The sequence below is a fragment of the Mustela lutreola genome, chromosome 4 (assembly GCF_030435805.1).
Source record: "Mustela lutreola isolate mMusLut2 chromosome 4, mMusLut2.pri, whole genome shotgun sequence".
Lineage (NCBI taxonomy): Eukaryota > Metazoa > Chordata > Mammalia > Carnivora > Mustelidae > Mustela > Mustela lutreola.
In genome coordinates this window covers 7022041-7094129 of record NC_081293.1, presented here as the reverse complement: position 1 = coordinate 7094129, position 72089 = coordinate 7022041, and the positions used below count along the sequence as shown (strand labels likewise).

At 40.9% G+C, this 72089-nt stretch overlaps 2 protein-coding genes across 5 annotated transcripts in view; one reads left to right on the top strand and one right to left on the bottom strand.

Moving 5' to 3' along the window:
• The window catches only part of EEF1AKMT2 (EEF1A lysine methyltransferase 2), a 70713-nt gene extending 33771 nt beyond the window's left edge, over positions 1–36942 (bottom strand). The window contains exons 1-6 of one of the 4 annotated variants that reach the window (XR_009353223.1): positions 36773–36941; positions 35650–35715; positions 34522–34636; positions 21163–21270; positions 17986–18202; positions 13325–13512 (exon numbers count right to left, since the gene is read on the bottom strand). Coding sequence is in view for 3 of the 4 variants with exons in the window: in XM_059172901.1 (XP_059028884.1) it covers positions 13418–13512; positions 17986–18202; positions 21163–21270; positions 34522–34636; positions 35650–35715; positions 36773–36885 (714 nt within the window). In the remaining variant the exon portion in view is untranslated. Of the gene's footprint in view, positions 1–13119; positions 13513–17985; positions 18203–21162; positions 21271–34517; positions 34637–35649; positions 35716–36772 lie in introns of those variants that run through there. The other 3 variants (XM_059172902.1, XM_059172901.1, XM_059172903.1) reach the window with 3 other exon arrangements.
• A 6353-nt stretch (positions 36943–43295) lies between these two features.
• ABRAXAS2 (abraxas 2, BRISC complex subunit) lies at positions 43296–71853 on the top strand. Its single transcript, XM_059172896.1, has 9 exons — positions 43296–43419; positions 47131–47221; positions 51259–51295; positions 53898–53964; positions 63111–63301; positions 64088–64207; positions 64715–64799; positions 66341–66455; positions 69659–71853. Exons 1-9 carry the CDS (start codon positions 43321–43323, stop codon positions 70126–70128), a joined length of 1275 nt encoding a protein of 424 aa, XP_059028879.1. The 5' UTR covers positions 43296–43320; the 3' UTR covers positions 70129–71853.
• The last annotated feature ends 236 nt before the right edge of the window (positions 71854–72089 follow it).

Below are 72089 nucleotides of genomic sequence, written 5' to 3'. Positions count from 1 at the left end.
AAATGAGCTAATAGGCGGAATGCTAAGATACTGATATCCTTATCCATAAACATTGCTTTAAAAGAATTTATCACAGGCCAATTCTGAAGGAATGAGAACCAAGTCTTCCTAAGTTAAACAGATAAAACACAAGGGATAATTTGAGAATGCTGCTACACTTCCTTAATGCCATCTTATCACAGTGTCACCATGGCCTTTGAGAGCTTTTAAGGATATAGTTTAATTTACTTTTTATTAGGAAGCCTAGAGTGACTCCTGCTGGCAAACATTCTGCTTATTCCTACAATTACCAGTTCATAGGGTCAATGAAACAAAACGCAGGGGGTGGTTGGGTATGGGCGGGGGGGTTGTCCAGAGCCTGGAGACAATTATTGCAACCATGATTCCTGTTGCTTTCAGGATGATTTTAGATTCACAAAATTCCAAGGATTGTGGTTATGGCAAGCTCTTTGCTGCACGCCTCCTTTCCAACCTAAAGCAGCCTGTTTTTCTGGTTCCGAGGCTTCCTTGCAAGTGCACAGAACTAAAATATCTCCTTAAGAAGCTGTGCTACTAACCAATGAATGGCTATTTCTCATGTACTTTAATTTAAATCTCCAAAGGCTAAAAAATACATACAATAAGGATTGTGTCACTTAGCCTTCCATAGTATACGGTTCTTCCCAAATTATGGAATTAGGTCCTATAGCCCACTTTTTAGGGTATACTACATAGTTACTTATTATTTTAAAAAATGTAAACTCAGCAGTTGAACTCTGGATGTAAAACGATGTAAGCTGCAATCGGGGGATGGGGGACTAAACTGTCTACCTTTGTTCAATCCTTAAAGGTCAAAGCCAAATCAAAACCAGATTTAGAGCACAACTAGGCACCTAAACACAAATTCATAAGCCAATTTAGGAATAAATCCATAAATAATCCCAAAACGATCACTTGTAGCTTTTCTATTACCACTGACCAACAACACTAACTTGGGTAAACCGCGAACACCTGGGAAATATAAAATGTAGGGATTACTTACAGTCGCACTCCAAGACCATACATGAAACCCAGGGATAAAGCACAGCAATACTGGCTCTCCTGGCTCTGCTCAAAGCAGAAGCACCACGTGGAGGACTGCTTGTGTATGGCGTGCATCATGTCTACTCAAAACTCCCGAGGAGAATTTAAACTGAGCATCACTCTGTACTAAAGAGCTCCCCTATTCCAAGTGTAATGTTCTTAAGCAATAGGAGATGAGAAGGGTGTATTTTATTAAGAAAGGGTGTAACCAACTATAACTTGTATCAACAAGCTAATCAAGTATTCACCTAAGCATATTTATGCCAGGGAGGGTAAAGGTTGGGTTTTAATACGCACCAAGGAGTGTCCTAGGTAGTTAGTGGGTATCTTATTTTTGTGCCTTTAGAACCAGATTAATGTGATATTCAAGGAATAAGGAGCTAAGCTTTGAAGCCAACGTTGTTTAGTTTTACCCAACAAATCTATGTGTGCCTATTCTTGTAAAAAGAGTTCACCACTGGAAAGTGATAAAGCAGTTTGTCTCTGAAAATACGTAGTATTCTTTTCAGAATAAAGTCAGTGAAACAAACTTCAAACTTGCTATATGTTGGACCCAACAACACAGTATTAACCCCTTTATTCAGCTTCCAAAAGCCTCTGCCTCTTTGTCATGACTGCTGTATTAAAAGCCGGTCACTCACATTTCACACTGTCCTTTCTCAGTCTGAAAAGATCTTTTATAAAGCAGAACCTTTTAAAATTGCTTATAACAGATGATGGAAAGATAGACATCACGAAGTCCACCTGAAGCATTTTCAAAGAAACTGGCTACTGAAACAAGTTAGCAAAATACATCACTTTGGATAACACATAAAGTTTCTGGTTAGAGATGAAAGCCATAATTCTGACTCTACGATAGGGACAATTTTCTAATACAGATCTTATTCAGAAAAGTAAGTTCCCACATCTATGAGCCAGCTACCTAAGCATGTGATGACACACTAATCCTTCTGTTCTTTCCTTTCTGTCCTTTTTATATTGTGTTCTGAAACCTTTCCACTGATGAAAATGAATTGTAACTCTGGCTGGAATATCTCTCATATAGGCAGATCTATCTACACGGACAGAGGCAGTGGCATCTCCCGTATGGAGGTACATACCTTTTTTAAGAGGTACTTTGGTTCCTGAAGACAGTTACTTTTTGATTCAAGAACTAAATAAAACAAATTTATCTTCATTGAAAAATAACCATGGCAGTGAATTTAATGATACCAATCTAACTCCTTTGATACAAAATGAGAGTTGAAAGCAGCTTGAAGCGGAATGCCTATTGAAATCAGTGCATGCGAATCTGCACAGCTTTGTAACCAAACGTCTAGCACCATTGAGGTACGAAGCCTGCCAGCTGGGACGGCATTGTGCACCACAAAGTGTGGGTTGTAAGCCTAAGTCCTGAGCACAAACCCTGGTTTCCAAGTTGGCAGGTGCTGAAAACACAGCAAATGTCACGCTTGCAACTCACTGGATGGAAGAACTCTGGGTAATATAAGCTAAAAGGAACAGAGCAACAGTTAAAACTTATTTCAATTTGATATATACTTTTTTCCCTTTTTTTCTTGGCAAGCCAATAGTAGCTCTTGATGTTATGTGCTACCAGAAAACACAAACATGAGAAAAACAGACAGTGAAAAGTTTAAGCATGGTAAATAAGCAAAAGTAAATATAATGAAGGCTTTTCATGATCTACATGCAAAGTTACTGGTGTTTGTAAAACTTACCAAACCTATTTTACTACTTTAATAGTCAAAAGTAGTAAAAGTGAAAAGCATAATTCATTCTTGACCTTTCCCTGATCTATTTATGATCTGAGCTGAAGTACTCTAATATCACTATTAACACATTTAGTCACCCATAACCTAGCTTGGCGTTATTACTCCACCAAATACATAGCTAAAAACAAGTCACAATATTTTCATACTGTTACACATTAAATTTTAAGTAGAAAATATTTCAACAGCACACCCACACTAAATGTTTATGCTATCGTCTTCAAATGAAAACCATCTCAATTTTTTTCTTACATATCCTTTAGTGGAATTCAGATTGAGTATTTATGATACAAGCCCAAAATTTAACTTAATTTTTCTCTCCTGTCAACTATCTACCATATAAGTCATTGCCTCAAGAGCAATCTATTTTTAACTCATCCCTAGTGATATGCTGGAAGCTACTGCCATCCTGCCTAGCCCCATAAAAATGAAACAGTGAATTTCATTTTCAGTAGGTAGAAAGGAAACTGTGAAACTACATACAATTTGTGATTTCATAGAGTTTGAATACCCAATCTAAAGACTGAATCCTTTGGATTTAAAATATCAAGGAAAAAAATCAGTCTCTGGCTCCAAAGGGTAGAACACCCCGGGAGCAGTATGAAAGGAACATGTGTCCTACATAGCATATTAGCCTGTGAATTTCTTAACTCTCCTCAGCAGTTTGTCAAGCTTCTATTTTAACCAAAAGCAAAGACGTTTTGTTTTACTGTATCCATTACTGTTTCTGAGGGACTAGGTTTGCCCATTTTGTATGCACATACCCTGGACCTGACCTGAAACAGAGAAATGACATGAGAAGTTACCTTGCTATTTTAAATACTACTTTACAGCTTAACTTTCACAAAGAAACAAAACAAACAACAAAAAATCTTGATCAAAGTTGATCTTGATCAATCTTGATCAGGTTATTGGGTGGCTCAAGTCATGATCCCAGGGTCCTGGGATCAAGCCCCATGTTGGGCTCCCTGCTCAGCAGGAAGACTGCTTCTCCCTCTCCTACTCCCTCTGCTTGTGTTCTCTGTCAAATAAATAAAAACTTAAAAAAAAAAAAAAAAAAAAAACCAGGTTACTTAACCATCACACTATTAAACTACTTAACTTTAGTAAACTATCCTACGGACATACATCATCATCATATCGACTGCATCCCTACAGAACTTATTAAAAATAGTTCAAAGGACTCACACTCTTTGAGGCTGACTAGAGAAAGTGACATTGCTCTGGCCAGCATTTCTCTAGTCACTAAGCAGCCCAGGCACTAAGGGAGCGACTTCACCACCAACAAAAATGTTAAATAAACAAACAAATCTGAAAACCAAATATTTTCTAGATTAGTATAAACAACTGGTTCACTGTATATTATATATGATATGGTCAGTTCCAGTATAAATTAAGGTCAAATTTGGGGTGCCTGGGTGGCTCAGTGGGTTAAAGCCTCTGCCTTTGACTCAGGTCATGATCCTGGGGTCCTGGGATCCAGCCGCATCGGGCTCTCTGCTCAGCAGAGAGCCTGCTTCCTCCTCTCTCTCTGCCTGCCTCTCGGCCTACTGGTGATCTCTATTAAATAAATACATAAAAATCTTTAAATTAAGATCAAATCAGATAAACTATAAAGTATTACCCAACATCGAACCTTGAAAGGTCACTGTGACTAGCACTGTTAACTCAACTTAAAACAAGGAAAATAAATATGACTCACTGATCAAAGAAATCAAATCTAGATGATGCAAGGTAGAAATCAATAATAAAAATCTTGGGGCGCCTGGGTGGCTCAGTGGGTTAAGCCGCTGCCTTCGGCTCAGGTCATGATCTCAGGGTCCTGGGATCGAGTCCCGCGTCAGGCTCTCTGCTCAGCAGGGAGCCTGCTTCCTTCTCTCTCTCTCTCTGCCTGCCTCTCAGTGTACTTGTAATTTCTCTCTGTCAAATAAATAAATAAAATCTTAAAAAAAAAAAGAAAAAGAAAAATATTTTAAAAAATAATAATAATAAAAATCTTGGAGCGCCTGGGTGGCTCAGTGGGTTAAAGCCTCTGCCTTCGGCTCAGGTCGTGATCCCAGGGCCCTGGGATCAAGCCCCGCATCAGGCTCTCTGCTCAGCAGGGAGCCTGCTTCCCTTCCTCTCTCTCTCTCTCTCTCTGCCTGACTCTCTGCCTACTTGTGATCTCTCTCTCTGTGTCAAATAAGTAAATAAAATCTTAAATAATAATAATAATAATAATAATAATAATAAAAATCTTAGCCCACTGCTTCCTAAATGCCCAGGAAGACCCAAATCCAACTCGGTTTCATCAAACCCACACAGACAGTCGAGGGACCTGCTCGCGGTTCCCTTGTTTCATGCCGCTGGAAATAATGCCTTAGCAAGCAAACATAATGAAGCAAGTCGTATCGTGTTCTTGACCAATTCCAATGCATCTACATGAACATTTTCCCCATCATCTTTATTTATTACTAAATAATTACCACTTAAACAGACAATATCTTAAATCTGAATATCCTTAAGGAGTCTGCTGAAACACATTGTAAAGAACATTTAGTGAAAATCTGGCATTCTATCTGGTCATTTCTTAGCTAAATAAAAAGGTGCTTTAGCACCAGCCCTATCTACAGACTCAAGAAGGAGCTACACAGGATTTTTCAAGAGGTTCTGAAAGGCCCACCTGCTGCAAATGTTCACTCTTACACACTCATCCACCACTCCTGCTCTCTTCCCTCATCCAAACACTCTTAGAATACAGCTGAACTGAAGACATGAACTCAGTGCCCCTGAAAGGTAAAATCTTGAACAAGTCAATGCATCAGCTGCAAGGGGAAGAAGGGGTCTTGGAGAAGAAACTGGTCGCTGGGGTGAGCTAGGAATCCTGCTAAGCTGCTTCACACTGATTCTTCTCATTGAATAGTCCTAACCCTGTTACAGAAGGTGTCCACAACTGCTTCTCCCTCCGCTACACTGGAACTGCTTTGAAGAAATGTTCTGAAGGGAAACCACGTTTAAGTACTACTATCTGGGGGCCCCTGGGTGGCTCAGTGGGCTAAGTCTCTGCCTTCGGCCCAGGACATGATCTCAGGGTCTTGGGATCGAGCCCCGCATCGGGCTCTCTGCTCAGCAGGGAGCCTGCTTTTTTTTTCTCTCTCTCTCTCTCTGCCTACTTGTGATCTCTCTGTCAAATAAATAAAATCTTAAAAGAAAGTATTACTATCCGTTAAGCACTTTCCCGACATCTTTAACATACTTTTCAGCTTCCCTGAGGGGATAAGCAGGTATATGACAGGAAGACAGTAACCCAGAGAGGTTACAAGGCCTGAGAAGGGCAGACCCATGTACTGCCTATTCAAGCATGGGTTTCTGTGTAGCATGAGAAGGGAAAGTCTCAGAGCCCTGGGACTTTATGGTTCTAAATTAGATCATCTGTGAGAATGATTCCTTTGTGTTTGCTTAGGCCCAATCTTGATTTCTATGTTTCTGTATGTAAAACTGAAGGAGCCTAAACAATCAGATGTAAATTTCCTCTTGGATAAAACATAGCTATGGTCAAACAAATGTAAACTGAATTACCAAAAATATATATAACAGAAAATCAATACAAAAATCTGAAGTTTACCAATGAACGCACAAAAGATGTTTTAGATGAAAAAATACATGATTTTTTGCTCCAAACGTTTTATTATATGTACACCTATTTCTCATATACATAGACACCGTGGCTTAACAGAACAGTAAAGTGACCTACCAACTGGTACTTAGCTAGTGGGAGCATTTAAACTTCTCATTTGTAGTGGAATCTACTTCATGAGCCCTTCTCTAAATCTTAGATCAATTTCAGCAGGTATTATGGACTGAACGTTTGTGTCCTGCCCTCAAATCCACATGTTGAAGCCCTAAGCCCCAATGTGAAGGTACTTGGAAGTGAGGCCTCTAGAAGGTAATCAGAGTCAGGTGAAGTCATGTGGGTAGGGCTCTCGTTATGGAATGAGTACCCTTCTAAGAAGAGACACAGGAGAGCTGATTCCCACCCTCACTCTCTCCCTTGTAAGCATGTACGAGGAGGAGGAGGCCGTGTGAACATATAGGGGCTGGCAGCCATCTGCAAGCCAAGAGCAGAGGCCTCAGAATGAAGCCTGCCTTGTATGCACCTTGACCTTGGACTTCCCAGTCTCCAGACTGTGAAAAGTAAATTTCTGTTGTTTAAGCCCCCCAGTCAATGGCAGCCCTGACTAGGACAGGGGTAGAGAAGAACTTTAAATATCACCTACTGACCACCCTCATTTTACGGGGAGGAAAACTGAAGCCCAGGAAAGAAAAGCGACCTGCCTATATTCCAATCATTTAGTATTTAAAATAAATATTCCCAAATTTAGTATTTAAAAAAAAAATCATTTCTCTGCAATATTTACTCTATTAACAGATTTTAAACACTAGGTTACTATAAAATGAAAGGAATGAAAATAAATGTCAAGTTCAGAAAATAATACTGCATGTGTCACAGATTAAATCATTAATCAAATGGACTTAATAACAAAATGATGCCTCCTACCTCTGGCTATCTGAACATCTTTACCATACAGAGATTCCAAGAGGAAACCTCAGCACGCTGAAGCACCAAACCTCTGGAAAAGATGGGTTTATTTCATGGTACTGTCCGACAAGTGGATTTCCCCTCCTAGCTTAATCTGGTTAATTACTTTTTAATTAAATAATAACCACAACGATCAGTACTTCCAACTACAAAGCCATATGGAATTCGGTCCTATCTGCTGAACAAACTATCCTATCAATTTTTTGACCCAACTGGTTCTCTTCACGAAATCAGGTCTTTCCCTCTCCACCTACGAAGGTTTCCACAAGGAATAAATAGCTCTGACCTGTGCGCCTTGGTTAGGACTGCTTCTCAAAAATCAACAAATATTATTCTCATTCAAAATAAAAGTATAAAAGCAGATTCGCTGAATCACAAATGGGCCTCAAAGGTTACATTTATAAAGAAGACAACATGCAGTTTTTCATTCACAATTTCAGGCCTGTCTTCCAAACCTTGCACACAGCTCTTTAATTCAGCCCACTTTGTTTTATTAAATGCCATATTATGATTTTCCCCATTCAGACTCCAACCAGGCTTCTTGTTGAGGACATGGAAGGAAAACTTAATTATTGCTGCTTCGGTGCATCTAAATTTATTTCATTACCAGAATCAACAGAGTAGGGCCTAGATGCTGTTGTAGAAAGGCAGACGGATATGGAATGTAAACTGCTCCTTCCTCTCCCCTTTCCCCCGCCTACCCCACCCCTCAAAGTTCCAGGGTTGGAAAGCATCCTAACTTCTTTTTTTTTTTTTTAGCCAGGATGTACTAAAATTAGATGGGAACAAAGGACTGACATTTTCATACTAGAGGGGTGAGGAGAAAACGTGCGCTGGCAGCACCCGCTCCCTTCTCCATTTAGCTCCCTCCCCCGACTCTGCCCAGCTCTGACAAGCAGCATGGAGGGCCAGAGCAGGAGAGCTGCGACCCTCCCAACAGCACTTCGGTTCTGCTAGAGTCACAGACAATAATAAACCGCTTCATCGGTAAGTATGTTAATGAAGAATGAGAAATACAGTTCAAGGTCCCCTTATGCAACAGAGTGTTTTCCTATTTAAGTTCCTCATACAACATCCAGGATACGCTAATCCTAGTTCATGTGTAAATTTTTAGGTATTTGGGAAAACAAATGTGTTAGACTGGCTTTTCTTAAAAAGCTTCTGGACAGCACGCACAACAAAGATCACTCACAAAATACTTATTTTCCGATGCAGTAATAATAATACATATTTTAAAATATAACATAAAAGAATTTATCATTTCTTCAGAATAGGCCACTTAGAAATGAAAAAGGTACATTTTGGTTTTTCCCTATCTTCTTCTAAGAAACTGGGCAAGTTATTTGCAATTACTCTAAGGCACAATTGATCTCGCGGTTGTAAGTCTTCCTTACAATAGTATCAGCATGACAAAAGTACATTCTTCCAGCCTCTACATCCAGTTTTTGAAGTCCTACTCCATAAAAGTATGATATTGATACACTGAGGTCCTGCGAATTATTCCTATCTTTTTAATTTGGTTTCCCTGGGCCTACACTACAGGTCTACACAGTGACAGCTCAAAATTCAGTTAGAGAAGCCCTTTTAATGATTAGTCTAATGCACTGAGTTGTAAAGATTTTTTAAAACTCAGTAAGTACTGACTCAAGCTCTCTTTTTTCCTGGTTACTGGAGCCCATCTTGACATCTAAGCTGGAAATGAATGATCTTTCAACAACACTCCAGGGATTTTGCTAAGGTCATATTCAATCATTCATTAGGCTTCTTACCCCTCGCTTTTCAGAGTTCTATTGTAGAGCTGGTTTTATTCAGCATTTATGTAGCCTGTGGGCTTGGGTATTTGTCTGCTTAATGTTGAGTTTCATTTCTATGCCCCTAACATAGGAACCCATCAATTGACCAAAGAATTTCAAACTATTCTTTTACTTTTCTAACAAATTGCATGGTGTGTATGAAGAATAAATTAGCATTAATTTTCTTCCATTAACTGTTAATAAAACATGCTCATGTGCTCCCCCTTCATCTAAGGACATCTCTGTTTCCTGCCTGACAGAGAAATGACAAGGGTTTCCTAATTTTTTCCCACTAAACAATTGTCCTTCAACCTACCATGCTCCTGGTCTCCCACAATCAAGCTCTAGGTCATGGGCAGCCTCCTTCCAGTGAAGTGTACTAGACAAGACTCCTTTCAGAGCCCATCAACAACCCCCACACATACAATTAGCTAAAGAGGTTACTACTGTGGAACACAAGACACTTGGTCTCTTGCTTTCAAAGCAGAAAGCTCTCTCTGGAGCACGTACACTCTAGCTCACAGTGCCAACAACAGGAAATCAAACCCAGGCCTCCCCACAGCAGCAGAATGCTGGCCTGGAGAGCAACTGAGTTTTCACATTTGTATATATTTTCATTATGGACTACCAGACACATGCATGCATAAATACGTAAAATAAAATTATTTAAGAAAACATATATCAGAGTCTATTGACATAAGCAGGGATACTCTATTTCTTTGCATACCAAGTTAAGGAAAATTATTTCAAAGGTTAGAGACTAACAAAGGTTCCTTAAAAATTAAGCTTTCTACTATACTCCGGATGAACGTGAATTAAGGTCAACATATACTATATAATATTACAGTATCACAGAAAATTAAAAATAAAAAGTAAACTGAAACACATTATTCACTCAAAGACTTAAAGTCTTTTGTATGGGGTACCAGGGTGGCTCAGTCGGTTACGAGGCTGCCTTTGGCTCAGGTCGTGATCCCAGGGTCCTGGGATTGAGCCCCACGTTGGGCCCTCTGCTCAGCGGAAAGCCTGCTTCTCCCTCTCTCTCTGCCCACCGCTCTGCCTACTTGTGCTCGCTCTCTCTCTGTCAAATAAATAAATAAAATCTTTTTTAAGAAAACTAAAAATAAAAAATAAATAGAAGTCTTTTGTATACGTTTACCTCCCTTCCTCCCCCCAAATAACAGAAAACTGCATGCATGTCACAGACGAAGAAAGGCCAACTTGCTGCTACTACAATGGGGGGAAAATCAATTCAAGGACAGTTTGTACTTATTTTAAAATGGCTTCAGTCAAGCTGCCAAGAGGAGTGTCAGGTTTGATTCTCATATGCATAAATGCCAGTCCCAAAAAGCAACTCTAACTTGTGCACCTGGCTTAAAACAAAATGTTCTGAAACTTTCTATTTGTTAATTGGTGTAACCCACCCATTCAGCCTCAAATCCCTTGGGGCCGGCCGCGCGCTTCCTACACACAGACGCCCTGCTCTGCAGCAGTAACAGCGTAATGAGAAGCAACAAGGGCACGCAGGCTCTGGAAAGAAACTTCGTTTGCATTTCAAACAAGTTTCCTCAAAATAGGAGTGTCTTTTGATGAAATAAAATTACAATTCCAACTTTTTATGCAGAGAAACCAGCGCTCACTACATAACTCACGCTCCCTTTTATAACCGTATAATTTCTTCCAGTTACCCACACAGTCACGTGCTTTAACGAAACTCAGTTTAACAGTCACATATTTACGACTTGCTTCAGTAACTTGGGGCCATTTACTGGCCTCGTTTTTTAAAGTGTGGTATTATTTGAAAATACTAATTTAGTGTTCGCATTTTGGGACCTTCCATTTGTTCTAATTTCAACCTCTGAGAGGCTGGCTTCCAGCAGGATTAACTGATAAGGAGAGATCACAAATCCCTTCTCCTGATCTTAGCAACAGCTCCATGATTCCCCCAAATCCTTCTTCTCTGCAAATGGAACATACATCCCCCGCCACAAGGGTGACTCGAGGAGCTTTTCAACAAAGGCCCACTCCAAGCTATCGGTGAATCAAACCCAGTGCCTCAGTCTGGAGCACAGAAAGCCCTTTCTGTTAGAGTGATGCTTGAAAATACCAGACGTAACAACTCAAAATTCTAAAAAAAAAGTACTTCCATACTACTATCCTATTTGATATCAAGGAACAATAATATGAAAAAACAACAAAGAGCAGATCTCCTCAATAAATTATGAACTGTTTTCCTGTGGTTTAAGATCCTTTGCCTAATTTGTAACATTAACGCAATTTTTTGGTAAGTTTAAATCACATATATTTTGAAGGAACTCCTCACTCTTTACATGTTAAAAATTAAAGGTTTTCAAACAATGTTATTTGTGTTGAAAGCTTTTGTAAATGTCTTCAGTTATCTTGTGCAAGGCAGGTAGTAATCTTAACGGCTGATTAATGTTGATTTAAATCAAGCCCCTCTGCTCCCCGTACTCCTGCCCCCATTCAGACACAAAAAGAAAAGAAAAAAGGATTATAATGCTAGACTTACTCGTTACTAGGTTAACATTTGCCAAACAAAAATCCAACCAATCCAAAAAGTTGAAAATCATCAAAAACTGTATCACTTTAAAATCTGTATTGTGGCTCCAATATGAAAATATTATCCCAAATACAAAACTGGCATTATATATTAACATCTCTCTTCAAAAACATTAACAAATAAACTTTCTCTTTCTAATTAGCCCTAACTAAAATATCTTTGTCCCCACGTCCTCAAAGGCTTATATATACTTATAGCCTACACCACCCTTTCCCGAAAGAATGCCACTATTCAGTTCTTGGTTAGGCAAGTCCGTTAAGACAAAAGGGAGATGGAGAAAAGTAGGGAAGGATGACGCACTAACTCACGGGCCACAGACCAACACTGTCACAACAAGGAGCTGCAGAACTCTTGAAAATTCGACTATTCGATTTCTCTGACAGTGTCTTCTCTGGACCAGTCCTGGTTCCCCTACTGAACTGCAAGTACCAATAAAGCAAAGACTTAGAGGAGGCAGAGGGGCTAATATGCTAGAGGAAGAGAATGGGTTTTAGTCAGACCCAAAGAATCCTTCCTGGCTCCATCCTACACTAGCTTTTTTGTTGTTGTTGTTGTTGTTGTTTTAAGATTTTATTTTGGGACGCCTGGGTGGCTCAGTTGGTAAAGTGGCTGCCTTCGGCTCAGGTTATGATCCTAAGGTCCTGGAATTGAGTCCCGAATCGGGCTCCGTGCTCAGCAAGAATCCTGCTTCTCCCTTTCCCTGCTGCTCCCCCTGTCTGTGCTCTCTCTCTCTGACAAACAAAATCTTTAAAATCAATAAATAAAGATTTATTTTTAAGTAATCTCTCTATCCAATGTGGGGCTTGAACTCACAACCCCGAGATCATGTTGCATGCTCTACCAACTGAGCCAGTCAGGTGCCCCAGTACTAGCCCTTCGGTATGAAGAAACCGGAATAAGTTAATACATACCTTGAGAAGATATCTAGAGGATTCAGTGACTTAATACTATAATGTAACTTAACACGGTGCTAGCAGATAATAGGATTTGTTAGCTGTCTTTCCTACTTCCTGTTTATCCTTCGCGGTGTGTAAAAGGCCATCAGCAGCAAAATACAAGCTCAATAAATATTTCTTGATCAACTCATACATTTATCTGATTTTGTTTAATTATACACTTGAAAACTAAGGGACTTTTCTCAGGTATTAAAAATTTTTTTTTAAATAACCACCATTCAACCCAAAATATTATACTTATTATGTTTCATAGACAGTTTAATAAAACGCTAAGAAAGTTGGTGTTTATTATTCTCGCCCTGGAGTAGTTTCATCAAATCTTAATGAGCAGCTATATTCGATTCAACTTTTCCAAGGCACAAAAACTAAGAATACATGCTTTCTGTAAATTCATTTACTGCTTTAAGGTTTTTGACTGTTCAGCAGTTACAGAAAATTTTTTTTAATCAAAGAGAAAAATACATCTCAAATACAAAAGAAAACTTTAAATGGTTCTTGGTTGGTCTCTAAAACTCAACCGCTCACATGTTCATATTCTTACCAACCCATTTCATCTCTTCAACATGTGCATCCTGGGTACTTACTAAGCATTTATTTGCACTGGCATTTTCTGTGTCAGGTTAACTTTGATGTGGAGCTTCTTAATGAAGCTAACTGAATTTGTCCAGTGGAAAGTCTCACGTTTTCTGGAAAACCAATGCCGTTACACTGTTTCCAGATCTGCCTCCAAAGCTGAACGTGGGTGTTGGCAGCTCTTCGAAAAGTTCAAACCCTGTCAGACAAGATTAAAATACTTTTAATAGGGACTGAATCCCACAGTTAAGGGAAATTTGTATGAACAATGTACTTGCAAACCTTTTTTATAAAACTATTAACTGTGACGGAATTTCACTTGATAATTTTTCAGTTCTACTGTGTGCACAGAGTGCATACACACTAACGCTTGAAACTGAACAAGGAACAGACGAGCCCCAAATCAAATTGCAGAAAAGAGGCTTTCCATCCATTCCTCTTTCCCCCACTTCCTGTCTACGATCCCTACACTCCGCCTCTCCCCAGACTGCTGCACCATCGCACTTGGAGGAAGCAGCCATCACGTGCTGAGGTCTTCCCAGGATTCGGGCACTGTTCTGAGGGGTTTATATGTAGTAACTCGATCCACATCACACATATAAATGTACTTAATACAGAGGGGTCAAACAATGTGGAAATCAAGATGCATTTGTAGAAGATGAAAAAGTTCTGGAGATGGACAGTGCTCGTGGCTGAACAAAAATGGGAAAGAACTTAATGTCACAGAACCGTACGCTTTAAAATGGCTAAACGGTAAATCTTACCTTGTATATATTTTACCACGACAAAAAAAAAGAGTTTGTAAACAAAAACCAAGATCTAGACTGAACTAATGAAGGATCTGGGAAGAAAAGGAAGTAGTAACTTTCAAAGCAGCACAGTGTGACTTAAAAATTAATGTGGATTCAAGAGTCCTGGGTTCAAGTTCCAGCTCTACCACTTACTAGGTGAAAGATATGCTGCCGGGACCCTCAGTTTCTATGCAAGGAGGTTACACATAACAACGCCCCTACCTACCTCACAGTGATTTTGCAAAGATCAAAATAAGATAACACAGTATTTTCCTGAACTATAAAATGAAATGGAAAGTTAACATTTCATTATTTAGTTTTGAAAAACTAAGATAAGCAAGGCTGAAGTTAACCATGGTTTTCCCTAAGCAATGGGACTATTAGTTTGGAGGGTAGATTTTTTTCCTGCAAGGTGGGGGTGTCTGCATTCTGGAAGCTTCCTTGCCTTGAGCTTCAGCTGAACTAACTCTTATAAACAGAAAAAATATAAAAGGATATATATTGGGGCACCTGGGTGGCTCAGTGGGTTAAAGCCTCTGCCTTCGGCTCAGGTCATGATCCCAGGGTTCTGGGATCGAGCCCCGCATCGGGCTCTCTGCTCGGCAGGGAGCCTGCTTCCTCCTTTCTCTCTGCCTGCTTCTCTGCCTACTTGTGATCTCTGTCTGGCAAATAAATAAAATCTCAAAAAAAAAAAAAAAGATTAAATTAAATAAAATCTTAAATAAAAAAAAGAGATATACATTAGTATCAACTGTGATTCTAATTCATATTCTTCATCAAACTTCATCAAATCTTAACAAGTATCTATAAATCAAAATGCTCATTAAAACTGATAAGAAAACTTCTCCAAAGAGGGACAGGTCTTTTATTTATTTATTTATTTATTTATTTATTTATTTTTAAGATTTTATTTATTTATTTGACAGACATGCAGGCAGAGAGAGAGAGGAGGAAGCAGACTCCCTGCTGAGCAGAGAGCCTGATGCGGGGCTCTGATCCCAGGATCCTGGGATCATGACCTGAGCCGAAGGCAGAGGCTTTAACCCACTGAGCCACCCAGGCGCCCCGGGACAGGTCTTTTAAATAACATGATGTCTCTTAACGCTGGAAAACATAGTCACCGTGGTGGATATATGGGTACAGACTCTATCTTTTTTCTGTAATTTCTATGCATGTTTAAAATACTTCGTAATGGAAACATTCAAGAGAAAATGGAGGGGCACCTGGGTGGCTCACTGATTAAGCGTCTGCCTTCAGCTCAGGTCATGATCCCAGGGTGCTGGGATCGAGCCCCACATCAGGCTCCCTGATGTGGGAAGCCTGCTTCTCCCTCTCCCACTCCCCCTGCTATGTTCCCTTTCTCACTTTGTCTCTTTGTGTCAAATAAATAAGATCTTTAAAAAGAGAGAGAGAGAAAATGGAGCTGTCTGTGTGAATTCTCCAAGACTAATCTTTTAACTCTTTGGACTAACCTACAGAATTGAAGTGCTTATATTTTAATAAATAACAGACCGAAATTTTAAAGTGGTTGTAAGCCAATGATAAGTAATAAATCATTTTAGTTATTTTAACCTATATCCTTCATGTTGGGGTTATTGACATTCTTCAATCTTTTTCTTAACAAATCTGGATTATTTATGCAGTAAAACAGGTTTTCTGGAGTTGTTTTTAACTCAGTAGTTTTAAGAAAGTAAAGTTCCTTGGACATCAAATTAGAACATCCCACTATCTGGCAAATGATTCAAGTAATCCCCACCAAAACAAATGACATCACAAAATGTTTATATAAATAGCGCTATAAAGGAAAAATACAAGATTTATTTCAACAGTTTTGTTTCAAATAAGGAAAGAAGCAAAGAACCTTAAAAGACTGTCACAGGGACCACAGAAGCCAGTCGCAAGAAGCCACTGGCAAGCCCCTGGGCAGTGATGCATGTATTCATTTAGCGTTCTATCTCTAACTCCAAACACCATATTCTCAAACAGATGCCTAAAAAATGTCCTCAATTCTATGTATTTATTTAACATTTCCTGTTGTAACATTTTGCTGAAATTCTGTATTAAGCTCTGAAAGTGAACATAACTTTAAAGTAGTTCTCAGACACAGACACAATTTTAAGCACACTTTACCAGGCTAACGTCTGTTCCTCATTATCAAAGACAGACAAATATGTTTTTGTCTGGTGGTTCCAAGGGTAAAAGAGAACACCTGTATTTAAAAACCAGGAAAGAAACTTGCCCTACACAGTGTTAACTTCAAGCATTTATTAAAACTGTCAAGCTTCAGGAAAAAGGAAAGACTATGGATACAGGGCCTCAGCAGTTCTAAACGAAACAAATTTAACATGGAAGATAGTAAAATTAATGGCATGAAATACAAGACAATAAATCACATATAATTCTTGTTTTCCAGAGGCAAGAGTAATGAAACCACAAGCTCACATTTCAAGCTTCAAACACTTCAAGTTTTACATTATATAACCTGCCGAAGTCACTGAATGCACACAGAAGGACATGTGTTAAGTGTTCTCCCACCTACTGCCTATTCCCTTATTACCAAAACGAAAACAAACTCTAAGATAAAAGTACATGCAAATAGTTATAAATTCATTTCCCATCAGCTTGTGGCAACTGAGATTCAAAATTTAACACAAATTTAGTACCATATCATCTTAATAGTCCATATTCCACATAATATAATCTTCCATATCATATTAATATTCCATCCTAAAAAATCCCTCCCCTTTCTTTAACAAAACTTCATGCTAATCTTAAAAAGAGTCTGTGAAAAAAAACAAGCAAATACTAGTCCTGGATTGTCAAGGTACTTTCCCAGAAATGCCTGTGCACTACATGAACAAACTGGCAGGTAAAATACTCCTTTAAACATGTAAGAACAGTCTGCCAATGAACTCAAAATATTTGTGCATAGATTACAGATTCTCAGTTCTCACAAGATTCCCACGTAGTAGACACAGCACTAATTATAATTTCTTAACAGGGCAAGAAAGGATCCTGTCTTGGCACCAAAACCTTGAAAAAGGTAGAGCTGTCCTCAAGAATTAACAGGAAGCGGGGGGAGGGGGTTTGGGAGAAGGGGGTGGGATTATGGACATTGGAAAGGGTATGTGCTTTGGTGAGTGCTGTGAAGTGTGTAAACCTGGTGATTCACAGACCTGTACCCCTGGGTATAAAAATATATGTTTATAAAAAATAAAAAATTTAAAAAAATAATAAATAAAAAATAATAATAATAAAAGAAATGCAAATTAAAAACACATGCCTATTAGAATGGCTATAATAAAGATAATAATAAACACAGAAAAAAAAAAGAATTAACAGGAAGCATTTCTACTACAAAGTCCCTACATTTTTTCTGTGCAACATTAAAAATAATTGTTCTATGTACAATGAAAAGATAAATCCTAAATACCCAAATGACCATTAGCAAGACACAGAAAGTATTTAGAAACTACAAAGTCTCATGTCAGATTTTTCAAAATACTGCTCCCATTTGCATATGACTGATTACTATTACTGCTGATGACCAGTCTATCAGTACACTAGTCCGAAGCACAATGTATATGCTTTCTGTTTGAGTCTCTAAATAAGAGATTATATAGCTTAAATGAAGAACTTAACTTTTATAGACTCATAAATGTTAGTACCTCACTGCCAGGATTTCTTGGAAAATTTTGGAAAGGACTCTGGATCTCAGGATATTATTTCTTTGTCCCTTGCCTATACAGTTAAAAGAGAAGAAAAGCGGGCAGTTCCCACAAACGGAACAGTAAAACACTGTAACACCAAGGGGGAAAAAAAAACCATTGAAATACATGAAACCCGAAGTAAGCACACATTAACAACACGTGGCCATTTACCTTCACTGAATTCATCTAGCAATTCTTCCTTGGTCCAATTGCAAGAGGTTATTAGAAAAAAGCCTTTCACGTTCAACGCCCCAGACAGGGATTTCACATACTGCTTCCTCTTCTCAATCGCATTGTCAGGATTAAGGCTTATGGCATCAAAAGTTCCTTTGTCAATACAAATATGAAATCCAGACAGCTTTGTGGAAAGATTCAAAAAGTCTTCTACCTATATTAAAAATCAATGTCTTTATGAAAACAATTAACACACAATCTCTCCTGAATTCAAGTGACAATCTGTAAAAGATTACGGATAAAAATACCAATGAATTATGATGGCATTTTACATATAATAAATATATTTTCAACTTTATAGCTAACTTTTATGTGCTTCATTCTAAGATCATTAAAGCTAACATTAGTGGGAGACTAACACTGTTTCCTGGACATTCCAAATCTCTACAAATTTGGAAACAAATCAAAGCCAGGTGTACGGCCTAATAATACCAGCACATAACAGAGCCTCCAAGCCCAGCTTATGAAAGTTATTTCCATCAAAAGTAGAATATTTGACATGTTCTTAAAGATGACAAAAACTATGCTGAACTCAAAACGGGTCATTAGAAATACGATGATTTTGGGCGCCTGGGTGGCTCAGTGGGTTAAGCCACTGCCTTCAGCTCAGGTCATGATCTCAGGGTCCTGGGATCGAGTCCCGCATCGGGCTCTCTGCTCAGCAGGGAGCCTGCTTCCTCCTCTCTCTCTCTCTCTGCCTGCCTCTCTGCCTACTTGTGATCTCTCTCTGTCAAATAAATAAATAAATAAAATCTTAAAAAAAAAAAAATTTAAAAAAAAAAAAAGAAAGAAAGAAATACGATGATTTTTAGCTGATATGATTACCAGTTACGTGACTCAAAGTAAACTCAGTAAAATCAGAAGTTGCTCAGCCCTGACCAGCAGCTCAGCAAGAACTATAGGATAAAATGAATGGCATAAAGCTTAAGAAATCAGAAGACTGGGGCGCCTGGGTGGCTCAGTGGGTTAAAGCCTCTGCCTTTGGCTTAGGTCATGATCCCAGGGACCTGGGATAGAGCCCCACATCGGGCTCTCTGCTCGGCAGGGAGCCTGCTTCCCTTCCTCTCTCTGCCTGCCTCTCTGTCTACTTGTAATCTCTATCTGTCAAATAAATAAATAAAATCTTTTAAGAAAAAAAAAAAAAGGAAAGAAATCAGAGGACTATTTAAACTGCAGTTACTTAACTTTATAAATACCATGCAGTTTAGGTTGTGGAAGTCACACATCAGCATATCATTCATTTTCAATAACCTATTAGTATATTTTAAGCACCTGAGCCAGTGATCTGCCACAATTTCATTTAATACAATACTTCGTCAGTGTACTTAATTCTGAAAAGCTACTTTGAAAAACTGAGCAACTAGCTATTATTCATACAACCTTAATACATTAATCATAAACACTGTATTACCTAAAACCCTTTGATTTTAAAATGTGGATCTTTATGTTTATCTACATTAGAACATGGTTTCTTTTCTCCGCCCTCACACCAAAGTATTCATTATACCTGAAGCAAAGGATGACCACTATTCTTAGGAGCTAAGTTTAGAGAGGGTCCTATCTGAAACACCTGTATCAAAGTTCCCGTTCATTCAACAAGTATGTCGTGAACACCTATTAAATGCAGGGATTTCTCAGTCACTGAGAATATAATAGTAAACAAAAAAAGAAAGTGTCCGTGTATGAGAATATATCTTATGTTCTCTAAGGGAGAAACAACAAATAAATAAGCTAAACAAATAACTTTAGATGAAGTGCTTTGAAGACAACAGAAACAGAATAATAAACACAGTGAGTGACAGGGAAGAGAGATGTTTTGGAAAAGGAGTCAGGAAAGGTCTCAGAAGGTGGTATCTGAGCACAGATGTGACTGATGAGAATGAGCCAAACAAGCTCAGATCTGGGGCAAGAATATTTCAGAGAGAGCAGGTAGAAAGACTGGAAAAGAACAGGCCCCACATGTTTCAGGAGCAGAAAGCAACCCAGTGTAACTGGAATACTGGTGAGAAGAGGAAACCAGGTGAGAAAGGAGGGGCTTTGTAAGGGGGGTGGGGACTCGGATTCCATTCTCAATGCAACGGGGACATTTTTAAAGATCACTCTGCTTGCCCTGTGGTAACAGAGGGTGGCAAGAGGAGCAATGGAGAGGCCACGCAAGAGGCCACCGCAGCCACGGAGGCAAGAAATGATGGCGGCTCGGACTTCGGAGGGCACAGAGGAAACAGCAAGGAATGGGCACGTGCCTGATACACTCTGAAGATAAAACCAACAGAAGGAGACACAGGACTTAAGGCAAAGAGAAGCATCAAGGATGACTCTTCCGGTTTTAAGTTAATACAACAGGTGAATGGTGGTATCAGTAACAGAAATGGAAAGACGGCAGTAAAGCAGGTTTAAAGAGAAAGTAGGAGTTTCCTTTTGGACTAAATGAGAGACTACTGCTATCTAGGCAGAACTGTAAAATATGCAGTTTTTAAGTCATTCTAGAGCTCAGGGCACCTGGGTGGCTCAGTTGGTTTAAGCAACTGCCTTCAGCTCACGTCATGATCCTGGAGTCCCAGGATCGAGTACCCACATCAGGCTCCCAGCTCCACGGGGAGTCTGCTTCTCCCTCTCATCTTCTCCCCTCTCATGCTCTCTCTCTCACACACTCTCTCTCAAATGAATAAACAAAATCTCTAAAAGGTAAAAATAAAAATAAATAAATAAATCATTCTAAAGCTCAGAGAAGCCTGGGCTAGATCTATAAATCCAAGAGTCATCATCTCCTTATGGATCACAGGACACAAAAATAAACGAACTAATCTTCGGTGGCACTACACCACTTTACGTATCTACAACTTTTTGACCTAGTTAATCCAAAGTTAGCGGCCAGTATTTGTGTGTGTTCACAAACATGAGAATTAACACACTCATACATAAGGAAGAGGAGAAAATAACTTCCCCAAGCTGACTAGACTGAAAATTTTCAGTTACTTAAAGATGTTTCAATTTGGGTTATTTATAATTAATCCTTAATTTACAAGTTCAAAGATATTGTTAGCAAATATACTCTAGAAATGCTTAAACTTTATAACTTATATTTTAAAAAATTTATAGTAATATAATAGTTACCTTCAACTTAATGTTAGATAAACCCTCTTTCTCTATAATACTTCCAGAAAGCTGTATTGCAGAAGGTGAATAATCAATTCCGGTAATATCAGAGAAACCAAATTTTGCCTAGAGACAGAGAAACAATTTTATACTTTAGTTTAAAATAAAGTTTTAACATACTGCTTTGCTTATGAATTGTAACATTCCTTTAGGACTGGGACTGCTTTATTTACATAATAGATCAAGTGACATATACTATCCAATAATCTACAGTTTAAATTTTATTGTAGAATCTAAATAGACACTAAGAGTTCAAATTTATATCAAGTGACAATTCATTTGTTTTTATAGTATTTGGTTTCTATTCCAAAAGAAAATTCATTCTCTCAAAGATAATGAGAATGTACATGTAATATTTTTGCCTTCAAGCAGAAAAATGTAACATGAAACTTCTGATGTTGACATGCTCTAATTCACACATAAATCTGTCAAAAATTTTACTTAGCACAATTAAGTTATATGAATAAATGAAATGAATACGTAGTAAGTTCTTGAAAAATTTTCCTTCAGTATAACTACAAATCACAATTTTCAACCAGCCATGTGATTATTAACCACATTACATTTGTACAGTATTTTTTTGAAATGTTGACAAAAACTATGTGAGGTAAGTTGTTGGGCAAGTATTAATATGCCGGGGGGGCCTGGGTGGCTCAATGGGTTAAAGCCTCTGCCTTCGGCTCAGGTCATGATCTCAGGGTCCTAGGATCGAGCCCCGCATCGGGGCTCTCTGCTCAGCAGGGAGCCTGCTTCCCCCTCCCTCTCTGCCTGCCTCTCTGCCTACTTGTGATCTCTGTCTGTCAAATAAATAAATAAAATATTTTTTTAAAAAAAAAGTATTAAAATCCCCAAAGAATCAAGGCTCAGAGGACATTAAGAGTTTTGAGCCAAGAACTTTAGCGCCAGCTGTTCACTAGCTGTATGAACTTACCTAGAGTGTGTGAGCCTGTGGCAAAAAAAAAAAATGATGGCTTCCGGTCCTCACCCCACCCCTTAACACTGTGCCGAACATTTTTAGAACAATCAGGCTAAAGGTAATTTCAAAGGAAATTTGAAGAAGAAAAGCAGTGTAGCCTGAAATTCTATTCCTGCTCTTCACTATTTACCTAATTTATTTCCTTCAAAACTTAACCTACACCTACACCTTCCATTAAGACTACCTTGACTTTTCACCTAGTGGCTAATTGTAAACTCTAGTTAACACACAAATTATATCCCACAGAATTTTTTTCCCTTTGATTATTTTTATTTTAATCTCAAGGTCTACCATCCCCACTTTGATGCCAACTCTTTTAGTTGTCCCACTCCGTACTCTTTGACATCTTCATTTTCTCCCAGTTTTCTCTCAAATCCTTCTCTATCAGGAAGCCAGGATAATTCTATTAACTGACTCTTACCAGTTCCCTCTTCTCCCATGCCTATTTATTCTTACAACAGAACTTATAAAAATATCATATACAGATGTTTTAGGTTTGTAGAACAATCATTCAAAACCTCAAACTATCTGCAACATTTTTCCCATTTGGTTTCTGGCACTGAGTGAAAAATAAGCAGATATTCAAGGAAACAACAACTGATAAGAAACCAAGGGAGAAGAACTGACATTAGAAAAGACCACAGGAGACCCAAATAAAATAATGATCAGAAATCAATTTTAAAACAACTGAAATAAATGACAGTTCATGGAGAATTCTGAGACCTGAAAACTGTAACAAAGAACCAAATGAATAACGGAAATGAAAAAAGCAGTAATTAAACAGATTCAAGGGTAGGCTTGACAGTAGATTAAACACAGAAAAAAAATTAGTGAATTTTAAGAAAGGTCAAAAGAAAATACTCCTATTAGGCAAAGAACAAAAGGCACAATCAATTAAAAACAGGAAACAACATAAAAAAAACCAAAATATAACACTGTATAAAATCTAAAATAAATGTAATAGGACTCTCAGGAGAAGAAATGAGAATGGGGCACGAGAGAAAATGGAATATGGGTCAGAATTGTCTAATACCAATGAAGGACCTCAAGCCACAGACTAAAAAAGCAATATAAATCTAAAGAAAATTGAAAAAGAAAAAAGAAAACCAGTACTGTGTATCTGATAAAAACCCCAAACAGGAAAACCTCAGAAGCATCCAGGGAGTGGAGGGTAGCGAGAAACACAGGAACAAGAGACTACCTTCGAAGACTAACAGTAAGACTGAAAGCTGACAATAAGTCATAAAGAATGGAAGCCCGAAAATAGCAAAGGAAAAACTGCAGTCTAAAATTTTATGCCCAGCAAAAAAGAAAAAAACCCATCAAAAATGTAGGTGAATCACTTAAAAAGCCCTTTTATAAGTAATGACGATTAACATCACAAAAACAGACAACAAAACATTATGTGCCACAGAAGCAAATATAAATGACCATCTATTAAGTTCATTAAAAAAAAAAAAAAGCAAACTGAATTTGTAAAAATCTCTGAATCAGAGATTATCAAAATTTTACTTTGAAGGAACAGGGCAGGGACACCTGGGTGGCTCAGTCAGTTAAGGCTTCTGCCTTCAGTTTGGGTCATGATTCCATGGACCTGAGATCGAGCCCTGCGTGGGGCTCCCTGCTCAGTGAGGAGCCTGCTTCTCCCTCTCCCTGCTGCTCCACCTGCTTGTGCATTCTCGTTCTCTCTCTCTCTCTCTCTCTCTCTCTCAGCCAAATAAATAAATAAAATCTTAAAAAAAAAAAATAAATAAAGGAATAGAGCAGAGCAACCCTGTCGGGACCCCTCTCGTTCCTGAAAGGTTTTTTTCCTGTATCCTTGCTTAATAAACTTCTATCATTTACTCACAAGAAGGAAGGAAAGAAGGGAGGTATGGAGGAAGCAAGGAAAGAAAGAGAGAAAGAAAAAGAAAAGAAAAGGAAGAAAGTAAAGAAAGAAAGTGAAGGCAGGCAGGCATAAATATTTTTGGGCTTTCCCAGCCATACAGTCTCTGTCCCAAATATTCAGCTCTACCACCACAGCACACATGCAGGTACAGACAATATGTATATAAATGCGTTTCAATCAGTATTTTTAAAAACAGAGGAAGGCCAGATTTGACCCTCAAACTGTAGTTTACCGTACCTTATTCTAGATCTAACTTCTGATCTACAAAAATACAGAGTGCAGAAAACATTTTAAATGACAGAAGTACAATTAGAAAAATCTACATCATGGAAAATCATTTGGGACTAATAAACTTTACCTTTTACAACAAAAACATCACATAGTTAAGTAAGGAAAAGGTGCAGGGGAAAAAAAGCCTTAGAGAGACTATCAACCAAATGCAGTATGTAGTCTCGACAGAATAGAAATTAGAGAAGAAAAAGTCCATGAACTTGAAGACATACCAAATCTGATCAACAGAGAAAAATAGGGGGAATAAAGATGAACAGAGCCTCACAGACCTGTAGAACACTATGAAAAGTTCTAACACTGCTATTTCCAGACTCCCAAATGGAAAGAAGAGTTATATAAATATTTTTTCCCATCAGTGAGTATAATAATAAAGTTTTTCTTCTTTAGACTGTTAATATGATAGGTTATATGATTTTCATATAATGAACTGGCATTGCAATCTCAGAATAAGCCCCATCTGGTCATAGAATCTAATTCTGTTTATAATATCACTGAACCAATTCCTCAAAAACTGCAAACTCACTCAAATGAAATAAATAACCTTGATAGGACAATCAGAAATTCAACAAAATTCAACATGTATTCTAGAAATAGAAAGGAATCTCCTCAACATGATAAAGGACATCTAAAAAAAAAAATCCTACAGCTGACACAACCAACCCCCCCTTTTTTTAAAGCCAATACATCTTTAATGGTGAAACGCACAAGTGGATTGGAAAACTAAAACTGGAACAAGGGAGGCATGTCCTGTTGTCACCACTTCTAATTAACATTGTATTGGAAGCCATATTTAATGTAATTAGGCAAGAAAAAGAAATAAAAGGCATACAAATTAAAAAGGAAGAACTAAAACTTCCCCTATTCATAAACAATGACTGTCTACATAGGAAAGCCTAGGAAATCCATCAAAAAAACTCCTAGAACTAATAAATGCAAGGTTACAGAGTACAAGGTCGATATAAAAAAATCAACCATATTTCTAGCAATAAACAATTACAAACTGAAATTCTTTTTTTTTTTTTAGGACTTTATTTTGGGACTCCTGGGCAGCTCAGTTGGTTAAGTATCTGCTTTTGGTTTAGGTCATATTCCCAGGATCCTGGGATCAAGTCCCACATCAGGTTCCCTGGTCAGCAGGGAGCCTGCTTCTCCCTCTGCCTGCTGCTCCCCCTGCTTATACACTCTCTCTCTCTGACAAATAAGTAAAATCTTAAAAAAAAAAAAAAGATTGTATTTATTTATTCGACAGAGAAAGAGACAGTGAGAGCAGGAACACAAGCAGGAGTGGGAGAGGGAGAAGCAGACTTCCTGTCAAACAGGGAGCCCAGTGCAGGGCTCGATTCCAGGACACGGGGATCATAATCTGAGCCGAAGGCAGACGCTTAATGACTAACCCACCCAGGCGCCCCAGAAACTGAATTTCAAAAATCAATACCTTTAAAATACTCCAAAAAATATATATTGATACAAGTATAAAAATCTAAAAGGCTCTATATGCTGAAAATGAAAAAATGCAGATGAAAGAAATCAAGGCAGATCTAAATAAATGAAGAGACATAACATGTTCATGGATTAGAAGACTATAGATAGTAAAGATGTCAATTCTCATCGAATTACAAATTTAGTTCAATTCCAACCAAATTTTCAGCATGGATTCTTTTGCAGATAAATACAAACTGATTTTAAAATTTATTTGGAAAGGTAACAGCATTAGAATAGCCAAAACAACATTTGAAAAAGAAGGACAAGGGGCACCTGGGTGGCTCAGTCGTTAAGCATCTGCCCTCAGCTCAGGTCATGATCCCAGGGTCCTGGGTGTGAGAACCACGTCAGGCTCATTGTTCAGCAGGGAGCCTGCTTTTCCCTCTCCCTATCCCTCTGCCTGCCATTCCTCCTGCTTGTGATTATGCTCTCTAATAATAAATACAATCTTTTTACAAAAAATTAGAAAAAGAATAAAATTTGCAGAATCCCACTACTCAACTTTTAAGGTTTACTAAAAAGCTACACTAATCAAGACAATGCGTTGTTACAAAGGGATAGACACATCAATGAAAAAGAGTCCAGAAACAGATACACAAAACTCTGGCCAACTGATTTTTGGCAAAAGTGAAAAGACAATTCAGTGAAGGAAGAGCAGTCTTTTTAACAAATGGTATTAAAAGAAAAGGACATCGGGGCGCCTCGATGGCTCAGTCAGTTAAGCGTCTGCCTTCAGTTCACCTCATGATCCCAGAATCCCAGGATCAAGCCCACATCAGACTCCCCTCTTAGCAGAGAGTCTGCTTCCCCTCTGACCCTCCCCCATCGCGCACATGCGCACTCTGTCTCTCTAATAAATAAAATCTTTAAAAGTTTTTAGGGCACGTGGGTGGCTCAGTGGTTTAAAGCCTCTGAATTTGGCTCAGGCCATGATCTCAGAGTTCTGGGATCGAGCCCCAAATCGGGCTCTCAGCTCAGCAGGGAGCCTGCTTCCCCTCTCTCTCTGCCTGCCTCTCTGCCTACTTGTTATCTGTCATATAAATAAGTAAAAAAAAATCTTGAAAAAAAAAATTTTTGTAAACATTTTACTTACTTATTTGAGAGAGAATGAGTGAGAGAGAGCATGAGGAGAAGATCAGAGGGAGAAGCGGACCCCGCAAGGAGCTGGGAGCCCAATGCAGGACAAGATCCTGGAAGTCCGGGATCATGACCTGAGCCGAACCAACTGGGCCACGCAGGTGCTCCTTTAAAAAAAAATTTTTTTTTAAATAAAAAAAGGGACATGTATATGCAAAAAAAAAAAAAAAAAGATTCTTGACTTGAACCTCATCTTATACAAAAATTAATTCAAAAAGGATCATCGTAAAAAAGTAAAACTGTAAAAACTTTCAGGGGAAAAGAAACGAGAAAAAGTAGATTAGGCAAAGAGTTATTAGACATGACACCAAAAACACAATACATTAGGGAACCTGGGTGGCTCAGTCCTTAAGCATCTGCCTTCAGCTCAGGTCATGATCCAGTGTCCTGGGATTGAGCCCCACATCGGGCTCCCTGCTCAGAGGGAAGCCTGCTTCTCCCTCTCCCACTCCCTCTGCTTGTATTCCCTCTCTCGATGGCTCTCTGTCAAAGAAATAAAATCGTAAAAAACAACAAAAACACACAATACATTAAAGAAAAAAAAAACTAGGGGTGCCTAGCTGACTCAGTCAGCGGAGCAAGTAACTCTTGACCTTAGAGTCAAGAATTCAAGCCCGGCGCAGAGATACTTAATAGAAAAAATATAAAGAAATAACTCAAACTGGGACTTTATCAAAATTTAAAATTTTACTTTTCATCTCTTAACAGAATAAAAAGAGAAGCTAGACTGAAGAGAAGTTAGAAAACATTTACAATTATGTTTCAGAGAAGACTTGTATTCAGAACATACAAAGAACACACAAAATTCGACAGTCAGAAAACAATTCAATCCAAAAATGAGCAAAAGACTGTAACAGAAATTTCACTGAACAATATATAAAGATAACAAGTAAGTACATGAAAACACGTTCAACATAATCAGCCATCAGAGAACTACACACTAAAACCATCATTAGACGCCACTATACACACATTAGAATGTCTAAAACAGCAAACATGGGCAACCACCATACATTGTTTATGTATGTGAAATGTGAAAGCAAAATGGTACAACCACACAGAAAAGTGGCTTGGCAGTTTCTAATAAAGGTAAACACATATTTACATTAGCGAAATTAAACACGTTCATACCAAAATGTTTACACAAATGTTCACAGCAGCTTATTCATAATTGCCAAAAACTACCAACAATTCACATGTCCTTCAGCAAGTACATGGATAAACAAACTGCGATATATCCATACATTGGCCACATTTCAGCAATAAAATGAATACTGCTACGTACAAAAACGTGGATGAATCTCCAAAGTACTATGTTGAGCAAAAGAAGGGGAAAACTCAAAAGATGATAATACTGCATGATTCCATTTTATAGGACATTCTCAAAAGCACAAACTAGTGATGGAGAACAGACTGGCGGCTAGCAGGGGGAAAAGATGGGGTTACATAGGATGCACCTATTCTGTATCCTGACTGTAAAGGTGATTATATCAACCTGTACATGTGCTAAAATCCACAGAACTCTATGCAAAAAAGTCAATGTTATAGTATGTACATTTTTTAAATTTAACAGTAAATTATGAACTTGACACTAATAAAATGTTAACATCTAGATAAACAGATAAATTTGAAAAACACAATAAAAAAACCCTCCATATTCCAGAGGATGTCACCAAGAATTCTTCTGAACGTTTAAGGAAGAAACAAAGCCAATTACAAGTTTTCCTAAAGAATAAAAGGAGAGGGGCGCCTGGGTGGCTCAGTGGGTTAAGCCGCTGCCTTCGGCTCAGGTCATGATCTCAGGGTCCTGGGATCGAGTCCCGCATCGGGCTCTCTGCTCGGCGGGGAGCCTGCTTCCCTCCCTCTCTCTCTCTGCCTGCCTCTCCATCTACTTGTGATTTCTCTCTGTCAAATTAAAAAAAAAAAAAAAAAAAAAAAAAAATCTTAAAAAAAAAAAAAAAAAAAAGAATAAAAGGAGAGAGATTTCCCATCTTGTTCAGAGGCCAGCATAACCTTGATATAAAAACCTTACATGAAAATTTCTTGTGAAGAATATTTCTTACTAATCTCTCTCATGAAACTATACAAAGGGTAAGCAAAATAAATACTACCAAATGAAATCCAATAATCTATGAAAGGGATGATACACAGCAATTAAACTTGGTTTATTTCAAGAATGGAAGTTTGTTGTAAGAGTGACCAATTAAGGGCAAGTGGCTGGCTCAGTTGGTAGAGCATGCCAAAAACTACCACTCACTCCAGGTCATGAGTTCAAGCCCCACACTGGGTGCAGGACTTACTTAGAAAATATTTAAAAAAAAAAAAAAAATCCGTAAAATTTTTTTAATAAAAATGTCAATTAAGGGCACCTGGGTGGCTCAGTGGGTTGAGCCGCTGCCTTTGGCTCGGGTCATGATCTCAGGATCCTGGGATTGAGTCCCATATCGGGCTCTCTGCTCAGCACGGAGCCCGCTTCCTCCTCTCTCTCTGCCTGCCTCTCTGCCTACTTGTGATCTCTCTGTCAAATAAATAAAAATAAAATCTTAAAAAAAAAAAAGTCAATTAAAAAAAAAATAAAGACACCCTGTCCCCAAAACGAATCAATTCAACATTAATAAAGAAAAATCATCTAATCATCTCAATATCAAAAAAAGCAGCTGATCAAATTCACCACCCATTCATGATTAAAAACTTAAAGGGGAATATAAAGGAACACCCTCAATCTGATAAACTATCTAAAAAACCTATAACTAACACCATATGTAACAGTGAAATACTAGAAACCTTCCTCTTCTACTAGGCTATCTGCCTTCATATTTTTATTCAACACTGTATTCAAGAGTACAGAGCATTTCAATAAACAAGGTATCAAAGTTGAAATTGAAGAACTAAAACTACATGACATTACTGTACATAAGAAAATCTAAAAGAATCTATAAATAAACTATTAGAATTAATGTCTGAATTACCAGATATAAAATTAATAGAGAAATCATTTGTGCTTTTATTAGCAATGAACTACTAGAAATTAATTTTTTTTTAGATTTTTATTTATTCAGGAGCGCCTGGATGGCTCAGTTGGTTAAGCCTCTGCTTTGGCTCGGGTTATAACCCCAGGATCCTGGGATGGAGTCCCATAACGGCTCCTTGCTCAGCGGGGAGTCTGCTCCACCTCACCCTCTACCCCTCCACTTGTTCGTGCTCACGCACGCACTCTCTCTCTCTCTAGCACACACGCTCTCTCAAACAAATAAATAAATATCTTAAAACAAATAAATAATATATCTTTAAAAAAAAAATCACAGATCTAAATGTAAAAGGTAGGGGCACCTGCCTGGCTCAGTCAGTGGAGCGTGCTATTCTTAATCTCAGGGTTGTGAGTTTAAGCCCCACATCGGATGTGGAGTCTACTTAAAATTTAAAAAAAGAAAGAAAGAAAATAAATGTAAACTTAAACATTTGGAAGACAAAATAGGAAAAAACCTGTGTGACCTTGGGTTAGGCAAAGAGTTATTGTGTTCACAAAAGCACAATCCATATGAGAAAAAAGTCAATAAACTGGACTTCATCAAAATCAAGAACTTCTGCCCTTCAAAAGATGCTATTAAGAGAATAAAAAAAGAAGCCAAAGACCAGGAGAACATATTTGGAAACCACATACCTGGTAAAGAACTTATATCCAGAATACATAAAGAATCCTCAACTCTTACCAATAAGCAAACAAACAACCCAGTCTAAAAATGGCCAAAAGATCTGAACCCCCATCACCAAACAAGATATACAAATGGCAAATAAGTACATGAAAAGGTGGTCAACATCATTAATTATTAGGGAGATGTTAATTAAAACCACAGTGAGGGGCTGCCTGGGTGGCTCAGCTGGTTAAGCGTCTGCCTTCGGCTCAGGTCATCTGGGTACCTGGGATTGCACTGGAGTCAGCTCAGCAAAGAGTGCTTCTCTCTCTCTCTCTCTCTCTCTCTCCCTCTGCCCCAGCCCATCACCCCACCTTGCTCATGCTTGGCCGTGCATGCGCTCTCTCTCTCTCAAATAAATAAAATCCTAAAAAAATAAATAGGGATGCCTGGGTAGCTCAGTCAGTTACCCCATCAGCCTCCCTGCTCAGCAGGAGCTGCTTCTCCCCCTGCCGCCACTCCCCCCGCTAGCACGGCATTCTCTCTCTCTCTCTCTCTCTCTCTCTCTGACTGACAAACAGATAAATAAAATCACAATGAGAAACAAGTACAGCTAACACCAAAAACAGCCTAACATGATGATAGACATCAGAATAGTGAAAGCTTTAGGAAGGAATGGGAGTGAGGGAGTGCACAAAGGGGCTTCTTCTATGACACTAACAATGTTTAAGTTCTTGATCAGTCTGGTGAGTTACACAAAGGTGTTCATTTTGTAAATGCTATATACTTAATGACCATTTTTCCATACGTACATCACACTACATTTAGTAAGTACACATTAAAAAAGAAAGTAACTTCCCTTAAGACTCCACCTGTAGGTGGCTTCACCAGTGAATTCTAGCAAACATTTAAGGAAGAAACACTAATCATTAATAAACTCTTTCAAAAAAATACATTCTCATTTAATGATGTCAGCATAACCTGTTACTAAAACTTGACAAGAACACTACAAAAAATTTAAATTACTGAGACAATCTTTCTCATGGGCAGAGTTGCAAAACCCTAAACAAAATATTAACAAAGTGAATCCAATGATATATGTAAGTTGGAATCATTCCAGAAATGTAATTGACATTTAAAAATGATGAATGTAATTCATCAACACAAACAGGCTAAAGAAGAAAATTCATATGATTATCTCAACAACAGGAAAAACATTTGATAAATAACAATATTTATAAGAAACACACACACTCACTCTCTTTCAGCAAAGGAGGAATAGAAAGAAACTTCTTTAGTCTGATACCAAGTGATCTACAAAACAAATTTACAAGCTAACATCATACCTAACAGTGAAACTTTCAAAGTAATCTCTGGAAAGGGGAAAAACGACAAGGATGTCTTCTGTTACCACTTCTTTTCAACATTCTACTAGAAGTCCGAGACCGTGTAATAAGAGAAAAGTTATAAAGGATTGGAAAGGAAGAAAGAAAATGACCATTATTCAAAGTCTGCATAATTACACAGTTAACTATTGAACAACACAGAGGTTAAGAGTGCTGACACTCCATGTAGTCAAAAATTTGCATTTAACATTTGATTCCCACAAAACTTTACTAATCATCTATGGGTATTTAAGGGCTGGGTTAAGACTGGGATTTAAAGGTTGGGGCTTGGTTTTAGTCAGTTTTTTTAAAGCGAGAGTGAGCCGGAGGAAAGGGCAGAGAGTAAAAGAGAATCCTAAGCAGACACCACACTCAGTACAGAGCACGACACCATGCTCAGTCTCACAACCCTGAAATCATGAGCTAAGCCAAAAATCAAGAGTTACACGCCTAGCGGAGTGACCCACCAGGCACCCCATACCCTATTGCTGAGTGGAAACCTTACTGATAAAATAACAATCGATCAACATGTACTTTGTATGCCATGTGTATCATATACTGTATTCTTACAATAAAGTTAGAGAAAGGAAAAGATTAAGAAAATCACAAGAAAAATACATTTTAGGACTATACATACATTTATTGAAAAAAATTCCACAAATAAGTGGGCCTGCATAGTTCAAACCGCTGTTGTTCAAGAGTCAACTGTATATGTAAAAATATGAAAGAATCTACTTTCTCAAAGTCTCAAGTCTCAAAGTCTCAAAGGATAAATCATTAGCTTCTACAAATAAACTACTAAAATCCAAAAGAATCTGCAGGTAAACAAGAGAATAAAGCTGAGTGTAAATAAATCTTATACAGCAATGAAAATGAATGTGTTACTACTACACACAACAACTTGAGTGACTCTCACAGAAAGTGGAGAACACACTGGAAAGCGAACTGGAGTCCTCCACGTATACATTCAAAAACAGGCAAATTAATCTCCAATGTTAAAACTCCTTGCCATTAGTGGCTTCCTTTAGAGAGGAAGGAGAAAGTAATTTAGAAAGGACTGGTAGGGAGTTCAGGGGAGTTTCTAGAGTCTGTAATATTTTTTACTTCTTGACCAGGGCAATAGTTGATAGGTGACTACAGTTGTGTTCACTTTGCAGAAATTCACTGAGCCACATGCTTTTGATTTATGCACTTGGACATACATACATTATACCTTAAGCTTCAAAAACATTTACCGAAGTTTTTTCTAATCATACTCCACTGCTTAAAACATTTTAATGGCTTCCCCTAACCTAAAAGTAAAATCTAACCTGTTAGACGTGGTATATGATATGGCTCCTACCTTTAAGTTAATCCTCGCCTCCGTCCATCCCATCAATACACTTTATATTCTAACTTCCCAAATTATTTACATCCCCAGTACATGCTGCTGCTTCAAACCTTCACGTCTTTATTTATTTATTTATTTGTTTGTTTGTTTTTAGCAATCTCCACACTCAACATGGATGGGGCTTAAACTCACAACTCCAAGATCAAGAGCTGCACACTCCACAAACTAAGCCAGCCAGGCACCCCCGACCCAAATCTTTAAATATTATTTCCACTGTTTGAAAGTCTCTCCCTCTCCCACACTCACCACATCCTGCCCCTGCAATTTCCACCCAACGTGGATATTAGCTCCTCCAAGACCCTTCCTATCTCTGCTCCCCCAAATTAACCGCCTTCTTTTCTATATTCAGTCATCTATTATCACACATATCAACTTACAGCATTAATTGTTTATATGTCTGTCTATCCTCTATTGTATTCAAGTACAAGGTCTATATTTTCAGGTTGCCAATGCCTAGCACAAGGCCTGGCATGTGGAAGCCATTCAATAAATGTCACCATTATGTATATATCCGTTTACATTAAGACAGTAAAGCCATCTAGGAGGAAGCCTAAGTTTTATAATTTTCTCCATAGTACAAGCCACAGCCATGAGCACACAACAGGTACACAACAGTGATGGTTTCGTGCCAAAATTCAGTTCCATAGAAAAAATACGCTCTTCGAACCATATGCACATAAGGTATTTATGTCCTACAAGAAGCGTAAAAAAGTCACCTTTCTTTTATACACACAGATTTCCAGAGTTCTGAGCTAAAGAAACCAATTAAGATCACCTTGTCAAAAGCTTTAGGAAAAAAACTACAATACACTACACCCAGAGAAATTAAGTGGCTTGCTCAAGGTCAACACTAAGGCCAGAAGGGCCAAAACTGGACTCAGATCCCCTGGCTTCTCATTTAATGCTTTCTCACAATCCATGCAGCCTCCCTTTTCTACTGTGTACTTCTCAAAGTAAGTGGTACAACTCCTCTACTACTTTGTTTATTTATTAGTTGTTTGGTTTTTGGTTTTTGTTTTTTTTTTTTTTTGCTCTTCTACTTTAGATTAACATAATTAGTATCCTCACTTCCAAGATTTCTTTTTTAATTTCACTTCAAAATTTGGCTTTAACACATGAATACTAAAAGTACCAACAAGTTCAACCAAGAAAACACCATTTCCAGTTCCAATATCAAGCACTGAAGCATCCAATGGAATCTTGCGGTTTTGCATCCACCTTATTAGCCGATCCATACTCTCTTCTCCAAACCTATTAGAAACAGAGAATCCGTTATTCAAAGACCAGAGGAATATAGAGCAAAGATTATAACTATATTCCATTTAAGCAGCTTATACAATATGCTCAATTAAGCCTTTTTTTGAAAGAAGACGTAGCATCTGTGGCTGCTTAAGCTTCACCTGTGCTATTACTGAAGAGAGTATGCTCCCAAGAATAGGACACAACAGATAAGGTCAATATGTTACTTATTAATGTTTCACTACATCAGCATCAGCACTTGTATATGCTGATGGCTCAAAATGTTACTGCTCATTGAACAAGGATGATCACAGGATGATAGCAACTTCCTAACACAGGTTTCCCCCACTAATGGCAAGTAGAGCACTGCTATGAAATCTTTCCTAAGGCAAAATGGCACAAAGCAAAGAAACAATGACCAGTAATTTATGTGGTAGAATTTTTCAGCATTCCCAGACTCCAAAAATAACCTGTCTTAGGCCTGATACCACAAGACACGTCTTGCTAACACAGGCACAAAATAAATCAAGATAAAGCACAAACGCTCACAGACACTGTTCAAAGCTATGGTGGCCTTGCGCTGGGATGCTGAGTGTAGTTCCTGGGGAGGGAAGCTTGGCAGCACCACTCTTGCTGCTGGGATATGCACTGCCTCCCTAAATGGCTCACTGAAAAACAAACGGTGAACGCTATTTTTGCTTTTCACCTTTCTTAGTACAAGAGAAAATCTTCATATTTCTTTCAGTTAACAAAAACAGGTACTAATATAAGTCTTTCATAAAAGCTGAGAGACATAATGTGAATTTTCAAAAAGCAGAGGATACCAATATTCTCATCAAATTTAAGTCTGGACCATTAAAAGAGAGAGAAGAGCGAGATTCTTTAAATCTACCTGCTAAAGCCAGAATCAGTCCAAGATTCCCAGAACTTTCAGGCTGTCTTTATTTTCTTTGGGGGTAAGCACTTTAAAGACGTACACACACACACTCTTCTGAATCATAATTCCGCTATTTTTTCTAACTCACCAGATTTCTCCTGTATCTCCATATTCTTGAAAAGTTTGCAGCTCTCTCTCATAGACAGCATCCCAACTATATAAATAATCAAATGCAAAGCAAGATTCTTGAATCAAACTGAATTACAATGTAAACGTTTCTAATACATTGTAGGTATTTATGACAGAAGTTTCAGACATTATCAGTGTTTTCAGTAAGTGCACTAGATCACGCTCTTTACATCCTTGTTAAAAGAATGAAAGACACAGACAAGCAGATAAGTTTACACATGTAAAGCTCTAAGTACAATACCTGACACATAAAAATGCTATATATTTTAGCTTAATAAAAAAAAAAAAAAAAAAAACCCACACACCCACAAATAAGTATGTGTCCACGGATCCCTAAGTCCCAAACACGAGCCCAAAACTTCACTGCACAGGCACAGTGTCATCATAGCACATTTCAGTCTAAAACGTGCGGACACAAAGATTTCCTACCAATACAGTGGTTCCTCACAAGGGAACTCAGCAAACACAAGCTCTGCCTAAAGATTAAGCTGCACGTTTAACATTTACTCCTTGGAAGTCTAGTTCCCTCTCCCCAACATTTGCCTTCGCTTCCCACGTCCCCTCTCCAGAATCGCTGCTCCCTCTCGGTCCTCCAACTCACCTTCCATCCGTACCTTTCCCCTGGCATTCGCTCACCCATCTATTAATTCGCCCATAAATATCGCACATCGATTTAAGGTCAGATCACTTTCTCCTCGCTCCCTCCTCGGGTCATCCTCCCGGCTCCCACATCCCTACCCCATCCCCTACCCAGCAGCCCTACGTCCCGGCCCCTCGCGCTTTTCCCAAGCCCGCCCCTCCGGGTCCAGACCCCCCAACAAGGCCTCCCCCAAGAGCTTCGGAGGCCATTCCGCACCTCACGTGCCCTTTACACGCCGGCTCCTTGGAGCGCCTCTTAACCACCCCCAGGGTTGCCCCTCGGGATTCCAGCCCACCAGCCCCCTCTGAGCTTCCTCGCGCGACTCCCCGCCGCCCCCCCAGGTCCTCCCCATCTTCCGGGGCCCTCTTCCCCCTCCCCGTCCCCTCCCCGGGGCCCAAGCCGGGCGGAGCTGCTCAGGCTCCCTGCCCAATGCCACACTCACTGCTCTCGGGTCCCCAGCGCCGACGGGGCGAAGCCATCCTCCCCGGGACTGCCACTCCGGGACGGCTCCGCGGCCCCAGCACCGCCGCCGCCGCCGCCCGTGCCCGAGTTCATCCCGCTCCGCGCCCCGGAGGGCCGTTGGGGCCGCCATAGAGACGAGGCACAGGCAGAGCGGACTCGTCGGTGGGCGCCTCTAGGCGGCAGGAGGCCGCCCTCTCTACTACTCCTGGCCTCGGCTTCCTCAGCTCGTCTTTGGTCCCGAGGGGAGGTTCGCAAACCCAGGCGTGGTCGCCGGGGTCTCGCCTGCCTCTCTGGCCGCTGCCGCCAGCGTCAGAGGCACCCGGTTGCTGGGGTGCCCGCCTAAGCGCCGCTGCATGGGAGGACTGCTGTTTGTAAGGGACTGAGAGGAAGAAGCAGGTCCAAATGGAGTCAGGTTTGCTAAACCTGAGACTTAATATCCAACGTTAACTGCCGATTTGAGCCTCTTCCAGGAATGGAATTTTAAACCAATCAGTATGGAATTCTCTGGTGGGCATTAGTGCAGTAATCTGCCTGAGAAGATTCCCTTAAGGGAGAGTGACATTGTCCGAACCAATCCATTCTTTTTCTTCTTATTATTTTATTCAAGTATAGTTGACAACTTTACGTTAGTTTGGGATGTTGAAATAATCCATTCGTAATGTACTAGCCAACGCACCCCCTGCTTTTTTTTTTTTTTAATTTTATTTATTTATTTGACAGAGACACAACTAAAGAGGGGACAGAAGGAGGGGAAGTGGGAGAGGGAGAAGCAGGCTTCCCACGGAGCAGGGAGCCAATGTGGGGCTGGATCCCAGGACTCTGGAATCATGACCTGAGCCTAAGGCAGATGCTTTAGGAACGAGCCACCCAGGTGCCCCAACCCTCCCCACCCCCACCACCCCCAACCCGATATCTGATGCCTATAAAAACCTTCCATTTTGCACAACTCCTCAGAGCTCCCTTCTACTTCATAGACTGGGTATCGTCTGCTTCATGATTCACTGAATAAGATCTATTAGATATTTAAGGTTACTCAGCTGCCTGGTGGCTCAGTCTGTTAATCCACTACTGACTCTTGACTTCTGCTAAGGTCATGATCTCAGGGTCAGGTGATGGAGCTAGGTGTTAGGGTCCGTGCTCAACTCAGAGCTGGCTTGAGATTCTCTCTCGCCTTCTCTCTTTCTCTGCCTCCCCCACTTGCACATGCATTCTCTCGTGCTCTCTCAATAAAGAAACAAACAAGATATTTAAAAAAAACGTTACTCAGCTACATTTTTTAAAAACAGGACTATTCAAGGTACTGCATTTTGGAAAAGACTGGCAATGGGAAAACCACATTACCTTAAGCCAACACTGCTGATTGCAAACACAAATCACCTCATGTATGCACATCATGGTCAGATCTGGAAATTGGATGGGATAGTCTGCTGCATTATTCGGCTTCCTGGTCAGAGATTTAATTTGTAGTTTGGATTCTCCCTTAAAAATACCATTCTGCCCTCTCGGAACTTGACATCACTGGTGGACACGGGAATTTATGCCCAGAGAAATGACTGCCTTAGGACACCACCACACCACATCCTCCCCGTCCCCCACACCAAAGTACTCCAATCATGGGAATCAGAGTGTGTGGAGGAAAATGCTGGGAGTCAAGATGCTCGGATGCCTGTCTTAGTTCTGCCCCTAACCAGGCACCTTGACCTTGCCCAAGACTCCTAACCTTTGTATGCTTCAACTTCCTCACCTGCACCATGCCTAAGATAGATGGTGACTGGTTCTTACCAGGTTGCTCCCAAACCAGGAACCTGAAATTCATCTGCTCTTGGTCTGACAACCACTGGGAGTTCTGTAGTATAATATGAGAAATCTATGAGCCAAAGGTCGGGGCGGGGGGGGGGCTTCTGTAGCAGCAGTGAACTACTGACAGTCCAATGTCCTAGGCAAGGCTCTCAAAGGCTCCTAGGAAAGCTGCCTTCCAACCAAAAGGAATGTTGCCTAGGCCGCGTTTCTGTTGACTCAGCAAACAGAAGTCCAATAAGTCCCTAGAGGTAAACAGCACCAACAGTTGACAGAGACCCCAGTGAGGACTGAATGTGCATCTTCTCCTAGACAAGATGTTCCAAGATGTTCCAGCAACTACTGGTGCTAGAATACAGTAAAAGACAGATGGGGATCCATGTGTATAGTGATTAAAGGACTCAAGAAATAACAGAAGTAACCTTATTACAGTGTAATAAAACCACCAAATGCCACAGCCAATTAGTGCTGCGCTGGGCAAATGGTTGTTTTGATCTTTTCCAGGCTCTAGATGTTAGAGAAAGCAAGCTTGAATGTGACCAAGTCTTAAAAAGTTTTAGGTTCTAATTAAGAAGCACCCATGAAAGATAACGCCATCTTCAACCTGGTGTCCTGCCAACACTTAAGATGTTTTTGCTGTGTGTGATGAACACTATAAACAGTTGTTGGTATGAAGCCCTGGAAAAACCCTCTGTTTATAAAGAGTTCCTGCTCTGGCTCCAGGATAACTCTGGCTGTTTAGTCCTGACGGCTTTGTGGGGCACCACCTCTGATCACCCAGGGCAACAGGATTCTTAGTGGAGGGTGGAGAAGCTCAATCCGAGCAGAGCTGCCCATCACCAAGGAGAAGGTGGAATGATCCAAGGAACACAGTCCTCTCACCAGGTGTCCATTACATAGGCGGTATTGGGGGGTGTGGGGGGAGCTCTCCGGATGCCCTGGGTTGCCTCAACCCTCTCTCATGCTGCCAATCCCTGCAGCCCGGAACCCTGCTTACCTACAACTTCCCTGAAACAGTGCTTTCAAGAGTTCTCAAACACTTCGCATTTGGCAAACCGAGGGTCAAGTTCCAGGCTTTACCTTCCTGGATCCTCTTGCGGTGATCAACACCACCTAGGATGCCATTCTTGAAAACCCCTCCCTATTTTCCCAGCACCACCTGCTCTTAAGTGAGCCTTCTAAAACGGGAGGTAGGCACAAGGCTGTAGAGTTGGATTCAGGTTTTGAGTCCTGACCCTATCATGTAGGACTAGAGGCAAGTTCTGTCAGTTCTCAGGGCCTCAGTATGCCCATCCTTTCACAATTAGGGCCCTTGTAGAGATTAAATGAGAGAACTCCCGTGAACTCCTACGTGCCTGACCCATGGTAAACGCTCAATAAATGCTAGCACAGTTTCTTCGGTTATAAAACAGAGTTTACAATAGGTCTATTTGGAGCGCCTCGATGGCTCAGTCAGCTCAGCGGCTGTCTTCAGCTCAGGTCATGATTCCAGGGTTCTGGGATCAAGCCCCATGTTCTGCCTCTCCCTCTGCCTGCCACAGCCCCTGCTTGTTCACACACACACTCTCTCGCTCCCTCTGTCAAATAAATAAAATTGTTAAAAAATATGAAAATTTTAAAAATCAACAAAGTGCATTTATTTCAGGGCATTGTTAGTAAAACTGAATAAGGGCATAGAATGTACATCTAAAGAGCTTAGAACAGAGCCTGGCAGATGGTCAGTGTTTGGTAAATGTTAGGTATTTTTCTTACTATTAGTGACTTCCAGGTTCATCCTCTATCCCCAGCTCTAGGCTTTTACTGCTTTGGCCTAGATGTCTCTTGTTATGTGAAATTCAACCTGTTCAAAACTGAACTTTCTTGCACTGCCTTCTCCCCCAGCTCTGATGCCTCCAAACCCTGTCTTCCCCATGTTCTCCATTCGTTTGGCTCCTGACCATCCTACCATCAGCCAAAGCAGAGCATCATCATTGTCTTGCCCTTCCTCCACCCCTCTGCATGCAGCTTCTCCTGGTCTCAAGGCTCAGGGACATTTTTGTCATCATTCTGCCTTCCCTTGGGCTTCTTCAGGCTCACAGCTCACTGGGGCCACCACAGCCCCTTCCCAGTAGACCTCCTTCAAACCATTCAGCTCTAGGCCCCTTCTCTGTTCCCAGCTATCCTCTCTTCCCCTCTCTCCCTCTACAGAGGTCCCTAAAACCCAGCTGGGTTTTCTCTCCTTCGATGCCTGATGTCACCCATTCCTTTCCTTTGTGTTCTCTTGCCTGATCACAGATTATGGAGTCACCATCTTGAACTTCAATCACAACTTTGTCCCTACCAGGCGTGACCTTGGGCAAAGCACTTACTTTAACCCTTTTAGGTTCCAGTTTCCTTGACTACCCAATGGGCATAATCCAAATGAAACTGGACTTTCTTGTTTCTACTTTCAGACCCCTCGTGGCAGAGTGTGCCATTTGCCGGCATACACGTACTTGCAGAAGTGCACTGCTTTGTTTTGATAAATATACAGAAATGGGATTTTACCATTTGCATTGTTTGTAGGTTGCATTTTCTGTTACCAATATTGTGGCAGGACACCTGGGTAACTCAGTCATTTAAGTGTCTGCCTTCAGCTCAGGTCATGATCCCAGGGTCCTGGGACTGAGTCCCCCTGGAGATACACCAGGAAGTAAATCAAAGATGAGTCCCTGTCTTCATGCAGTTCAGCATATGCCAGTGGAGGAACAAAGGCAATACGCTGGGGAAATGAATAAGACAGAGATGATGTGAGGTGGTGCTGACTGGGAAAGGGGAAGGGAAACAGGGGAGGAAGATTGAGAACATCAGGTGAGGGCTGCAGTCCAACTAGCGTGATAAGGAAGGATTCTCTGACAGGGTGGCACCAAGTGGAAACCTACAAGAGGTCGTCATAGGTAGTATCCCCAGGGAAGCAGAGTCTAACACTGAGATGAACGTGAAAGTTTATTAGGAAGTGCTCTCAGGCTCACCACCTACTGGGGAAGGGAAAGAAACAGAGCTGGATGGAGGAAGTGGTTGGGACCGGGGTACAGCTACAACAGCACCTCAGCTAGCACTAGCATCCTTTCCCTCACAAAGCACTCTGGAACTGAGCTGACCCTTTGGAGTTGCCCCAAGTTGAAGGGAAGGTGGTGGACCTTTATCTGTCTGCACTGATAAGGCCTTGAATGTTGGTTGCCCAGGAAAAGGGGAATGACCTTAGGCAATGACACTCTGTTACACTGAAGGTAATTCCCAGAGAAAGCAAACAATTTCCCCTGCGGCTAGAATAATAAGTCTATCAATCCCAGAAGGGTGGGTATGGCTGGCACATTACAACATCTAGAGCAGAGATAAAGGAGGAAACTTCGAGCTGCTCTATGAGAAGAGCACTCTCGGTAAAGAGAAGGGCAAGTGCAAAGGCCCTGAGGTAGGACGAGATAGGAATTGCCAGGAAGCAGAAAGACTAGTGTAGCTGAAGCAGAGTGAAGGAAGGAAGTCAGGCGAGGTCATTACAAGGTTTGGGTTTAGACCAAGAAGCAACATGATTTAAATTTTAAATTTCAGTTTTAGCATGACCAGCTTAGTTGCTATGTTGAGAATAGATTTGGTAGGGAGGGGGTTAAAGACAGAAGCTGGAATATAGGGTTTCTCAACATCATCCCATTGATGTGGGAGAGGGGGAGAGGGGCTCTCCCATGCTTTGTAGGATGATTAGCAGCCAGTGTCCTTGTCCTCTAACCACTAAATTACCAGTGGCACCCTCCCCATAGTTGTGACATCTAAAAATGTCTCCAGACTCCGCCAAAGGTACCCCCAGTTCAGACCTCTTAAGTTAGAGATGGTTAAAATGATCCAGGAGAGAGTTAATGGCTTGGACCACCATTAGGTGTGCTAGCAGTGAATTCTAGGATTCTCCACATATTTTTAAGATTGTGCTGATGGATCAAATGGGGCGTGTCGATAACGAGTCGAAGATTTTTGGCCTTTGCAACTGTCAAAAGCAGTTCCATTTGCTGAACAGTGTGGTAGAAGGAGCCTTGACGGAGATCAGGAGTCCAGTTTTGACCCTGAGCGATCAAACGAATTGAAGAACAAGGACCCCTGAGTTTCTTTTCCTAACTGTTATATTTTATTTTCACGGTTATTTTGTTGTTCTTCTTCTTTTTCTTTCCATGATTTTTCATGGTTTTTTTTTTTTTTTTTGTACGCAGAATCCAATAGCTTCTTAGCACCTCCACAGCTACCACCTTTGTCCTCTCGGTCCCTTCGGGTTACTGGAGTGCCGCCACACTTTCCCCCACCCCCACCCCCCGTCTCCCTCCCCGACATTGTAGTCTCGACTGCAGCTAGAATGGTCATATGAAAATGGAAATCACAGCATGTTACTCCACGTCAAACCCAAGCCATACAATTGCTTGAATCATCGCCCTCCTTTCATCCTTGAGCACGGCAATGTTGGCTTTTATCAGTAAGACTTTCACCCGCAAACAGAAAAGACGATCTGGGGAACTTTCGAGGGTTGTTCAGAAGAGGCAGTGTCTGAGATGTACCGCGCGCGAGACCCACAAAGAGGACACGTCCTCGGGGTCAGTTCCGATCACGCAGACCTGCATTTCTCAGCGCTCGCTCGCGGGCAAAGCGACCCCTTGGCCTCATCCGCCGAAGACTTCATTTCCCAGGATGCCAAGGGGCGGAACCGGCCGGAAGGCTGTGTCCTCTCCGCGGGGCATGATGGGGGAGTTGGAGATTTCCATCATGGCGGCTTCCATTTCGGGCTACACCTTCAGCGCTGTGTGTTTCCACAGCGCCAACAGCAACGCCGACCACGTAGGTGCCGGGCCCCCCGCCGCGGCGGCTGGAGCCTCCAGCCTTGGTCCCGGGCCCGTGTCTGCGGCCCAGCTGGACCACTCGCGGCTCGCCCCCCCCTCCCGGGCTCCCGGGCGGGCCCTAGGGGCTGGTGACCCGGGCGGCTCCCGCCCCCGGCGAGCTCCTGCTACCCAGAGCTCCTTCGTCCCGGGGTTGGGCCCCCTCACTCAGTGCCTGCCGCCTCCTGACCCTCTCAGGACAGCCGTCTCCCTTTCAGCAAAGCTGTCTAGGTTGGCCGCCGGCAGTGTCAAGCGTCGCTAACTGGAGACCAAGCGTCTGCCCCTCCCTAAGAGTCAGGCTTCTGGACTTGCGAGGGGCTCCCGGGGTCGGCAGAGAGCGGAGAGACCGAGCTTTAGTCTAGGAGCCGAGGCACCCAGCCCTGCCCGCCGGTCTCACAGGTTGTCGTGGGGTGCGACGAGGGAAACCATGACTGTCACTATTCATACTTGTGAAATGCGTTCATGTGTTTTCTTCGCCTCAATGGAAAATGGAGAATGTAAACAGGAGTGTTGGGTGTCGGGTCTGCTTGCCTTGAAGTTGCACGTTTAGTTCCTTGGCGAATGTTTTAAAGCCACGGCGCTAATCGCAGTGAAATAGGGAAATGACAGGCCTACATATGAGTGATCGGAAAACGCATAGGCTTCGGAGCTCAGAGGGAGCAGAGCCTGTCTGCTTCAATATCTTTATTTTCCGAATTGTCTTTTAATGTCATTCGCCTAGCTGGAAGTTTCTTAGTGAAACTAGATAATTTTTATCTTTAAGTCCATAATTAATCTGCCCACGAAATTGAGAGATGGTTTTAAGAGATGTTAATAATGAGTTACCCAAATTCATTTAGTAAGTGGTGGGGGGGGTGAGGTTCTCATTACAAAGCAAAATGATACACTGTAGAATAAGGAACTGGATTTGGTTTGATGTCTGCAACTTTAGCTTCCATTAATAAAAACTGATCTCATAGAGGTGATTCTGTTAGATCATTGGATGGCATTAAATTATTCTACTTTTCCTCTGTGTAGTGTTGATGGTAGAGATTAACGATAGGAGTACACACAACATGGGTTTTTCCAGAGTTAGCAGATGTCTCTGGATGCTAAGGCCTTTGATGCTGGAGCTAGCTATTTAATAATGTAATACAGTTCCATGTATAGGTGGTTTGTGATACTCCTAGTGTCCATGAAAGTACTAAATATGGTTTCAGTAATGCTTTTTAACATCTCTAGTTCTTGGAGTACTTAGTAATATCATAGTTTATGTAAAAGGCGAGGCTACTCTAAGAATAAGCAGCGACCTGTTGAAAAGCAGATCGTTTTTCTACAAATGGCAGGGAGATGGCTACATTCCTTAGATTGTTACTAATTTAATTCAACACCTATTTCTTTAATATCTGTTCTGTGCCAGGCATGGTAGTAGACTTCATGGAAGTTTTCACCGTGACAGTAGTTTGCAGGTGTATTTTATGTGACCATAGCTGGTTATGTTAACCTTGCCGCAATTATATATGTGGAATACTTTTGTCAATTTTACGTATTTTTAAGTTGAGGAACCAAAATTTGCCTTTGTAGCACATTCCTGTTTTTTCCAGGCAAGATATTAGTTTAAAACAACTCATTCTGTAGAGCTGGCTCTAGCAAGCTTTTTCCAGATAAGTAAATATTTTAGGCTTTGTGAGCCATGTGGTTTATGTAGCAACTGGTCAGTTCTGCTGTTGTACAGAGAAAGCAATCATAGACAATAAATTAATTAGGGTGACAGTTCCATAAAGCTTTATTTATGGACCCTGAATTTGAATTTCATATAATTTTCACATGTCATGAAATATTCCTATTTTTTTTCAACCATTTAAAAGTGGAAACTATTCTTCGCTTGTGGGCTGTACACTCACAGGCATGAGGCTTGATTTAACCCACACACCGTAGTTTGCCTCCTCCTTCTATAAAGTAACAGTGTTCGGACAATCCAGACTAGCAGAAAAGAAGCACTGGTTCATACTTTGCTTTAGAATGTCTTGCTGTCATTGTTGACTTTTTCAATCTGAGGACTATGATAGAGGTCCCAGATAAAATATAGGGCACTCCGATAAATTGAATTTCAGATAAATAGGAAATAATTTTTTAGAGTAAGTATATCCTAAATATTACACAAAAATTATTTGTTTACCTGAAATTCAAATTTAACAGTATCCTATATTTTTATTTTCTAAATTTAGCATCCCTAGACTGTGGAACATTAGGAATCTGGAGATATGTTCTTAAAATGTAAAGTTCTGTAGGAATTTTAAAAAATTGCTTTCACCTTAATTTTTATTAACTTGTTATAAAGAGAAAGCTGCTCTTGTGTAGTGAGAATTCTTAACTGAAAGGCTTTCGTGGGATAAAACAAGCTTATTTAGTCACTATTTCTCAAGCTAGTAGTCATAGATATTGCTTCAGGTTTGAGAGAATTTTTTTAAGGGAGATTTGTATATTACTCAAGATTGAGAAAAGCCCTATACGTGATAGTTTGGGAACTTAGGACACTCCCTCCCCTATTCCAATACAAAAGCTATGCTGTAGAGCATCTGTCCCTCCCTCCTCACCCCCACAGATTCCAACTGGGAGTGTTTTTAAACTAGGCAATCTCTGTATTTGATTCGGAGGGTCAGCCTGGAATAGAAAGGTACGTAGTACAAGGTCACTGTTCCCACAGATACTCTCAGCCGGTATGTACTGAGCACCTGCTGTGTGTTGGGCACTGTGCTAGTTGCTGAGGTATACAGGCACAAAGTACCTCTCACAGGTCTTAGATTTTAGTAGGTGTAGGCATTTGTTAATGTAAAGATGTGGCTAGTGGGAGAAGACTGAGAGGAAAACACAGGGGACAGAGTGTCTGGCGTGCCCTGTTTTTGTTACACTGGCCAGGGAAGGCCTCTCTGATAAGGTGCTATTTGAGTAAAAAGCCAGATGGAGGGAAGGAGCAAGCCATGTGGTTCTCCCAAGAAAGGAGATTGCAAGGCAGCCTGTTAGCCCATCCTCATAGGGAAGTTGCCGAGGCACATAGAGTTAATGTTCTGCACCGTGCTTGTGCTCAACATGACAGCAAGTGCTCCCACAGCAGGTTATGTGCTGCGTAATCCAGAATTTATGGCCTGTGTTCACCAAAGGTGTAAAGAAAGTAACCTCAGCGTTTATTGAGGAAGAACGTTCATGTGAGTGATTTATTTGCTGAAATCCTCATTTCCCACACCCTGTACAAGAGCAGTTCGTTGTGCATTGTGTTAACTTCTTTATCCTTGTATCGTTAACAGGGCTTTTAAAACAATGAAATAAATTATATGCTGTTACAGGAAAACAACCTTGGAATATTTCTGCTTCCTGAGCTTTTTTGATGTTGGTTATTACACTCGGTAGGATTTAGGAAGTGGATTCACTCTGCTTATTTTTGCTTCAAAAAAACAGGGTTTTTTTTAAGGGATTAAAATATTTCATTGTGTATGGAATCCTTTTTCCAAGCAATCTAGTTAATAGGTACATCTCAGACTACTTTAGTCTCATTGGTTTATAGAATAGAAAGCTTATTTGGATTAATGTCAAAATTATTTTAAAATTATAATGCTCTCAATTCGTTTTAATTCCAGTAAAAAATACTTTTAGTCTGCAACTATCTTTTTTTTTGTTGTTTTTTAATTACTTTTAGGAAGGATTTCTGCTGGGCGAAGTAAGACAAGAAGAAACCTTTAGCATCAGTGACTCACAAATCAGCAACACAGAATTTCTGCAAGTAATTGGTGAGTTTATCACTGAGCTTAGGAATATTTTTTCTGTATCAATGCTGTTTGTTTTGTTCTTTGGTCCTTAACTGGTTTTAATCTGAAAGATAAAAAGAGTACATAAAAAGCAGCTAAAATCACAATGCAAATCGTTTGCACTGATAGCTGGTATGAAATGCTTTACGAGTCAGTGTGAACGTGCAGTGGTGGCTGTAAGGTTGGGTAGTCTATAAAGCTCTTACCCACCAACTGGTCTTTTACTGAATCGTTGTCTGCTCTTGCTCATGATGGTCTCTTCAAAACCACAGTCACCCTTAGATCGCATACTGGGCTGTTCCCCATTGTCGACATCACCACACACTGAAATGCAAGGATCTTTTGGGCTGGTCCTTCCCGGAGGGATCTGCCAAAGGTGTTCATACTTGTTTATATGAGCTATTGGCTAAATCTACCCAGCCTTCTGGAGGACAATCCAAATAGTTTTGGGTTGATTGTTGGGGAAGATGAAGGAGTGTTTAGAGATGCACTGACTGTCTTTGGATCAGTCTCTCTCTCTCTCTCTCTGTCTTTCTTTTTTTTTCCTCTTCGGATCAGTCTCCTTTCGATAAATAGGGATCAGACTCCTTCCAGCTGCACATTGAGCATGTCACCAAACAGCGTATCCTGATACTCAGGTCTCAGCAAGGGGTGCTTCACTTAGGCCACCACCATTTACTGACCGTCTGTGTGTGAAGCGTGTGCCAGGCAAGGAGAGGAGTACCCAGGTGCATCCCTAATTCCTGGAGCGGGGCAGGATAGGACAAGTGCACAGAAGTCCCAGACAACTGTACAAGATGAGTACTATAAGAAAGGAACAGAGAAAATCCCATCCCTGCTAGGGGGTAAAAGTAGTAGAGAGTAAAGGTATCCTGAAGGCAGTGAACTTAGGGTCAGGGGGGCAGTGGGTTCAGGGGAACACAGAGCAGGGAGTACATAAGATACATAGGTAATCTGGCCTGTTTCTATGTGGAGAAAATACAGAATGTGTGAAGGTGAGTGGTTTGGTTTGAAGTATTGCTGGAAGGTTAGGTTATGTTGCGATCACATCATCAATTTCAAGCCTTCCAGTTCTGATAGCCTTCTAGGATATGGGTTGGGAGGCCAGGATGAGGATTGAGGTGGGGTTAGGATTGGGGGAAAACAAGGAACAGTTCATTTCCTCAAGGACCCATACGATAAGACCCATTCCTCACAATACTGACTTGTTAAATAAAGACTCAATATACTGTCTCCAGCTGTTCTTTCACTGAGGTTTTGTTTTTATTTCTTGTAACTCTTTAAAATCCTAAAATGGAGAATTTGGTTTCATGGAACATGGGTGTAGTTTTATTGTTTGCACTTGGATTTTCAAAACTAATTTGGTATGCGAAGGTTAAAATGTCAGACGTAGTTAACAGACAGCACACCAAGCAAGAAAGAGCTCTGTTACCTGGTGTGACCATAAAAATAGTACTTCTGTTGAATATTCTGGCTATTTATTTATTTTAAAAGAAGTAGAATTGTAAATAATCAAATTCTACAGCTTCATGCACTGTATCTGATTCATAAACCTTCTGGTTCTTTCAGTAAATACGTTTCCATGGTACTGTAGATACAGAGAAGTACCAATCGATAGAGCCCCGGTTAATGCAGCGCCATGACAACCATCTTCTGCTGCACAACGTTTAATTTATTAGCTATATTCGTTCATTGTATGAAACAGTTGTGGCTCTCATGGGCAAAGTATTTACTGGTGTTATCTTAGGTGCACTGTTACCATTGCAGTAGTTTTCTTTTGAAACTAAGTACATGTTCGAAATAGAAACAGGGACTCCAAACCTAGGTTGGAAGGCCAAAGGTTAGGTCAAGTGCCCTGAGTAGTATTCCAGACCAGTGGTATCAAGAAATTTTCTTGCATAGCCTAACTCCAGAATAAGATGTTTTAAATAAAATGAGTCTACTGAAGTTGTTATTTATTGCAAATGACTGAATCCACGCACAGACACTTTTCCTCTGTACAGTAAGGACTGCATCCAGAGTGCTACATTCTGAACACGAAGTGTCGCATTCTGTGTTAACTGCATATTAATTTTTTTTTAAAGATTTTATTTATTTATTTGACAGAGAGAGAGAGAGAGATCACAAATAGGCAGAGAGACAGACAGAAAGAGGGATGAGGAGAAGCAGGCTCCCTGCTGAGCAGAGAGCCCTACGCGGGACTCGATCCCAGGCCCCTGGGATCATGACCCGAGCCGAAGGCAGAGGCTTTAACCCACTGAGCCACCCAGGCGCCCCAACTGCATATTAATTTTAAAAGCTGGGCTGACTCACTTTAAGCAGAGTTGTCTACCCTTAGTTCTAGAAGGGGAGGGAGCAGGCAGCCACGGAAGAGCTTCCTTAGTTAATTAGATGATGCCACTGCAGTTACTGGAAAGGATGGAGGAGGGAGTAGTGGAACTGTTGAGTCTCCATCAGGAGAGGAGAAGCAGAGGTAGGAAGATCAGTGAGACTAGGCGGAGGTGGGGGTGGGGCGGGGGGCTGGGGAGAACTGCTAAGGGAATGAGTGCAGTCATACCTACATGAAGAGCAGTCTGCCGTGTGGATGAACTGCAGAGGCGTGGCAGACTCTGGAATCCCACGCAGGGCTGCCCTGCTCCTGCCGGTTTCCAGCGGTCTATCCACCAGTGTGCCTGCCAGCTTCGTTGCAGTCTGCATCCTGATCATGTTCGAGGCCTTCACCCTGTTTTTTCCACGGAGGGTTTAGGCATTGCAAAAAGTCTTACAGAGAAAGGTCCAACTTTCTTTAGCAAATGCCACATGATATCTAGGGTGTATCTTAAGTGTGCTGCTAATCCCGGTTGTAAATCACGACAGAAGTCTGCTGGGGCAGTTGATGACAGCGCTGTGTGTTTGGGAATCCAGATCTACTGTAGGGATTTTAAGAAATATTCATTCCTTTAAAGGAGAAGGTGGGCTTTTCTTTCTTTTTCCTGAGCCCTCTGTAAAGTTTTTGCTAAAAATGTTCCACATTCTAATTAATTTACTCATAGTACCTCAGAAATAATGTAGGATGGCACACTGTATTATTGCTGGTGGTAAAAGAAGGAACAATTTCTGGATGAAGTTTTCTTATTTGCATCACTGTGTCAACAGCCATGCCAGGCAAGGAAGCTTGTCTTTCCAGTGGAAGGATTGCATCTGTGCGTATGTTTTTGCAGCATTGACATCAGTACAGAAGCTAACGGGCAGAGTCCCATGGCCACCAGGGTCATGGTTTCATTTTAATTGTGTTAAAGTGGCAGCCTGGAGCTCTGTGGCTGTGGCTTTTTAGACAGCAGGTGATGAGTTTCTGTCTTGAAGAATGTTAGGAATAGGATCGAGTGGTTAATTAGTCTCATGGTCTTAGAAAGCCACCCAGATCCTAAGCCCCCTGATGAGCCTGAAGGACTTGTTTCCTCTGGGTAATCAGAGCAGTCTTTCCAGAAGCTGTTAGGATCTGCCTTACAAAGGATTATTTCCCTTGGTGTTGACCATCTTTGAAGGGGTTAACAGGCGTACAGAGCTTTCTCCTCCCTTTCCGTTCAGGACACCTGGCCCAGCTTGTTCTGGGTTATTGGTTGTAGGGAGGTTAGGCCCTCCTCTCCCCAAGCTGCCCTCACCCTGCTTATCCGCTTTGATTAAATGCTTTCAGTTAGCTGTTACTTTTCCCTCTTATGCTTTGTTTAACTAGGTGAGATTGCATGAGGGCGCATAACGACTGTGTGTTCCTGAGTAAAAGCTTTCGGCTATGTGCTCATCAGCCATGGACAAATGGAAGCAGAACGTGTTCTCCAGCTTAATTCGTCCTGAAAAGGTGTCCCTGAGTTTCAGTGTTGAGAAGACACACTGCCCTCACTAGTGTACATGCAGCACCTATCTGGGAGAGGAAAACTGTCTTTTTATTGTTTGAGGTTTCAGTAAACAAACAAGTAGGCTATTTTGTACTTGCCTGTGTCTTACATGATTAACTAAGCTGTGTTCCTTCTTTCTGATTACAGAAATCCATAATCATCAGCCGTGTTCAAAGCTTTTTAGGTAAGCCACATCTTCCTTTGTCACTTTTGTTCCTTATTGAAAGATTAATTGATTAAAAACTATTGAATTTTGGCTTGTACCTGATTGTGGCTATGAAGTCCCAGGTGTAACTGAGGGCATCCAAATTCACTTGTTTATTGAGTGTCCAGTGTGTGTAAGGTTAGAGATAGGGGAGGGATGGTGTAAATCCTGGCCTCCGTGATTTACAGTGAGAGTCTACTCCAGCAGCCTCCCAAGCAAGGGCTTTTCAGCCACAGAGCAGGAAGTTAGTCAAGAATCACATACACATGGGACGCCTGGGTGGCTCAGTTGGTTAAGCAGCTGCCTTCGGCTCAGGTCATGATCCCAGTGTCCTGGGATCGAGTCCCACATCAGGCTCCTTGCTCCGCAGGGAGCCTGCTTCTCCCTCTGACTCTGCCTTCCACTCTGTCTGCCTGTGCTCGCTCTCTCTCTCTCTCTCTCTGACAAATAAATAAATAAAATCTTTAAAAAAAAAAAAAAAAAGAATCACATACAGATAAAAGAATTTAATGCGTGTTTTTAAGAAGAATAAAACATGTTCAGTGTTCAACTTTAAAATGCAAGGAAAGGAAACATGGAACTTTCTTTTTGCATGTATGTGTTAACATACACTAGTTGCATACTAAGACCAACTAAAGGACAGCAAGAGAAAGAAATGGGAGGAGCGACATTCCGAAGGGAGGCAGCAAATGACAGATGTGTGGCGGGTGAGAGAGACAAGGGCCAGTACCCCCATCCACTAGACTTCTCCCCACCAATATGCAGGCCTCTGTCTGCTCTCTCGGCCCCAGAGCCCTCCACCTGCTGGCTGGTGTGATGATTTCAGCTCCTTCTTCAGCAACCCCCGGCCCAGCATGTTCTACCTTCCCAGCAGCCAGTACTTCCCTTCCCGGAGTAGGATTCGGCATTCTTGGTCAGCACTCCCTTCTCTAACAACTGCCAACCCTTGGTGCCTGGCTGTTCCTGCTGTGTGTCCCCTGCAGCTTTCACCCTGGTCCCTGTCCTGTTCTCAGCTGACCCACACACCTAGGCCCTTGCACCCAAGAACTGCTGGGGGGCCCCCGCCCCACCACACACAGATACCCATCCATTTATTATTTTAGAAGATTGTCCTCATGCAGGAAGTTTACCTGTGGACAAAGTCTAAAGGCAGCCAAGATCCTCATCACTTTTAGGTTTGCATGTAACTGAAAGAGGAGTAGGAAGCAAGACAAGCAGTTCGTTCGAGAAGAATCTCAGAGCAAATGAAAGGATTCAGGCCATGGTTCACACATTGGCTGTGTTTGGTCCACACAAGTGTCTGATTTGGCCCTGACTCTGCGAAGCTCTTCGAGGTGTGCCCTGCCTTGCCCTTCTGAGGAATCGCATGTAAGGCTGTCAGTAAAATTGTCTCAGAGGGATTTAACTAAGTTTAAATTACATACCTATAATTCTTACGGTGGAAGGAAACCTTAGAAGTCCTGTGTCTGCTCCAGACTTTCTTCTGTATAGAGGGAAGTGGAGAGCACATAGGTTCAGTGGCTCGCCCAGGATCCTGCAGTGAGAAGCAGAGCTGGGCTGGGGCTAGTATCTCTTGACTCCCAGTTCAGTGGGTTTTCTTTGTTTGTTTTGTTTTGTTTTGACCGTTTCTCGAACTTCTTACTGCTTTATAAGGCCTGGGCCTAATGGTTGTGGGTTGAGGGAGGAAGGATGGCTTTCCCTTTTTTTTAAAAAAGATTTTATTTATTAGAGAGACAGGGAGAATGAGTGCAGGGAGGAGCAGAGGGAGAGGGAGAAGCAAGCTCCCTGTTGAGCAAGGAGCGTGAAGAGGGACTCGATACCAGGACCCAGGGATCATGACCTGAGCCTGAAGCAGACGCTTAACCAACTGAGCCACCCCCGGTGTCCCAAGAATGGGATTCCTAAAAGCACAGTCAGTGGTAGAAAAACCCAAACATCATTATGCTTGCTTACTGTAGGATCCTGGTCGGCTAGGTCTGTTTGAGGGGCAGACCTGGCTTCAAAGCCCAGCTCTTCCATCTTCCACCTGTATAGTTTGGGGCAAGTCACTTAAGTATCTTTACCTACAAAACTGGGAATAAAACTTGGGACACGTTGGGCTGCAGTAATACCTACTTACCAGCACTGAAGCAGGAATGAAAAGAAATAAATTGAGAAAGCATGCAGCTAGGCCTCTTAAACATTCAACAGATGTTCATATTCCTTCTGCATTTCTCAGAAAATAAGCTCCTGTATTCTTTTTTCCCCATAAGTAACTGATACTTAGAAACAAGGAAAAGATGTCACAGCCATTGGAAACCACACATTTTCTAATTACTTGCTATCAGTACCTCCCACATGTGGAAGTAATACCTTTTGAATGTAACAGTCTCTTGAGTATTCTTTGATGCAAAAGATATATCATCAGTGAAGCACTGAGATTGATTTCTCTGGTTATCTGTTGAAGATAAGCAATTGTATCTTTATGTCTTGATTACCAACTTTTAGGATCCAGGGACCCATAGACACATGAGGCTAAGTATATTCATTTCCAAAATACCATATGACTTTAATAAAATGTATTTTCTTTAAAAAAAAACAGTTTTTATGACTATGCAAGCAAAGTTAACGAAGAGAGCTTGGACAGGATTCTTAAGGATCGGAGAAAGGTATGTCCTGTTTGTTGCCCAGTCCGATTTGGAAATCACTGTTTATTTTATTACCTAAACTTAAAACCAAATGAAACAATAGGATTTGATATTAATGTATGAGAGTTCTGTTGACTTAAGTAGATTTTAAGGGTAAATGCAGATGTGAGACAATGTTTATAACCTATCAATAGAAAAAAAATTTAGATATTTATAGTGTGATTCTATTATGTAAAAATCGGAAGGAAAAACAAGAACCATACTCTAGAGAGTTAAAAATTAGTTTAGTTGATTCTGAGTGGTTCTTTTTTTCTCTTTTGTAATTTAAAAAGTAATTTTGCAAGTATCTTACATACATGCATTAATTTTATAACCAGGAAAAATAGTTCTAAAAAAGGTAAGTCATAATTAAACAACTCTGGATATGTTACCCTTTCAAGTTCAATTAATGCCAAACATAGATGTTTTTCCAAAAGGTCATGTGTTTATTATTTCTGTCAACATATGCATATAATGTTCTGATTATGTATGGTAAGCAAGTCTGAATAGAATTGAAAATGAACCAGTTTTATTGCTGCGGCATTGTCTGATGATCTCATTTATAATTTATTCTGTTGTACCATGTGTGGGTTTTACTTTTCTACCTTGAAATATTAATTCCAGAAAAGTAGATTTGTTATTAAACCATGCCTTGAGGAAAAAAATATTAATAAAAGTTTTCAGTTTGTCACAAAAAAATGCCTTTGTTTAGAAGTGTGTATTATGAAAAAGCTTTTAAAAGATTACTTATGGAAAAAAAGAATCAGCACCGTAGGACTTGGTTCCCGAAGTGTCTGAAGAAGGGCACCAGGAGTAAGGGTGCAGTCAGAGTAAGTCAGCAGCCTGGGCGATGGGCGGGCGGCTCAGTTGTGCCGTCAGTTGGAAAAGCAGAAAGAAAAGCAGGTAAGATGAAAGGAAGACTGGGAAGGCCGGAAGAAAGGACAAACCACTTTATGGGTGTTGATGAGCTCAGGTCTCTGGAATCGGACCCCGTCACCATCCACCCGGGAAAGGGAGTTAGAGCGGCCACAGACATTGGGGTCCAGCTCTCTTGTTTTCAGTGACGTGCCCAGGAGCGTATGTTCTGGAATCTCTCAGGAGTCCGACCTTCCTATCCTAGCTCCAACCTATCTCCTCATTCCATTTATATTTTAGACAGTGAACTTTTATTATACTTTCTAAAACTGAAATTTCTTCCATGAAAATTCTCTTTTGAGCAGTTTTCTAGAGTATTTACTACACATTAAAAGTAACAGGAGTATTTTTTTTTTAAAGATTTTATTTATTTATTTGAGAGAGAGAATGAGAGAGAGAGAGAGTGCATTAAGGTCAGAGGGAGAAGCAGGAGCCCAACGTGGGGCTTAATCCCGAGACTCCAGGATCATGACCTGAGCCGAAGGCAGTTGTTTAACCAACTGAGCCACCCAGGCACCTATATATTTTTTTAAGATTTTATTTATTTGGAAGAGAGAGAGAGACAGCATGAGTGGGAGGGGCAGAGAGGGGGGTAGAAAGAGAATCTTAAGCAGACTCCACGCTGAGTGCAGAGCCTGATGTGGGGGTCAATCCCACAACCATGACCTGAGCTGAAACCAAGACTGGGATGCTTAAGCGACAGTACCACCCAGGTGCCCTGAAGTATTTTTTTAAATAGATGAAAAAAATTCGAAGTGACAAAAATGAATAAAGAATATGAACAGGAAATTCACAAAAGAAAAAAGAAATACACAAATGGCCAAGAAATAATGAAAAGATGTTTATCTTCAATCTGGAAATGCAAACTGAAACAGCATGATGCTATTTTCTTGCTCATTAGATTAGCAAAAGTGTAAAGGGATTGCTAATACCCAGTTTTGGGTAAGGCTTTGGGAAATGGGGAAGCTGTAGTTGATGGGAATGTAAGTTGATGACAAACAGTTAAGAGTTTTGCAGTAACAGAATTTTATTTTTAATTTTCTTTCTATTATTACTAAAGTAATCTCGATGCTCAATGTGGGGCTCAGACTTAGGACCCCAAGGTCAAGAGTTACGTGCTCCACATACTGAGTCAGCCAGGCGCTCTGCAATAACAGAATTTTAAATACGCAGTCCCACCTCTAGGAATCTGGCCCAAGTAAACATTTGGATCTAGGAACAAAGTTATGAAAGGCTGGCGTTAATGAATAGCTCAACTCTGTGCCAGGCCGCGTTCTAAGCACTTTCCGGGTGTTGGAACTAGGAGGTAAATTGCTGTTCTTACCATCCCCATTTTACAATTGAGGAAACAGGGGTGAGTGCCTTGCTAAAGGTCCCCAGTGGGTAATGGTGGAACCCAAGGTTAACCCCAGCAGTCTGGCCTCGGAACCCAGCATGCAAGGGTGTTTATTGTGTCTTTGCTTAATAGTAAGGGTTTTGAAAGCAGTCTAAATGTCCACCAATGGGAAACGGTCAAGTCGGTTGTGTTGACACCTCTATACTGTGGGATACGAAGCAGCCATTGCAAAGCATGAGGGAAGTTCTCGGGTAATGCCCTAGAAAGATCTCAAAGTTGGGTTACATGAGAAAAGTAGTGTTATAATTTGAGCCTGTTTTATGTAAAAACACAAATCTGAATGAGTATTTAGATGTACAGAAAAAGATCAGGAAGGAAGGCAGCCAAACTTAAAAGTGTTTACTTTGGGGAAGGGAATGGAGAGGTGCTGCTGAAGAAGGGGAACTTTATGGGAAAAGTTTGTTTGTAACAGTGTTCATTAATTGAAAATAAGTTGGGAAAAAAAAAGAGGAGTCTACCAGGTAGGGTTTTGTTTCGTTTCTGTGTTTTGTTTTTAGCTGTAGATAAGGACACATTTCTTAATTAATTTGGGGGTTTAAAAATCGGATATGCCGGGGGAACCTGGCTGACTCAGTAGAATTTGTGACTCTTGACCTCTGGGTCATGAGTTCAAGCCCCATGTTGGGTGTAGAGCTTATTAAAAAAATTAAATTGGGGCACCTGGGTGGCTCAGGCAGTTGAACATCTGACTCTTGATTTCTGCCCAGTTCGTGATCTTAGGGTCATGCATAGGATCTACTATCGAGCCCCACACTTGAGATTCTCTCTCTCCTTCTGCCCCCACTGCCCCCAGCTCGTATACTTGTTCTCTCTCGCTCAAGTAAATAAATAAAATCTTTAAAATAATAATAATTAACAAAGTAAAATTGGATTTGCTCTTTTGATCTTTAGTACATCCTACATCTGTTGTTATCTGGAAGGTATGTGGCTCTCAAATGTAGAAACTCTACAACATTGCTAAAACTTTTTTTTAACCATAGACTTAAGATAGGGGCTAATGTTTTATTTTTCGTTTTTTTAAGTAGGCTCCACAGCCAGTGGAGAGCCCAATATGGGGCTCAATCTCACGACCCTGAGGTCAAGACCTGTGCAGAGATCAAGAGCTGGACTCTTAACCGACTAAGCCAGCCAGGCATCCAAAGGCTAATGATTTGATATGAGAATCCCCCAGTAGGTGCAACATGGTCATCTACTGCAACGTGCAGAATGACTGCCCTGGCAGACTACGTCTTGTGTTTACCAAGTTTGCACAAGCCTCAGGTTTGGGGCCAAGGCCAAAAAAGCAAGTGAGAAGGGGGTTTATGCCTTCTGGAATCATCTGCTGTGCAGTAGATGATGATAAACATAACTGCCACCTTAATATCATCGTAAGGCCCAAAGGCTCATTAGGTGAAGATAACGAGCATGTCCTCTATTGGGGACGGTTGCTTTGGCTCCAAAAAGTATAAGTGAATATCTAGTTGAGAGTAGAGAGGAAAGTCTTTGTGAGAAGTTGTCTATGAAACTTTGGCTGAAATAAGGTTGTAGGGAAAGATGTCCACAGTTTTTCATCACGGCCCAGGCATAATTGTCAGAAATGGGCTTTTTAGCGTCAGGAAGTTTCTCAGTAGCCTTGCAACGATCTTGTTAGCTCTAAAAGGTACAATCATGGGTGTCAACAAATGTGAATGAATTTGGCATCTCATCTTTCATTAATAAGAATAATGGGGTTGTCCTTTTAGCATATAACAAATGAATACGTTGATTTCTGTCTGTTGATATCCAAAATAAATGCATCAGGCTCCTGTCTCTCAGAAAATACAGGTAGAATAAAACAGTTGGAATCCACGTAAGTGAAAAGCATTATGCCTCATCCAGTAGCCACCTGTAAGATTCTGTTCATCCGTGAGCGTTTCATGAGAGCACCCAGTGTTCTGGCAAAGCGTAGGTCTCTGCAGGGTGCCAGGGAGAGGGAGTAGAGACACCCCCAGGCCTCCGAAGGAGCTGACTCCAGTGTTATTCCTCATGCCCCAGACATACTGCTCAGAGTGCGACATGTCATGTTCTCAGGCATCAATACCTCTAGCCAGGCGATGGCTTTTCTTACCGACTTCTTCTTCTTTTTTTTTTTTTTTAAAGGAAACTACCTCTCCACATTTTCTTTTTTTTTGGTATTTTATTTTTTATTTCAGCTTTACTGAGGTACAATGGACATATAAAACTGTAAGATACTTAAAGTGTACATTGTGTTAATTGGGTAAGCGTATACATTGTGAAATGATTCACTGTGATTTCTCCATTGTGAAAGGATTAATGATGGTATTTTAATCTAAATGTTTCATTAAATGAGAGTAAGTGTTCAAAAGGCGCCTCTGTTTCCCTCTCTTCATCTTTACATGTGGAGGGGCTTCAGCTGGAGCTTTGGTTTTCTTTCCTTTTCTTTTTCTTTTTTTTTTAAAGATTTTATTTATTTATTTGACAGAGATCCCAAGAAGGTAGAGCAGCAGGCAGAGACAGAGGGGGGAAGCAGGCTCCCCGATGAGTGGAGAGCCTGATGCAGGGCTCGATCCCAGGACCCTGAGATCATGACCTGAGGCGAGAGCAGAGGCTTAACCCTCTGAGCCACCCAGGCGCCCCTGGAGCTTTGGTTTTCCAAGTGTGGTCCCTGGACCGGCAGCATTAGCGGCACCTGGGAACTTGTTAGAACCTACTCTTCACTCATCGTCATGTGACCAGTTTGGAATTGTGAAGTTACCATTGTACAGTGGAAAAGACAGGTTTCCCATCTTGGCTGTCACTCGTGAGCTCAGTGACTTTGCACAAAACATCTCTTATAGGATTTACAGTGTCAGAAGTGTTTGGGTTTCCTTTTTGTTTAAAGAATATCAGGGTGGCCTGGCTGGCTCAGATGGCAGAGCGTGTGAGTCTTGATCTCAGAGTTGTGAGTTTGAGCCACGTTGGATGTAGAGATTACTTAAAAAATAAAATCTTTTTTTTTTTTTTTTTAAGATTTTATTTATTTGACAGAGAGAGAGAGACAGTGAGAGAGAGAATACGGGCGGAGGGAGTGGGAGAGGGAGAAGGAGGCCTCCCGCCGAGCAGGAAGCCTGATGTGGGGATCGATCCCAGGACACTGGGATCATGACCTGAGCCGAAGGCAGCTGCTCAACAACTGCCTCCCAAAATAAAATCTTTTAAAAAAGTTAGAAATTAAAAAAAGAATATCATAGTTAATTGCTTTATATAATTAGAAGTTATACTTTATGTTCAGTAATACTCCATGCAGGCAGGAACTATTCCTTGGTTTCCTGTAGTTACTTAATTGTGATGTGAACCCAGTGGAGAAGACATTACTTGCCTCCCAGGGTTGTTAAAATCAGTGAAAATAGTTGTAATAAAGCTACCTGGGGGCCTGGCACGTGGGCTCAACAAAGGTTGGTTCACTTCCTACATGAAAGTACCAAAATAGAAACTAAATTTACTATTAATTTTATTATTTATTTATTTTTACTTATTTACTTTTTTAAAAGATTTCTTTATTTATTTGAGAAAGAGACAGAGAGTATGAGTGGGAGGGGCAGAGAGAGAAAGAAACTCAAGCAGATTCTGTGCTGAGTGTGGAGCCTGATGCTGGGCTCGACCCCACAACCCTGATATCGTGACCTGAGCCAAAATCAGGAGTCATATGCTTAACTGACTTGTGCCACCCAGGCGCCCCTAAACTTACTGTTCGTTTTTTAAAAAAGATTTTATCCATTTATTTGAAAGAGAACACGAACAGGGGTTGGAGCAGAGGGAGAGTGAGGCTCCCTGTTGAGCAGGGAGCCCGATATGGGACTCCATCCGGCACTCTGGGATCATGGCCCAAGCTGAAAGCAGATGCATAAACAGCTGAGCCACCCAGGCACCCCTTTACTGTTAATTTTAATATGACACTAACAATTTTAAGCTACCTTTACTTCTTTTTTTTAGGCTGACTTATTTATTTATTTATTAAAGATTTTATTTATTTATTTATTTGACAGACAGAGATCACAAGTAGGCAGAGAGTCAGGCAGAGAGAGAGGGGGAAGCAGGCTCTCTGCTGAACAGAGAGCCCGATGCTGGGCCAGATCCCAGGACCCTGGGATCGTGGCCTGAGCCGAAAGCAGAGGCTTTAACCCACTGAGCCACCCAGGTGCCCCAACTTATTTATTTTTAAAGATTTTATTTTATTTATTTGTCAGAGAGAGAGAGCACACAAGCAGTGGGAACAGCAGGCAGAGGGAGAAGCAGGCTCTCTGATCAGCAAGGACCCTGATGTGGGACTTGATCCCAGAACCCTGGGATCATGACCTAAGCTGAAGGCAGCCACTTCACTGACGGAGCCACCCAGGAGTCCAAGCTACCTTTACTTCTTCTTCTTCTTCTTCTTTTTTTTTTTTTTTTTAAGATTTTATTTATTTATTTGACAGAGAGATCACAAGTAGGCAGAGAGGCAGAGCAGAGAGAGAGGGGGAAGCAGGCTCCCTGCTGACCAAAGAGCCCAATGTGGGGCTCATTCCCAGGATCCCGGGATCATGACCTGAGCCGAAGGCAGAGGCTTTAACCCACTGAAGCCACCCAGGCACCCCAAGCTACCTTTACTTCTTGAAACAGGATTTTCACTTAAAAAAAAAAGTGTTTCACAGAATGAGGCTATATGAAGATTATTCCTTTGATAAAGAGTTGATTGTCTCTACAGTGGAGATTTTCAAACTCTAGTATAAACAAGAAAAAAACTCAAGGAACTTATCTTAAATTCAGATTCCTGGTTCTCCCCTTGGACATTTTAATTCTGCAGGTTTGGGTGGGCCCAGGAGCATTTTAGTAAGTGCCCAGATGTCCCGAGGATCACGTTATAAAAGATACTCTTCCAGGGAGCATATCAGTTTAATCGACTTGGGCAGTTTAGTTATCCTGTAGTTAGAGCCGATGAAGCTAAACCTCTTAAATCTTTGTATGGAGGTACAGTTGCCATACAGTGAACTGCACATATTTAATAGTATTTACTCGGATACATTTTGAAATATTTATATACCCATGAGCCCGTCAGTGTAATAAGATAATGACTATACCCTTGCAAGTCTCCTTTGCCCTTTTCTTTTTAAAAAAATATATCTTGTTCAAGTATCATTAATGTACAGTGTTAAATTAACTTCAAGTGTACGATACAGTGACTCAGCAATTCTGTACGTTACTCAGTGCTCATCGTGATCAGCGCACTCTCAGTTTGCTTCACCTATTTCAGCCGTTCCCCCTTCACCCCCACTCTGGCCACCACCAATTTGCTCTCTATATTTAAGGGTATGTTTTTTGGTCTCTTTGTTCATTTGTTTCATAAGTTCCACATATGAATAACATCATGTGGTATTTGTCTTTCTCTGACTGATTTCTTTCAGTTAGTGTTAAACTCTCTAGATCCATCCATGTTGTTGCAGATGGTAAGATTTCATTCTTTTTTAAGGCCGACTAATATCCCACTGTGTATATATATGCTACTTTTTTTTTTTTTTTTTTTTTTTTTTTACATTTTACTTATTTATTTGACAGACAGATCACAAGCAGGCAGAGAGGCGGGGGGGGGGGGGGAGCAGGCTCCCTGCTGAGCAGAGAGCCCAATGTGGGGCTTGATCCCAGGACCCCGGGATCATGACCTGAGCCGAAGGCAGAGGCTTTAACCCATTGAGCCACACAGGTGCCCCTCTATGCTACTTCTTTATCCATGTATCTATTGATGGACATTTGGGCTGCTTCCATACCTTGGCTATTGTAGATCATGCTGCAATAGACAATAGGTATGGGTGTATCTTTTCAAATTAGTGTTCTTGTATTCTTCTGGTAAATACCTGGTAGTAGAATTACTGGATCATATGGTATTTCAGTTCTTAAATTTCTGAGGAACCTCCCCTCTGTCTTCCACAGTGGCCACGCCTGTTTGCCTTCCCATCACCAACAATGCACAGGGTTTCTTTTTCTCCACATCCTTGCCAACACTTGTTTCTTGAGTTGTTTTTTTTTTTTTTTTTAAGTTGTTCTGACAGGTGTGAGGTGATAACTCATTGTGGTTTTGATGTGCATTTCCGCAGTGAGTGATATGGAGCATCTTTTCATGTGTCTGTTGAGCATCTGTATGTCTTCTTTGGAAAATTATCTGTTTATGTCCTCTGCCCATTTTTTAATTGGATTATTTGGTTTTTTGGTGTTGAATTGTATGAGTTCTTTTTTTTTTTTTAAGATTTTATTTATTTATTTGACAGACAGAGGTCACAACTAGGCAGAGATGCAGGCAGAGAGAGAGGAGGAAGCAGGCTGTCCACAGAGCAGAGAGCCTGATGCGGGACTTGATCCCAGGACCGCGGAATCATGACCTGAGCCGAAGGCAGAGGCTTTAACCCACTGAGCCACCCAGGTGCCTCTGTATGAGTTCTTTATGTAGTTTGGATAGTAACCTCTTTCTGGATGCATCATTTGCAGATATCTTCTCCCATTTAATAGCCACCCAGGTGTCCGAGCTTTTTATTTTGATGTAATCCCTGTAGTTTATTTTTGCTTTGTTTCTCTCGCCAAAGAACATGTATTTAGAAGAATGTTTCTATGGCTGATGTCAAAAGATTACTGCCTGTGTTTTCTTCTAGGAATTTTGTTTGTTTATTCATTCACCTGTTGATGAACAACTGGGCTGCTTTTTAGTTTTGAGCTGTTGTATGTCAAGCTGCTACGAACATGTGTACAAGTGTTTGTATGGATACATTCAGAATTAAATTTATTAAGATTTCATGCAACCTTTCATCCTTTTTTCCTTCTGTTTTTACTGCAGAAAGTTATTGGATGGTACAGATTCCGGCGAAACACACAGCAGCAGATGTCGTACCGAGAGCAGGTTATCCATAAGCAGCTCACCCGCATCCTCGGGGTGCCCGACCTCGTGTTCCTTCTCTTCAGCTTCATCTCCACCGCCAACAATTCCACTCATGCTTTAGAATACGTTCTCTTTAGACCAAATCGAAGGTAAAGAAAGCGTTCCCACCAGCCTCAAATAAATAGTAAAGATGTTGGTACATATAATTGGGATTTATAACTTTGAAAATGTGCATTTTGTAGCATCTTTAAAGAAAAGCTTTTATAATTCCCATTCAGCTAGTTTTCTTTGTTTGAGAGAAGGTGTTTTCCTGTCAGCTGTATAAATTAAAATGTTTTGAACCAAGAAGCATTAGTGAGATATGTTAATTGTGCATAAATTCTTACAGGAATACACAGCTGGAAATCATCATTTGCTTCTCCATGATCCATTATGTAGATACACGGTTTTACTGTTCTGGAAGTCTGTAATTTTAAAACCAATTTCAAAGACAAAATTGTCAAATTGATCCACCTACTGGTTAATGAAGGTTTTGCATTGTGAACTTGTGAAAGCAAAAAAAAAAAAAAAAAAAAAATCATACGATTATGATGTCTGTCAATAAGAGAAAGGTTTCCTTCTGGAAGTTCACTTGTAGATTATATTACATCAACATCAACGGAAATAAATTCTTAACTAGCCATCTGCAAGGTTTCATTAATCAGTCAATCAGCAGGTATTTCCTGAGCTCTTAAAACCACCTCAGCACTCTGCCCATTGCTGTGGGACATGACCTCTGTTCTCAAGGAGTTTACCGTCGAGTTTCTACTCACTCAGGCGTCCTTGGTCATCTGTGCAAGTAGCTGCCCCATGAAGCCTGTTAATTCAGCAGCGCAGAGACCCAGAGTTCAGGAAGAGCAACGCCTTTAACATGGTCTCTCTGGATCCTCCCGCAGGTATAATCAGAGGATAAGCCTTGCCATCCCCAATCTAGGCAACACTAGCCAGCAGGAATATAAAGTGTCTTCAGTGCCAAACACTTCTCAGAGTTACGCCAAAGTTATCAAAGAACATGGGTGAGTTGAAAGTACAATGAAAATGTCTTCCTGTCTTTTGTGAGGAGTGCTTAACAGGTTTATGGAGACATGTAAAATCAATTTTGATGTGATGGAAACTGAGAAACGCAGTCAGGTCATCCTCTAGATCACCACCACCGAATATCAGAATTTTGTGCTGATCAAAAAGATCATTTGTTTTTACCTGTAATTTTTTTAAACATTTGCTACAAAAAAAATTTTTTTTTTTATGTAAAAGTTTGGACAGAGTATGTATATTTCTGAGGTTCCAAAGCTAAATGTGGCCAACAAAAAATATATAGCTTTTTATTATTTTTCAAGTTGTCTTGGTAACATGGGTTCTTTTTTTTCCCTTTCTGTAATTCTAGTAGCGTGGGCATTGTTGCTCAGACGGTCACTTGGAGTTGCAGCATTTATGTAATAAATGAAGGTGCAAATGATAGGAAAATGCCTTTAGGGTCCATAGCAATTAAAATAATTTTGTGACCTCTTTTTCCTGTCTTCCAGTACTGACTTTTTTGACAAGGACGGAGTCATGAAGGACATCAGGGCGATTTATCAGGTTTATAATGCACTTCAGGAGAAAGTGCAGGTAACCAAGTTATTCACTAGTTTTTGTCTTATTTCTAATGCCCAATGCTTTTATTTCTACTTTAATTTTTAATAATCTCCCAACTGACGAATGAATCATGGTCCAAAAGTCAGAATGTACCTTCCCAAAATAATCTCAGATGTGCAAGGTAGTTACTCATACTGGCCTACAAAAGGCTGTCTCATGATTGGCCCGAAGTAGAGTCTGAAGTCTAGCATTTCTGTTACTATTCTGAATGCGCGTGCCCCTTTGATAACCATGTTTACTTTCGGGAAATCTCTTCCGAGTTTAGAGGATTGCTAAGACCCCAGCTGTCTCCATCAGTATGCTCGAAGTTGAGACGCATCAGAGGGCACCCGTAATTGGTACAGCTCTGCCCCTTTGCTCTGGGTCACTCGCTTTGCCCCCAGCTACCTCATTGAGTGGGAGGATTGCGCTGGAGCCTCTTCATTCCTAGTCATTCATGCAACAAATATTTATGGAAACGTCTCCTACCAGCCACTTACTGAGCTAGGTGCTCCCAGTGCTTTCCCACGATCTTTTCATCATCCCCAGTGTGTTCTTAGGAGTCATTTACCCTAAACCCTAAGAACAAAAGAGGCTTTGAGAACAAGAAGAAGGGTGGCAGGCCGGATAGAAGCTCTCCCAGGCCCAGAGAGAGCCTAGCTTTGAGGAAGAAGCCGCAGGGAACAGAGAAGGGAATGTAGGCAGCTGCTGAAAAAGAAGAAAGCAGAGGGGTCGGCCTGGGGCTGAAGAGGAAAGCCCACAACAGGCAGTTTCCAGCGCTGGCGCTCCACAGTCGGGTCACGGCCCGCCTAGCAGTGAAACAGGCTCACTGGTGACTGGCCTACTTTCCAGCAGTTTCTGGGATTTTTGCTATGGAAGGAACATGCAGTGAAAAACAGCTTTTTGTCCTAAATTCATGACCATGCTCTTTTCAGGCCATCCGCACTATCTAGCCGACTTCAAAGTGCATTCGCTGTTGTGCATTCGCTGCTGAGTGACTAAGGCCTGCTCTGCAAACCCGGTCTCGCATAGAGAGCCCTGATCCCGATGGTCAGAGGGCAGGCTGTAGCCTCACTCGCTGTCTTTATTTAGATTCTCGACTTTGAAACATACTTTCTTTCCCACTCCCCCAGTTATAAATATTTTCTGTTAAGTAAGTCTCTTTGTGACATCTGATTTTTGTTTGTTGGTTATAAATTAAAGTTGAAAGCATCCCATTCCTGTCTTATCTTTTGTTCGTCCTTTGTATGCTAGACTGGTATCAAAATCCTTCTTTCAGTTTAATAAAAAAGAATCATTGACTTCAAGAATTCACAGGCTAAATAGCTAATCATCATAACAAAATTAAGAAAAACAAGTCAGTGAACCGCAATACTGGTCCCCTGGACCTTCGTGATCTTGTTCTGCCTCACATGTCTGCTTTTTGACTCAGTAAAGCATCTGGTCTCTTCCTACGGTTGCAGTCCGGGCTATCTTCATGGATTGCCTTGTGCTCGGATTGAAACTGATTGATCCTGTTGTCATTTTTCCCTCAGGCAGTGTGTGCAGATGTAGAAAAGAGTGAGCGAGTTGTTGAATCTTGTCAGGCAGAAGTGAACAAATTAAGAAGACAAATCACTCAGAGGAAAAATGAAAAGGAGCAAGAAAGAAGTGAGTTTTCCTATTAATTTCACCATTCGGTGTCAGGGAAATGTCTTTTTCAAACATCAAACCATAGGATGAATCACGGGACTCCTTCTACAGTCCTCAAGCCCCCCGGGAGGCGTTAGTGAAGGAGCATTCTTGTACTTCCAGAACAGACGACTGTTTTTCATGCCACCCTTTCAAGTTATCTTTTTTTTTTTTTTTTTTTTTTTTAAGATTTTTATTTATTTGACAGAGACACAGGGAGAGAGGGAACACAAGCAGGGGTAGAGGGAGGGGGAGAAGCAGGCTCCTCGCCGAGCAGGAGCCGGATACGGGACTCGATCCCCAGACACTGGGATCATGACTTGAGCTGAAAGCCAACGCTTAACAACTGAGCCACGCAGGTGCCCCACCCCCTTCAACTACTTTAAACTAGAAAAGAAAAGAAGATTAACTGTAGAAGCGCCTCCGCGGAAGCAAGTTAGAGTAAATCCCGAGAAGCGGTTGGTGCAGACGTGTCTGAGTGGACTACTATGATCTCTACCTCAGCTGGGATGTTTCTCACTGAGTTAACCCCCTGCGAACCTAGAGTATGGGGACCGCATCCTGTGTTCCTCACATAGCCACATAAAGGAGCTACCTAATATTCTTATCACTTCACATTTGCTTCATAGTCACAGTCACAACAAAGGCTTTAAATGTCTGGTTTTTGGTAGCTGTAGATGAATGGATACAAATGAGCTAAGGAACCAGCTGGTTGAATGAGGAGGAGGCCCGGGAATCTATTGATTCTAGCATGAGAATAGACTTGTTTACTGTAATACTACCAGATTTAACGTTTGTACATTAAATTTATAACCTTTCCTAATTGAAAAAGAATACTTGCAAACCAATTAAAATGTCATTTCTATTTCTGGGTACATGATATCTGATTCATTTTTTAAAAATATTTTATTTATTTGACAGAGAGAGAGCGATCACAGGCAGAGAGGCAAGCAGCCAGAGAGGGGGAAGCAGGCTCTCCACTGAGCAGAGAGCCGGATGCAGGGCTCGATACCAGGACCCTGAGACCATGACCCTGAGCTGAAGGCAGAGGCTTAACCCACTGAGCCACCCAGGCAGCCCTGACTTTTAGTGTTATATTTTTTGAGAAACAATCAAATGCACACAGGGATTGATGTATAAGAATATTAATCACAACTTTATGATTCTAAAATCTGAGAAACAACTTACTGGGGTTGTTGAATAACTAGCAGTAGAATAGTTGAATAAATTATGATGTATCCATATGGTGGAATATCGTCCCATTGAAGCGAATTTTTAGCGACGTGGGATATTGCCTAGTATATAATCTTTTTTTTTTTAAAGATTTTATTTATTTATTTGACAGAGATTAGAAGTAGGCAGAGAGGCAGGCAGAGGGAGAAGAAGGGAAGCAAGCTCCCTGCTGAGCAGAGAGCCCGATGCGGGCTCGATCCCAGGGCCCTAGGATAATGACTTGAGCCGAAGGCAGAGGTTTTAACCCACTGAGCCACCCAGGAGCCCCCCTAGTATATAATCTTAAGTGAAAACAGTAGGATATAAAATGGTATAAACATATGATCTCAGCTGTGTTTTTTTAATTTAATTTTTACTTACTTTTAATTTTTATTTTATTTTTATAAAAATTTATAAATATTTATATTTATAATTTTAATTATAATTATATATTTTATATTTATTTTTTTAATTTTTTATTATTTTTTTAACATTTTATTTATGTATTTGACAGAGATAAGTAGGCACGCGCGCACGCACACACACACACGGCTGGATAATAAAACTGGAATTTAGAAAAGGGGGCAGGGGCCGACATCTAAAGTTTCTATCTTTTAACCCCAAATCTTGTGCTGTTTTCCAAAAGTCTGATGGTGTTATCTGGGTGATAGAATTATGGGTGATTTTATTTTCCTTGTTCTTTTCTAAATTTTATACCAGTATTTTTCAAGGCAAGGGACTCATCAATATGAGTCCAGATACGCTCTGGATTATTCCAGAACATGCCTGAAAATACGTTGTATCAGGAGCCTGGCTGGCTCAGTTAGTGGAGAGCAGCTCTTGATCTCGGGGTTGTGAGTTTGAGGCCCACATGGAGTGTAGAGCTTATGTCTAAAAAAACCAAACAAACAAACAAAAAAGGTGCTGTATTTAGGGTCCAGAACCTGGAAAACTGGCCTCCTAACACAGGGCTTTTAAACTTTAAAGGAGAAAACATTGTTTAAAAAAAGAAAAGAAAAGAAAATGGTGTATTATGTGTATGTTGTGTCCCATCGTTGGGAAGAAATAGGCTTTTGAGGTGCCTGGGTGGCTCAGTGGCTTAGGCCTCTGCCTTTGGCTTGGGTCATGATCTCCGGGTCCTGGGATTGAATCCCGCATCAGGCTCTCTGCTCAGCGGGGAGCCTGCTTCCCTCTCCCTTTCTGCCTGCCTCTCTGCCTACTTGTGATCTCTGTCAGATAAATAAATAAAATCTTTTTAAAAGGGGGGGGGGGCTTTTGCGGGGCACCTGGGTGGCTCAGTTCTAAAGCGTCTGCCTTCAGCTCAGGTCATGATCCCAGGGTCCCAGGATTGAGCCCTGCATTGGGCTCCCTGCCCAGCGGGAGGCCTGCTTCTCCCACCCCACTCCCCCTGCTTGTGTTCCCTCTCTCACTGTGTCTTTCTCTGTCAAATAAGTAGATAAAAATCTTAAAAAAAGAAAAAAAGAAATATGGTTTTGTGATGCAAGGCCTGTCAAAGCAGAAACTCACACTGAGATGAGTGCCAGGGGTGGTAAGGACTGTGCATTTCATCTTTCCATCCCCACAGTCTGAGAGCAGGGTGAGCAGAGGGGAGGGAAGCAGCGCAGGACCTACAGTTAAAACACCTGCTCTGCATATCCGGGGCCCACTGCTAGCCACTCCTTTAGTGAAGTCACTTCCCCTTTCTGAACTCTGGCTTCTTTGCCTCATAATTTGGAAGCAGTGATATTTGTGATTATGACAGTAACACTTCGGGTTTTCTGAGGCTTAAATCGATCGATGTGTAGCAACTGGATTTATAAATTGCGAAGTACTGTGCAAGTTTAAGATAATTGTCAGTTTCACTTCTTTGTTGCCATTTTCCAGAACATTCAGGTTGACCGTTTGATGCCCTGAGTGCAAAGCTTTGAAACTAGAGGAAATGTTACAATTTTCTTTCTGTTTTCGTCCAGGATTGCAGCAGGCGATGATCCACAGACAGGTGCCATCTGAAAGTCTGGGGCCGGCATTCAGCCCTCGGATGCCCTACTCTGGGCTTGCGGCCGAAGGTAGAAGTCCACTTGGAGACGCAGAGGCCTCTGATCCTCCTCCCCCGTATTCCGATTTTCACCCAAACAATCAAGAAAGTACTTTGAGCCATTCGCGCATGGAAACCAGTGTCTTTATGCCTCGACCTCAAGCCGTGGGTTCTTCCAGTTATGCTTCCACCAGTGCTGGACTGAAGTGTCCCGGAAGTGGCACAGACCTTCCTCCTTCCCAAAGAGCAGCTGCAGACAGCGCTGAGGAATCAGATGACAGTGATTATGAAAATCTGATTGACCCAACAGAACCCTCTAATAGTGAATGCTCCCATTCGCGGGATTCTCGACCCCTGACACATCCCGACGGGGGCTCCAGGAACACTCAGACCTCCCAGATTTAGCTAAACAAAGAAACTCTCCACTTAGCACTGTTTTTCTTAATGGCTTATTGAGAGAGTTTTTTGAGGACTTAATGGGGGGGGGACTGCGTTCTCAGACCCCTGGCCACCCCACAGGCGGGTCCTCGAGCACAGAGCTGGTAGGGGCCTCACATCGCCGGTTCTTACCTACAGACCCAGTGTGCAGATTTCATGACAGAATCATTGAGATAATCAAATTGTCCTAATTCTGGTGCGATTCATGGATGTACTGGTAAATTTAGGCAAAGTGAAACTTATCAACATAGTTTCTGTTCTTTAAGATAAATTGGAAATTAGAGACTAAGCACAATTAGTCTATAAATATTCTATAAATCAAAAACTTACCTCTTGCACTATCATGCCTTGAAATTTACTTTTTTCAAAGGGAAGCGAGTTTAGCAGCAGCCTTCAAAGAACCTTCTTTCTATGATGAGCCAAATTCATCTTTGCCAGAAAGAAATTTTGATAATTCCAAGAAGCCTGATTGGAACAAATCGGATATACCTTCTCTTGTCTGCATGACTTTGTGAGATCAAAAGAGAGGGCTTTGTTTCAACTTTTTTCTACTAGCCTGATATATATTGTCACTTAAAATGGTTGCCTTTAAAAAAAAAATGTAGAAATACTAATTACCAGTAAGTAATCATCCAAATAAGTATGTCATAAAATAAATTACTTATTTTTCTTTCGGGGAATTACAGTGACTGCTATGTTGCACTAGCCACGTTTATGGTCTCTGTTCTGGAGTCTTAAAGATGAAGGACACACAGCAGTGGGTACATCAGAAAGGAGTTACACTCCAGACCTGAGTTTTATGATGAACAGATTCCAGACACAGTGGATTTAGCCAAGTTCGTACATAAGGGATATAATTCATTTAGCTTTTTTGACAAATCCTAGTGTTAGTTTTATTTGTGGAGGAAAAGACATTTAATAAACTGTTTGGGAATCTTGGTGAATAAAGATTCATTTTAAATCCAAATAACCATACTTATTTTTTTTTAATTGCTATTTGGAGGATAGTTGTGGAATGTGTAGAGACTTTCTGTTGGGATGCACTTATATTTTTATTTAATTAGTGCTTGTTTTCTAGTTTTGCCCAGAATGTGTGAAACCACTAAAGACATTCGTGAGCACATGAGGCTCCTGGTTTGGAAATGACAAGACTGATGAGGTCAGCCCATGAAGTTAATGCTTTGGGAAATAACTGCCTTTCCTTTGAACTACCTAAAACCTAGGAGCATAAGGAAGGTGTCCAAGAGACTTCAAATCCAGGTTCTGAAAAAGTTTCATTTTATTGGAGAGAAATTTATTCCCTGAGCTTTAGTTCCAATATGAAATTACCCAGTGTAGACTGAAACATGAAATACTAAAACTGCCGTTCTTCAGAGAACCACACTGTGGGGTCTGTGTTTTCCTGTTCTCATGGTTTTGTTGGCCATACACCACTGCCATTGGATTTGAAACGTTGCAGACCACTTTATCTGCAAATGTGTTGCGGTTTTTATCAGCTCCCTTCTAGCGGCTTCAGCGCCAGTGTGAATTTATTTTATTTTATTTTATTTTTTTGTTTTAAGTGCCATTGCCATCTTCTCTGTTCAGATTTTGACATTCAGGAAAATATCTTTATTTTTATGCCATACTGAAACCTACAATGTATAGCTGACAAAGCAGTTCAATGTGACAATAAAAACTTATTTAATCATGGTACCTTTGTCTTCCTGTGTGTCTGCGCCCCAGAAAGGTCTCGCCTCGGTGTTCTCTTTCAGGCTGCTCTCAGGGGACTTAATACAGTTGTAAAGGTCAGAAAACTCATCTGCACACAGTTTTGGTAAGGCTGCTTTCGGGGGAGATCCAAGAACACAATTTACTAAAATGTTTCTGTTGATTTCAAGGAGCGTGTGTTGAGTGTCAAGAGAGAGGAGCACCAGTTGAGTACAACA

What these genes read in the sequence shown, in the direction of transcription:
- ABRAXAS2 (XM_059172896.1), top strand. Translation starts at nt 43,321, where the DNA reads ATGATGGGGGAGTTGGAGATTTCCATCATGGCGGCTTCCATTTCGGGC. An exon ending in TTCTTAAGGATCGGAGAAAG is followed by an intron (nt 53,965 to 63,110) that starts GTATGTCCTGTT and finishes TTTTTACTGCAG; the next exon opens with AAAGTTATTGGATGGTACAG. An exon ending in AAAGTTATCAAAGAACATGG is followed by an intron (nt 64,208 to 64,714) that starts GTGAGTTGAAAG and finishes CCTGTCTTCCAG; the next exon opens with TACTGACTTTTTTGACAAGG.